The following is a 60,948-nucleotide window of genomic DNA, read 5'->3' as shown; positions in this document are numbered from 1 at the left end:
GAGGGAGGGAAGGAGGGAAGGAGGGAGGGAGGGAAGGAAGGGAAGGAGGGAGGGAAGGAGTTACAGTACTGTACGCTTTCATTCAAGTCACTTCTCTCTCTCTTTCCTGTCATTCTCTGTAGATGAAGGTGCTAGTGACTCTGAAGACCCCCAGCCATCAACATCTTCTGCTTCTTCAGCCCCAGCCACATTCACAGCAAGCAAAGGGTGGTTTGAGAAATTTCAACAGCGCTATGGCCTGAAGAGTGTGTCATTGCATGGAGAAGCTGCCTCAGTAGATACAGGTGCAGCCGAAAACTACGTCCAGGGCACGTTTAAAGACCTAATTGCAGAAGGGGGCTACCTTCCAGAACAGGTGTTCAACATGGACGAAACAGGCCTGCTCTGGAAGAGGATGCCTTCACGGACTTTCTTGATGCAAGATGAAGCCAAAGCCCCTGGCTTTAAGGCCATGAAAGATCGGGTAACTTTGATCATGTGTGGGAATGCAGCAGGCTTTTTGATGAAGCCAGGGCTAATTTATAAGTCACGAAATCCAAGAGCACTCAAGAACAGAAATAAGAATGCATTGCCAGTGTACTGGATGCATAATCCTAAAGCATGGATTACAAAACCCCTCACGCGGGACTGGTTTCATCAGTGCTTCATCCCACAGGTGCAGGTTTATTTGGCTGCCAAAGGACTCAATTTCAAAGTGCTTCTCCTAATGGACAATGCTGGAGGCCATGATGACCTGGCACATGAACATGCTGGGGTGCAAGTCGAATTCTTGCCACCAAACACCACATCGCTTATCCAGCCGATGGATCAAGGTGTTATCCGCACATTTAAGGCACTGTACACGCGCAATTCTCTTGGAAGCATCGTGGAAGCAATGGATGCTGATGAAAACTTCACATTGAAGGCCTACTGGTGTCAGTACACGATTGCATCTTGCCTGAAGAACATTCAGAATGCCTTAATGGATATGAAGTCACAGACAATGAATGCCTGCTGGAGGAAATTGTGGCCAGAAGTGGTGCATGATTACAGGGGATTTGCTCCCGAAGAAATTCAAGATGCTGCAGTCCAGAACTCTGTGAAGCTGGCACAGGCACTGGGTGGAGAAGGCTTCGTTGACATGACACCAGAGGAAGTCAATGGTTTGCTTGATGAGCATGGCCTACCACTGACAGACAAAGATCTGGAGGAGCTGACCAGGTCAGCGAGTGAAGAAGAGGAGGAGGAAGTGGAAGCTGACCAAGCTGAGGAAGAAGATGTTGGCCTAACGCTTGAGCGGCTTGCAGAACTGAACAGAGCTGCTGCAAATGTACAACGCATGGTGGAACTTTGGGATCCCAACATGACTCGCTCTATACAGTTTAAGGCCTCCCTTGACAACACCTTTGCACCATACAGAGCCATGTTAGCCCAGAAAAAGAAACTGCGCCAACAACTGCCCATAACTATGTTTGTCACGAAAACCAAGAGGTCTGTCACACCATCACCTGCAGTGTCCATTGTAGAAATGGTGATAGAAGAAGATCCCGAGTTATCCTAGTTATGCTAACCCCCCCCCCAAAAAAATGTAAATATGTAAATAAATATTGTTATCATTTATAATAAGGATGACTAAGTGTCTTATTCAATGTGTACAGTACAGGTACAGGTAGAGGTAATGGGAAGGGGAAATGGTAATTAAGGGGATGGGAAATGGTAATTTGTGGGTTAAAAGTGTTGGGACTGAGTGGCATACAGAAGAATGAATGAATGGATGACTGAGTGAATGAAATTCAAACACAGGTGAGGGCTGGGGGTTTTTATTCTGTCATTGTTTAAGTGTTTTTTAAGAAAGGAAGGAGGGAAGGAAGGAGGGAAGGAAGGAGGGAGGGAAGGAGGGAGGGAAGGAGGGAAGGAAGGAGGGAGGGAAGGAAGGAGGCAGGCATTCTAAAAGCCGAGAAGCCGTTGCCGCCAGCGCTGCTGCAGGAGGACTCGTGCCCCAAGAAAGCCAGTGAGAGGGGCGAATCGGGCGGGCGGGGGGGGTAGCGGCGAGGAGGCCGGAGGCGCTGGGGGGGTGGCTGACATTAAAAAGAACCATTGACAGCCTCCGCACTTTCGTCGCTCCCCGGCTCCACCATCTGCGCATGCGCGGCCATGGAAAAAGGGCGTGCATGCGCAGATGATGTTTTTACTTCCGCACCACTATATTGCGGATAATCGATTTTCGCGGGAGGTCTTGGAACGTAACCCCCGCGAAAATCGAGGGATCACTGTACTGTGTTCAGTTCTGGAGACCTCACCTACAAAAAGATATTGACAAAATTGAACAGGTCCAAAGACGGGCTACAAGAATGGTGGAAGGTCTTAAGCATAAAACTTATCAGGAAAGACTTCATGAACTCAATCTGTATAGTCTGGAGGACAGAAGGAAAAGGGGAGACATGATCGAAACATTTAAATATGTTAAAGGGTTAAATAAGGTTCAGGAGTGAAGTGTTTTTAATAGGAAAGTGAACACAAGAACAAGGGACCAGAATCTGAGGTTAGTTGGGAGAAAGATCAAAAGCAACATGAGAAAATATTTTACTGAAAGTAGTAGATGCTTGGAACAAACTTCCAACAGACGTGGTTCATAAATCCACAGTAACTGAATTTAAACATGCCTGGGATAAGTATATCCATCCTAAGATAAAACACAGGAAATAGTATAAGGGCAGACTAGATGGACCATGAGGTCTTTTTCTATGTTTCTATGGATGCATCTAATAGCACGTGTCTCCACAGAAGGGAGCATTCATGCCAGGGATGGATACTTTAAAATCAGATTCCTTGGAGAACACCCAGGACGCAGGATGTACGTTCAGATGACTTCATAGTATACCCTCCATCTTGGAGTTTTACAGCATAGGTTTATTTAAAACGCCAGCTTCTCTGCCATCTAACGGGCAGCAATTTCTTGCTTTTAACAGAGAATCTCGATAGGCTTAGCAGCGAGGAGCAGTGGCGGCTCCCGTTTATCAGCCGGCCTGCAGGAGGCGCCAGTTGCAGCCTCGCCTCTTAGCTGCTACCAGGATAGAGCGACGACGCAAAAGATCAAAGGGGCTGCGGGGTATGAGCGTTGAGAGACATAGCAACGGTTCCTTGACGAAGCTCCAGCAAACCTTCGCTGTTAAATGTCGCCCAGAGTCCTTCGGGAGTAGAGCGGCATGTAAGTCCAAATAATAAATAATATGGCCAAGACTTGCCAGCATGGGGGTGGGGTGTTAAGGTGCTTTTTCGGGGGGGGGGGGGTTGCCTCTCTTTATAAGTCTTTTTCAAACATGCAAAAAAAAACCATAATTCTGGACCAAAAGGAATCAATTCCACACCTTTTTTGGGAGTGGGGAACGGGAGCCTTCATTTATTTATTTATCCGAGTCTTCGGAGAGGGGCGGCATACAAATTAATAAATTATTATTATTAATTATTATTCTATTCTATCTATTCTATTCTAATTATTTATCTATCTATTCTATTCTATTCATCTATCTATTCTATTTATCTTCTATTTATCTTTTCTATTGTATTCTATTTAGCTAGCTAGCTTTCTTATTTTTTTTTCTATTCTATCCTATTCATCTATTTTATTCTATTAATCTATCTATTCTATTCATCATTCTATTTATATATTCTAATCTATCAATCCGTCTGTGTGTCTGTGTGTCTGTCTATCGATCTATCGATCTACCTACCTACCTACCCATCTATCCTGTTTATTTATTCTATTCTATTTATCATTCTATTTATCTATTCTAATCTATCCGTCCGTCTGTCTGTCTATCGATCGATCGATCGACCTACCTACCTATCTATCCATCGATCTATCCTGTTCATTTATTCTATTCATCATTCTATTTATCTATTCTATTCTAATGTACCTACTTACCTTCTTACCCATCCATCCATCTACCCTGTTCTTTTATTCTATTCTATTTATCTATTCTATTCATTCTATTTATTTATCTATTCTAATCTACCTACCTACCTACCTACCTACCTATCTATTCTGTTCACCTATTCTATTCTTATTCTTTATTCTATTTCTTTCCCCGAACGAATCTCTGCGTTCCGTCCTGCCCCACTTCCACGCTCTCCCGCCATCGACGCGCAAGCGGCGAAGAGCCGCGACCAGGAACCGGAAGTGTTGTGTCGGGAGCTGAGGAGAAATTCTGGGGCTTTAAGCGGGGCCTGGTTTGTTTTCGGGAGCGATTCACTTTCTCCGTCGTCGAGGCGAAGCGACCCTGAGGAAGCGGGGAAGAGTCGCCGCGGAATCGCCTTCGTGGGCAAGGGGGAAAAAAAGCCGGGCCCACGAAAGCCTTTGCCCGGTTTGGGGGACTCGAGTCGGGCGGCGCACCAGTCTCCCCCTCCACTGCGTTTGCCCGGTTAGATGCGGGTTTGCTCTGAGGAGGCGGACGGGGAAGAGGGAGTTCTTGGAGAGGGAAGCCGGTGCTGGTGGTTTAGCAAGGCATGGGAACGCCAGGTAGAAAAAAAATCAGCCGCCATTTGGTTTCACAGCCTTGGGAGGCTGCCTGGGTACGTTTTTCTGACCCCACAGCAGTGTTTCCCAACCTTGGCAACTTGAAGATATCTGGACTTCAACTCCCAGAATTCCCCAGCCAGCGTTTGCTGGCTGGCGAATTCTGGGAGTTGAAGTCCAGATATCTTCAAGTTGCCAAGGTTGGGAAACACTGCCTCAGAGGGCCCTGCTTAGAAATAATACTGTAATGATAATGATAATAATAATAATAATAATAATAATAATAATAATAATAATAATATCCGGTGTGTAGGATGTATTAATAATGCACTAATAATCTGTTTCTCTTTTGTGACTCTCTCTTTCAACCCCAAGAAATATATATATATCTCTCTCCCTCCCTCTCTCTCTCTCTCTCTCTCTCTAGCTATTGATAGTCGGGGATATTTATAAGCAATCAAATCATATTAGGAACCAGTCAATATAAATTTGTTTATTTTTATTTTTTTATTTTGTCCAATGCACAACAATACACAATGAAGGTTACAGAAGTTATACTCGAGTAAAATATATCAGAGAAAGAATAGAAGTGAAAATTTAGGAATAGAATATGTATATCATTTAGAGAATAGAAGGATATTATGAGACTAGTGTAAGAAGAATAGAATAGAAGATATGAGATATAGGAGAGACAATAGGACAGGGGATGGGAAGCATGCTATTGCACTTATGCACGCCCCTTACTGACCTCTTAGGAATCTGGAGAGGTCAACCATGGATAGTCTAAGGGTAAAATGTTGTGGATTAGGGGAAGATACTACTGAGTCCGGTAATGACTTCCATGCTTCGACAACTCGATTACTAAAGTCATATTTGTTACAGTCCAATTTGGAGCGGTTAATATTAAGCTTGTATCTGTTGTGTGCTCTTGTGTTGTTGTGGTTGAAGCTAAAGTAGTCGTTGACAGGCAGGGCGTTGCAGCATATGATCTTGTGGGCAATACTTAGATGCAAGCAACAAAGTTACAGTCATTAGTGGGAGGAGATGGGAATGATGAGAAAACATAGTAGTGCAGACTTAGTAAATAGTTTGACAGTGGTGAAGGAATTATTTGTTTAGCAGAGGGATGGCATTCGGGAAAAAACATCTTGTACCTAGTTGTTCTGGTGTGCAATGCTCTAGAGCGTGGTTTTGAGGATAGGAGTTGAAACAATTTATATCCAAGATGTATTTCCAAAATATTTTCACAGCCCTCTTTTTAACTCATGCAGTATACAGGTCCTCAATGGAAGACAGGTTGGTAGCAATTGTTTTTTTCTGCAGTTCTAATTATCCTCTGAAGTCTGCGTCTGTCTTGATGGGTCCACTGTCCAATTATTTTTAACATTTCTTTTATTTTTACATAAAATTGCTGGGAAATTACAGTCTAATACCATCAATGTGTGTGGATGACCTTAAGCAATGTTTCTCAGTGCTAAACAAGTGATTGATTCACTGGAAGTGCTGTCCCAGGGCATGGAGGATATCAGGATTGGGAGGTCTTACCCTCTTTGGGCAGATCAAGAAACATCAAAGGGTGACCTCTTTGCTTTGGAAATTTTGTTAATTGCCTATGACTTTCCTGGTATGATACAAGATGCTGCTTATCACCTTTAAGGCCTTACTGGCCCTGGTCATCTGAGAGAATATCCTGTTTCCCCCAAAATAAGACATCCTCTGATAATAAGCCCAATCGGGCTTTTGAGTGCATGGTAATAAGGCCAAGCGTTTATTTCAAGGTTCCAAAAAATATAAGACAGGGTTTTATTTTGGGAAAAACTCTTCTCTGGCATTTACCTATTTGTCCAACCAGATTTCATTGGGTCAATTCTTCCAAGTCCCATCCCTGTGGGATTATCATTTGATCCCCAAACCTGGCAACTTTAAGACTTGTGGACTTGAACTCTCATAATTCTCCAGCCAGATACAGAGAGTTGAAGTCCACAAAGTTGAAGTTTCAACTCCAGAGAGTTATTATTATTATTATTATTATTTATTAAATTTATATGCCACCTCTCTCCGAAGCCTTAAAGTTGCCAAGTTTGAAGACCTTTGATCTGATGGGAATTTGGAGTTGTGTTTTTTCTACCCCTGCCCCAATTTTGGAATTGCCTTGTCTTAACGCTTCAATTTGCTTCATCTTTCATGTGCTTTAGGAAACTTGAAAAATATTTTTTCTTCCATATTGCACAGAGGGTGGGTGCTTTATATAATATGCAGGCTGGATCTGCAGCACATATGACTTATTTATATGCATTTCATTTTTATATGTATTTGAAGGAGAGAGTTAAAGAGCCAGGGTGGCACATTGGTTAGAGTGCAGCACTGCAGGCAACTACAGCTAACTGCTAGCTGTAGTTCAGCAGTTCAGATCTCACCACCGGCTCAAGGTTGACTCAACCTTTCATCCTTCCAAGGGGGATAAAATGAGGATCCAGAGTGTTGGGAACAATATGCTGATTCTGTAAACTGTTTAGAGAGGACTGTAAAACATTGTGAAATGGTATATTCAAGTGCTAAGTGCTATTGCTAAATCTAAATGCTATAAATTGTTTATTGTAAGCCACATATAGCATTGGACAGCAGGCACCACATAGATATTGAAAGAAAGTAAACAAACTGTTTCCATCATATAAAATTGTGCATTTGAAATTTGCAAACACAACATGTCACCCAGGCAATCACCCCCATTGTAACAGCTAGAAACAAAGGTTGTGTAGCACGTACGTGTAATGGGGAGATGTAGGGGAAATAAGAATAAATATATTCTTAAAAAAGCAAATTCCATGCTTGGCATGATTAGGAAGGGAATCGAAAATAAGTCGGTAAGTGTTGTTTTGCCTCTGTACAAATCGATGGTGAGTCCACATTTGGAGTACTGTGTACAGTTCTGGTCACCGCACTTCAAGAAGGATATAATGGAATTGGAAAAGGTGCAAAAAAGGGCAAGAAGAAGGATCAAGGGAATGGAGCATCTCCCTTATGAAACCAGATTGCAACGCCTTGGTCTCTTCAGCCTTGAAAGACGGCGTTTAAGGGGTGACTTGATCGAAGTGTATAAAATCATGCATGGGATAGAAAAGGTGGATAAAGAAAAAATATTTTCTCTATCACACAGTACTAGGACAAGGGGGCACTCCCTAAAGCTCATAGGTAAGAAAGTGAGGACAATTAAAGGGAAATATTTCTTCACTCAGAGGGTCGTTGGTTTATGGAATTCACTTCCAGAAGAGGTTGTGACAGCTGTCAGCCTTGATAGCTTCAAGGCAGGATTAGACAGATTCATGGATGCCAAGTGTATCGATGGTTATTGAAAGGGATGTCCAAGTGCCGCCTCTAAGTTGGTTGAGGCAGGCAGGATTCCCTTGGGTACCATTTTTTGGGGGTCAAGAGAAAGGGAGGGTCTTGCCTTCTCTTTCTGCTCAAGATCCCCATGGACAATTGGAGGGCCACTGTGTGACACAGAATGCTGGACTCGATGGGCTTTGGCCTGATTCAGCATGGCTCTTATGTTCTTATGTTCTCACACCAGACAACCTGTGACCTCTTGGTTAGCATTTTATCTGATCTGGACTCCAGCTTCCAAAGGCGGGACCTGTCTACCTAGGCTTTACCAGACTAGGGCAGGATTGGCCTAGCAAACAACTGTGGATGCTTCAGTCTGTTTTGTCTAGTCCTATGTAAATTGTCGTTCCATTTGGTTTTGAGCTTCAAATTAGGTAGAGGAGCTCTTTCATATTGGCTTCATGTTTTGAGGAACGGTTAGCAAGAACAGCAGCAAGAAAAGAGAAATCGCTTTCAAGAAGCAGCGGAATTATAGAAAATAGAAGGAATCTAAATCCATCCATATTCTACTGAATAGAAGCATGTGCTTATTACAAGGGCCGCATATGAAAAGATGGTATGCTGAGGAAGACGAATTGGGAATTGATTTGATTTTAGGATAACTTGAGCTTCTCCATTTTTATTTATTTATTTAGCAAATTGATTATAGCTACCCATGTCAAACTTAATGATTAATTCCTTATTACGAGTGGAATATTGCACTGTATGGAGGCTTCACAGTATTGCTGACGCAGACCTTTACATAAGTAAAATGAAAACTGACGTTTTCATTTTGGTTGAAGGGTGTGAAAAAGTTGGTTGGTTTTTTAGTTAATTTTGTGCACTGTAATAGTATCAGAAAACTGAATATCTTTAACAAGTTTTCTCTTTTCTGTTGTAGATGTGCACTGGACCGTAAAGTGGGTCAGAGCAGATTTAACAGTTTTTGATCATATTTTGCACCTGCTGAAGGCAAGATTTTAACTTTTTTACTGCTACCTATACCGAACTTGATAAATATTTTCATACTTGATGATGGTTTTTAAAGGGATTAACAGTTATTATTATTTTTTTGCAACCAGTGTGGATCTATGAGCTCTGAAAGAGTGGCTGTTTATCTTTAGACAATAGAAGCATTTGAGAGTTATAATTTACAGTGGCTGAAAAAGCTGGGGTCAATTTTTCAACATATTGACAAAGATAACGAAAAAAGCCTGAGTTGCTTCCATTGAGGTATTAACTAACTCTACAGCTCACCCAAATCCCATAGTGGAAATTAAAAATCAAGGCAGTCTTTGCCATCTTTTTATAGGTCTCTCTTATTATACAGTACTCTTATTCCATTGTAAATGGAATTGATGTTGCAACAATAAAGGCCTCTAGAGGGCGCTCAAGTTCTATAAACTTTCTCAGGTCCTGTGAGTGCTACTTAACTTCTGTTAAAGCTATTAAAATGGTACTTACCGTAGATTAGATAAGGAATGGTTTCCAAATACAAATAGCAAAAATGAAAATTGTGACACATTTCAATGAATATATTCTAAGAGTGTACTCACTGTTCTTTTTTGTTTAATGTCCTGTTCTTTTTTATGTTGGTGAAAATTATGAAATGAATATAAAATGATAAGCTCTGTGAAATTTTAAAAAGCTGGAACAATGTTTAATCCCTTTGTTCTAATGTTAAGTCATTTCGTTGCTTCAGTGATAAGGTGCACACAAAAGTTTTGGGTAGAGAAATGATATTCACTAATGGATCAGGGTCACCAAATACTTTTAATTCTTATACAAATAGCAGCTTTTCTGCAAATTGTAGCTGTTTCTCTTGGTTGAAGAGCCATATTTTAAAGTTTCCCTAGACTATGCTTGGTTGCATAGCCAGAGGTATAACAAGCAGGAAGAGGGAGATTGTGATCCCACTATAAAGAGTGCTGTGGAGACCACATTTGGAATACTGTGTTCAGTTCTGGAGACCTCACCTACAAAAAGTTATTGACAAAATGGAACAGGTCCAAAGAAGGGCTACAAGAATGGTGGAAGGTCTTAAGCATAGAACGTATCAGGAAAGACTTCATGAACTCAATCTGTATAGTCTGGAGGACAGAAGGAAAAGGGGGGACATGATCGAAACATTTAAATATGTCAAAGGGTTAAATAAGATTCAGGAGGGAAGCGTTTTTAATAGGAAAGTGAACACAAGAACAAGGGGACACAATCTGAAGTTAGTTGGGGGAAAGATCAAAAGCAACATGAGAAAATATCATTTTACTGAAAGAGTAGTAGATCCTTGGAACAAACTTCCAGCAGACGTGGTTGGTAAATCCACAATAACTGAATTTAAACATGCCTGGGATAAACATATATCCATCCTAACATAAAATACAAAAAATAGTATAAGGGCTGACTAGATGGATCATGAGGTCTTTTTCTGCCGTCAATCTTCTATGTTTCTATGGTGTCCCCTTCTCCCGTTTTATCTGGCTGACCTAGAAAACCAGAATAATTAACATATAGTTAAAAATCCTAGCAGGATTTTGCAGGTTTTGGCATGTTTCCAAACTAAGCCATAAAATTATAGTAACTAGGATTCCTCCCTGGTCTCCTTCATCCTCCAGAACTTCCCCAAATAAGAGAAAGCGTAGGCAGGGCATATCTTGGCCTCAGCTTTTGCTAGGCAAGAATATACAAAGCTTTCATATCCTGCTGGGAGGGAAAAACCTCTTCAGGAAAGAAAGGGATCGTATTGACCTCAATCCGTATTCTCAGCATGGCCCTGGGCTTTCTGCTAGGCAACAGCTAAATACACTGACCATAGTTTATTACCTCTTGTAGGAATGAAAGATTACAATATGCAGGGTTCAGTCTGATGAGGCGAAAGGCTAACAGCCATCCAATAATAGCACGAAATCTCCAAGAAAACTTGGGAACTTTATTGTAAAGCTCATAAATTCAGACGGTGGGTGTCTTCACACACTCTAGTGCCAAGTTTCCTTTTACTTTAAATTGTATCTTCCTCAGCTGCTGTTTGCTTAAGGGAGATCATAAATGCATCCTGCCAACCACAGCTATTGTCAGTTTCTACAAATTGCCACATAAGCTCCTTTTGAAAACAAAAGAGGATGTGTAAATTAAATCTTAAGAGTTTTGCTTTTGTTTTCCTGACCGCTCATTGGCTATTTTAGTTGAATGAAATTATATAATTTTTAAAAAAACATTCAGTGGAAAATGCAGCAGCAGTTGTTTTGGTAAGTCTGGTGAGAGGCATATCAAGACGATTATTTTTTTAGCAGTTTCTAGTCAATTCCACTACCTGAATTAACAATTTCTGATGTAAATAAGAAGCAGTTCCCTGAGAAATCAGTCCCATTAACCTTGCTGTTCTGCTCAGGTCAACATGACCCAAAATTAAATTTGAGACTTGTAGATATGGATCTCAAAGTTGTGATTAATTGACTTTTCCTCATTTGAGGGGCTCTTACTATGAGTGTGGGGGGGTTTCATTTTGTTTTCTTTTTTCTAAATGCTGATTGTTACATTTCATTACACCTGAAACAGTACAAGTGTATAGTAAATGCGAACAGAGCAGCAAGGTTAAGAGTGATGTTTTTAATAACAAATACAAGAATTTCTGATCTAAAACAGTACAAGTGTATAGTAAATGCGAACAGAGCAGCAAGGTTAAGAGTGGTGTTATTAATAACAAATACAAGAATTTCTGATCTGCATTATCATTGTTATCTTGAAGCAGCTTGGTACAATGCTGCTTAAAAGTTTGTAAACCCTTTTGATTTTTTAGTTTTTCTGCATAAATATGACCTTATGTATGATTTGTTCGTCACACCGTTCCTAAAATTATATGAAAATGCAGCTAAACAATTAGATTACAATTGTTTGTTTATTGGGGAAAATGTTCAAAGAATTATGCAGAAATATTGAACATACAAAAGGGTTCACATTACATACGCAGTACAGTGGTACCTCTACTTAAGAACTTAATTCGTTCTGTGACCAGGTTCTTAAGTAGAAACATTCATAAGTAGAAGCAATTTTTCCCATAGGAATCAATGCAAAAGCAAATAATGTGTGCAAACCCATTAGGAAAGAAATAAAAGCTCAGAATTTGGGTAGGAGGAGGAGGAGAGTCGCTGCCAAAGGAAGAAGGCTAGGTGAGGGGAATAAAAAAAAATCCAAAACTTTAAGGCTTAAAAAAAAGAGGGACTCTGAGGCAGTGTGGTTGCCTCCCATACACTGGCTGCTGCTGCTACCTGCTGCCTCTTCTTTCCCATGCTGAAGGGCTCCCCTCTCCTCTCGCTCGCTTGCTTTGTAGCCAGCGCCTTTCCTTTGCTGTGGTGACTCCTCAGCTGCCCAGAGCGAAGGGAGCGTTTCTTTTCTCTGGCCGCTGACAGAGGTTTATTCCCTGTCCAAGCACCCAGAGAAAGGAAAATGCTTCGTTTGCTCTGGACTGCCAAAGCCTCCTTAAGCACCACCGAAAGGCTCCTCTGGCAGCCCAGATGGCCAGGATTAAAGGGGGAATGGCAAAAAACTGACCAGGCCTTTGTGCCGCTCTCAAATTTCCTGGGAAATTTTTCAGGGTTTGGGTTCTTAAGTAGAAAAGGGTTCTTAAGTAGAGGCAAAAAAATCTTGAACACCCGGTTCTTATCTAGAAAAGTTCTTAAGTAGAGGCGTTCTTAAGTAGAGGTACCACTGTATTTGACAATTGAAGAAAAGTATATTCCCTCTCTTTTTTCAGAATCTGTATATTATTTATAGTGTAAGCCTGGTATCAAAGTATAATATACAGTATTAGAAAATGCCTTGCAACCATCACTGTGGTTGCGACCCAAAATAAATTCTCAAAAATGAGAGAATCACAAGTGTAACACCATTAAAAGTACAGTAAATATTTTCTGTTCCAAAAAAAGTGTGGAGCATAGTATGCATACTATTCAATTTTACTTTGCACTTAAACAATAGCTTTTTTAAATTTAAAATAACCCAATTGTTTAAAACTTTGGCATTATTCTAATTAACAAAGAATTGCAATTTCTTCCATTTCATTTTCAGCTGCAGGTCGGCTACATTTCCCATTCAGTCATGTCTTATGTGTTTGTAAATGATTCTTCCCAAACAAATGTGCCTCTGCTGCAAGCTTGCATTGATGGAGATTTCAACTATTCAAAAAGGCTGTTGGAGAGTGGCTTTGACCCAAACATCCGGGATAACCGCGGCCGAACAGGTCTTCACTTAGCAGCAGCTCGAGGAAACGTTGATATTGCTCAGTTGTTGCACAAATTTGGGGGTGATCTTTTGGCCACAGATTACCAAGGTAACACAGCACTTCATCTGTGTGGACATGTTGATACCATTCAATTCCTCGTCTCCAACGGACTCAAGATAGATATTTGGTAAGGTTCTCTCTCTACTGTATGCCTAAGAATCAGTCTTACCTATTAACACTTTGAATAGCTCCTGAGAATATATTTCAGCTTTCTTAATCCTTATTTGTACATGTTGTTTTTATTATTGTTGTTAGCCGCCCCGAGTCTACGGAGAGGGGCGGCATACAAATCCAATAAATAATTATTATGATAATAATAATTATTATTATTATTGTTGTTGTTGTTGTTGTCAAAAAATCAGTATTGGGGGAGCTGTTGACAAAAGCATCTTTGGCCCACTCTACGTGCAACTTTTATTATGAATAGAAAGACAAAAAAAAAAATCTATGATGACTTTTCTGGTGTATGTTTTGGGATAGCACCTACCACTATACAGTGGTACCCCTACCTAAGAACGCCTCTACTTAAGAACTTTTCTAGATAAGAATTTTTCTGCCTCTTCTTAAGAACATTTTTTACTTAAGGACCCAAGCCCGGAAAAATTTCACAGGAAATTTGAGAGCAGCACGAAGGCCCAGCCAGTTTCCTGCCTTTCCCCCTGGGTTTCTCTCTCTGGCGCAGTGTATGGGAGGCAGCCTCGCGCCGGGTGTATGGGAGGCGCGTGTTATTATTATTTATTATTATTTATTCGATTTGTATGCCGCCCCTCTCCATAGACTCGGGGCGTCTAACAACAGTGGTAAAAACAACATGTGACAATCCAATACTAAAACAGCTAAAACCCTTATTATAAAAACCAATCATACATACAAACATACCATGCATAAATTGTAGCAGCCTAGGGGGAAAGAATATCTCAGTTCCCCCATGCCTGACGGCAGAGGTGGGTTTTAAGGAGCTTACGAAAGGCGAAGAGGGTGGGGCCAATTCTGATCTCTGGGGGGAGTTGGTTCCAGAGGGCCGGGGCCGCCACAGAGGAGGCTCTTCCCCTGGGTCCCGCCAAACGACATTGTTTAGTTGATGGGAACCGGAGAAGGCCCACTCTGTGGGACCTAACCGGTTGCTGGGATTTGTGCCGCAGAAGGCAGTCCCGGAGATAATCTGGTCCGGTGCCATGAAGGGCTTTATAAGTCATAACCAACACTTTGAATTGTGACCAGAAACTGATCAGCAACCAATGCAGACTGCGGAGTGTTGGTGAAATATGGGCATACCTAGGGAAGCCCATGATTGCTCTCGCAGTTGCATTCTGCACGATCTGAAGTTTCTGAACACTTTTCAAAGGTAGCCCCATGTAGAGAGCATTACAGTAGTCGAGCCTCGAGGTGATGAGGGCATGAGTGACTGTGAGCAGTGACTCCCGGTCCAGATAGGGCCGCAACTGGTGCACCAGGCGAACCTGGGCAAGCGCTCCCCTGGCCACAGCTGATAGATGTTTATCTAATGTGAGCTGTGGATCCTCGCCACCTCAGAGTCCCTCTTTTTTTTTTTTAAGCCTTAAATTTTGGATTTTTTTGATTCCCCTCACCTCACCCTCTTTGGAGTCTTTGGAGAGGGGCAGCATACAAGTCAAACGAATTATTATTATTATTATTATTATTATTATTATTATTATTATTATTCCTTCAGCAGCGACTGTCCTCCTCCTCTTCTTCCTCTTCCTCCTCCAACCCAAATTCCGAGCTTTTATTTCTTTCCTAATGGGTTTGCATGCATTATTTGCTTTTACATTGATTCCTATGGGAAAAATTGCTTCTACTTACAAACTTTTCTACTTAAGAACCTGGTCACAGAACGAATTAAGTTCTTAATTAGAGGTACCACTGTAATTCTTTCAGGCCAGGGAGATGCTGTCCGCATATAAATTATTTGTAACTATTCTGAAAGTGTTCTTGTCACAAACATTCTGTATAAAAATGAGCTTATATCATGTTGGACTGGAGCCATGAAAAAAACAGCAAGCAGTGACAATTTCCAGCATTATCCAGGCCGCTACAATTACAGTAGAGCTGCCAAACATTTAATCTTTTGAATTTTATCTGGCACGGCCAATGGTGATGAGGATTGATGTTGCAGTCCAGCAACATTTTGAGGCCACTTGCGTTAGTTCTTTCAGAGCGAGTGCGTACATAGCATTGTTCTGATTCTCATGCCAACCCCTGACATGGAGACACCTCAAGATAATTGACCTCTTTTAATAACTTGAAATATATGTATATTTATTCCAATGTAAACAGAACTGGTTCAAGGCGTCCTTTCTGTTTCATTATTTTCCAGTCCTCACCCAACCAGCTCTCAGAGTTTATGAATCAATCCTTCTCTGAAACGTTGTATATTCACTCTGCCAGGCTCCTAGCATCTGTCATATGCCAGTTGTCCAGACAAAAGCACTTAGTGTGCTGGATAAATAGCTGTTTGACAAACACAATTAACAATAATCCCAGAATTGTTTGTTCTTTGAACTCTCTGTTCATGTAGCCTAGTAGTTTGAAACTTAACCATTGTTCTTAAATGATTGACGCGAAGCCTTTATTTTTATATTTGAATTACAATATTTGCTTGGAGGTGATGACTAAGTTGTCATCACCTCCAGAGAGGAAGCTTATGAGGTTAGCCTTAGCTATGAAAACCAGCTGATGGCTTTGGGCTAGTCGTTCTCGCTCAGCATAACTTAATTTACAGGGTTGTTGGAGGGAAAATAGTGTGTGTTGACTAGGTCAGTGTTTCCTAACCTTTTTTGAGCCGTGGCACATTATTCACATTTACAAAATCCTGGGGAACATTAGGGGGGGGGGATAAAAAAAGTTTGGACAAAAAAAATCTCTCTCTTCCTCCCTTTCGCTTTATTTCTCTCTCTCTTTCTCTTGCTCCCTTCCTTCCTCTTTCTTTTCCCCTCTCTTTCCATCCCTCTTTGTTTCTCCCTTCCTTTCTCTCTTTTTTGCTCTCCGTCTCTCTCCCACCTTCCCTCCCTCTATGTCTTTCCCTCACCCTCCTTCCCCCCTCTTTCTCTCTCTCTTGCTTTCTCTCTTTCTCTTGCTGTCTTTCTCTCTTTCTCTCCCCCCTCTCTCTCCCTCTCTCTTTCTCTCTCTTTCTTGCTATCTCTCTCTTTCTCTCTCTCTTTTGCTTTCTCTCTCTTTCTCTCTCTCCCCCTCTCTCTTTCTCTCTCTCCCTCTCTTGCTATCTCTCTTTCTCTCTTTTTTTTTGCTTTCTCTCTCCCCTCTCTCTCCCTCTCTTGCTCTCTTTCTCTTGATATCTCTCTTTCTTTCTCTCTCTTTCTCTCTCTCTCTTTCTCTCTTTCTCGTACACCACGCCGCAGCAGCGGCATTGGGCAGTAGCCATGGGGCGGCGGCAGGGTGGGCAGCTGTGAGGCGGAGCTCCGGAACGGAGGCACCGACAGTGGTGGCTGGACGTGCTGCTAGACGCCATACATGCTGGCGTTGCACTGGGCATGGGCGTGGGGCTGGAGCCTCCGTCCCGGCCCAGCCAACAGGCAAGTGCCAGCCACACAATTCCAGCATGTCCAGCCACCGCCGTCAATGCCTCCGTTCCGGAGCTCCGCCTCACAGCTGACCACCCTGCCGCCGCCCCACGGCTACTGCCCGCTGCTGCCGCCGTCATCCTCCCGCTGCCACCGCCCTCCCACCAGGCCCCAAAGCTCACCTGCTGCCACCGCCAGGGAAGCTCCAGACGGGCGGGGTGCTGCAGCTGCCGGAAAACTTGGAAGGCGCAAAGAAGGAAGCTCAGCTTCCGGTCTCACAACTTTTTGCTCTTTGCACTCTCAGCAAAAAGTTGCGAGACCGGAAGCTGAGCTTCTTTCTTCGCGGCACACCTGACCATATCTCGCGGCACACCAGTTGGGAAACACTGGACTAGGTTGATCGCCTTGAATTATTTGTAAAAATAATTAAGGCATGGTCAAATTAGCCAATATCTTCAAAATATCTGCTCTTTTTGAATTGTTAAACCATAATTAGATAATGTTATAATCTCAGATAATGTTCAACTTCTTTTTTATTGTTTTGTATCTATTTATATCTGTATCTGCACTATGGTTGTAAGCCGCCCTGAGTCCTATGGGATTGGGCGGCATAGAAGTCAAACAAACGCAAATAAATAATACAGAGAAAACAAAGTTCTAATTTCAGTTTCACAAGCTCTTTTTTGACCAATTCATGTAAAGGAATTAAGGGATTTCAGAAGGAAATTATATCGTTCTAAATATTATTGTCTTTCTCGGTAGAGATTACCTGATACTGTAATGTAATAATCTCCTACAAAATCTAATCATTTTGCACATACTCTTTTAACTTTTAAATCTAATGCGATTGAAACATATGTAACATTCAGAATATTTTTACCTCTACTTAATTAATTCTGCTTAATACAATAGCTAGATTTATAGCTATTAATAACTAGAGTCTGCGGAGAGGGGCGGCATACAAATCAAATAAATAAATATTTACATATTTGTATTATTACTGGAGATTTTAGCTTTTCATTTGAAAGAAACTTCTATCGTTTTGTGGGGAGAGATCCAGCAATTTATCAACCGCTTTCTGTTCAAAGGACTTTTAATTAAATTACCTTTGTTTTAAAATTCTAAAGAATGTAACATAACACAGGAAGTAAAGTCAAGGAGTAACTGTTAGAGCAAAGTGCTTGACTTTAAGTATACAGTGTTCCCTCGATTTTCGCGGGTTCGAACTTCGTGAAAAGTCTATACCACGGTTTTTCAAAAATATTAATTAAAAAATACTTCGGGGTTTTTTCCCTATACCACGGTTTTTCCCACCCGATGACATCATATGTCATCGCCAAACTTTCATCTGCCTTTAATAAATATATTTTTTAATAAACTTTAATAAATAAACATGGTGAGTAATAATCTGAATGGTTGCTAAGGGAATGGAAAATTGCAATTTAGGGGTTTAAAGTGTTAAGGGATGGCTTGTGATACTGTCCATAGCCAAAAATAGTGTATTTACTTCCGCATCTCTACTTCGCGGAAATTCAACTTTCGCGGGCGGTCTCGGAACGTATCCCCCGCGAAAAGCGAGGGAAGACTGTAATGCAATTTAATGCAAATTCAACCAGATTATTAACATGCTGCTTTGTGTGCAATTACGGCCCTATTACTTGAACCACTTGCAGAGTTGTGGATGAAAAATAACAAGGTATGGTTTTCGATTAACTAAGATAAATAACACCCCCCCCCCAATACAATTGTATAGGTTTTTCAGATAGAAACTGTTCTGTTACCATTTTTCTTCTTCTTCCACTTCACCTAGCAATCATCAAGGGGCAACACCTCTTGTCCTTGCAAAGCGAAGAGGAGTGAATAAAGATGTGATTCGATTGCTTGAATCTTTGGAAGAGCAAGAAGTGAAGGGATTCAACCGAGGAGCCCACTCAAAGCTGGAAACAATGCAGACAGCTGAAAGTGAAAGGTTTGCCCTCCCTCCCCCATTGTTTTGATTCTATTTTATTGGTTAAAACATCTTTGGAAAAATTGTCTTATGTGGAGCTTATTCTGCATAGTGGAAAAGGTCAGGGCTTATTATGTGACATTTCTCTCCCAAATTTTGTAGCTGGAGATGTTTAGACTCTTCATTGGAAAGAGTTCTAAAGAAGTTGGACTGTCACATGGCCAATGAACGTCAGGAGTCAGCTCAAATTGCATATTTGGAGTAAGTCGTTGTCTTTGACTTGAAATATGACAGTCCTTTGTACAATTACTAAGTACTTACACATAGAAAACAGAGGTGGAGAGAAGGTTCTAGTTTTTCTTTCTCCCTGAGATTATTTTCTCTTTGTAAGATTGTTTGGATAGAGAAGCCACTGAGCTCCAGTCTGCTTTCGGAAGTGGTCTAGTTCACATGCAACTTGTGGGTTGGTTTTTAAGAAGATGTTGGATAACCATTTGTCTGAAGTGGTGTAGGGTTTCCTGCCTAAGCAGAGGGTTGGACTAGAAGACCTCCAAAGTCCCTTCCAACTCTGTTTTTCTATTCTTTTCTATAAAAGATATGAGTTTCACAGAGTACATCACATGACTCATAAAAACACTGTGCTGTTTTAAGGGAAGGTATATCTTTGCAACTACATTATGAGTAGGTAGAGGTTGTACTTGCAGTTTTCTGACCGCTGCATGCTATGTAGTTAAGCATTCTTAAATACAGTGGTACCTCATGATACGAACTTAATTGGTTCCAGGAGGAGGTTCGTAAGGTGAAAAGTTCGTAAGATGAAACAATGTTTCCCATAGGAATCAATGTAAAAGCAAATAATGTGTGCAAATCCTTCAGGAAAATCCCAAACTTTAGAAGGGAGGTGAACAGAGGGCAGGGAGGAGCAGCTAAAGGGGGCGGGTGGAAGAAGCAAGGCTAGGCTAAAGGGTGAGTGGGAAGGAAGAAAGGCAAGGGGGGCACCCCTCCCTTTTCTTTCTTCAAAAGGCACCCTTTCAGTGCCTCTGCAAGCACGCTGTTGTCTGCAAAGTCTTTCCCCTTCCAAGCCACCCCTCCCTTTTCTTTCTTCAAAAGACACCCTTTCAGTGCCTCTGCAAGCACGCTGTTCTCTGCAAAGTCTTTCCCCCTCCAAGCCGCCTCTCCCTTTTCTTTCTTCAAAAGACACCCTTTCAGTGCCTCTGCAAGCACGCTGTTCTCTGCAAAGTCTTTCCCCCTCCAAGCCGCCCCTCCCTTTTCTTTCTTCAAAAGACACTCTTTCAGTGCCTGCAAGCACACTGTTCTCCTACTTTTGTTAATGCAAAGTCTTTCCCCCTCCAAGCCGCCTCTCCCTTTTCTTTCTTCAAAAGACACCCTTTCAGTGCCTCTGCAAGCACACTGTTCTCCTACTTTTGTTAATGCAAAGTCTTTCCCCCTCCAAGCCGCCCCTCCCTTTTCTTTCTTCAAAAGACACTCTTTCAGTGCCTGCAAGCACACTGTTCTCCTACTTTTGTTAATGCAAAGTCTTTCCCCCTCCAAGCCGCCTCTCCCTTTTCTTTCTTCAAAAGACACCCTTTCAGTGCCTCTGCAAGCACACTGTTCTCCTACTTTTGTTAATGCAAAGTCTTTCCCCCTCCAAGCCGCCCCTCCCTTTTCTTTCTTCAAAAGACACTCTTTCAGTGCCTGCAAGCACACTGTTCTCCTACTTTTGTTAATGCAAAGTCTTTCCCCCTCCAAGCCGCCCCTCCCTTTTCTTTCTTCAAAAGACACTCTTTCAGTGCCTGCAAGCACAATGTTCTCCTACTTTTGTTAATGCAAAGTCTTTCCCCCTCCAAGCCGCCTCTCACTTTTCTTTCTTCAAAAAAGGGGGGGGAAAGAAACCCCTTCATCCCAGCAGCAGCAGCTTGGGTTCGTAAGGTGAAAATAGTTCGGAAGAAGTGGCAAAAAAATCTTAAACACCGGGTTCATATCTTGAAAAGTTTGTTAGAAGAGGCGTTCGTAAGATGAGGTACCACTGTAGATAGCAAAGAAAAGAGCTGTTGCTTCTGGCAGTTTAACTGAATGCTCACAACCCCATCTCCCTTGCTTTGGACATAGGTAGATTAACCTATCTTAAAAGCTTGAACAATGGGCTGAAACTAACAGAATGGTATTTAACAGAGAGAAATGCAAAATCCTACATCTGGGCAAAAATAATGAAAACAGCACATATAGAATGGGAGGAATATGTCTCAGCAGCAGCACAGGTGAGAAGGACCTGGGTGTATTGGTAGATCACAGATTAAACATGAGTCAACAGTGCAAAGCAGCTGCAAAAAAGACAAACGCAATCCTGGGATGTATCAAGAGGAGCATAGAATCTCGCTCACGTGAAGTAATTATTCCTCTCTACAATACTTTGGTACGACCACACTTGGAATACTGTGTTCAGTTCTGGGGGGCCCAATTTAAAAAGGACATTGATAAACTAGAGCAAGTTCAAAGGAGAGTTACAAGGATGGTGAATGGTGTGGAAACCATGTTCTATGAGGAACGGTTAAAGGATCTAGGGATGTTTAGTCTGCAAAGGAGAAGACTGAGAGGACGCTTGATAGCTGTCTACAAATTTATTTATTTATTTATTTACTTACTTACTTACTTACTTACTTATTTAGTTATTTATTGGATATTTATCTATCTATTTATTTATTTATTTATTAGATTTGTATGCCGCCCCTCTCCGCAGACTCGGGGTGGTTAACAACAGTAAAAAGACAATGTAAACAAACCTAATATTAAAAGTAATTTTAAAAACCCCAATTTAACGAACCAATCATATATACAGACATACCATGCATAAATTTTATAAGCCTAGGGGGAAGGGAATATCTCAATTCCCCCATGCCTAACGACAGAGGTGGGTTTTAAGAAGCTTACGAAAGGCAAGGAGGGTGGGGGCAACTCTGATATCTGGGGGGAGTTGGTTCCAGAGGGTCGGGGCCGCCACAGAGAAGGCTCTTCCCCTGGGTCCTGCCAAACGACATTGTTTAGTCGACGGGACCCGGAGAAGGCCAACTCTGTGGGATCTAACTGGTCGCTGGGATTCGTGCGGCAGAAGGCGGTCCCGGAGATATTCTGGTCCGATGCCATGAAGGGCTTTATAGGTCATAACCAAGACTTTGAATTGTGACCGGAAACCGATCGGCAACCAATGCAGACTGCGGAGTGTTGGTGTAACATGGGCATATTTAGGGAAGCCCATGATAGGTCTCGCAGCTGCATTCTGCACGATCTGTAGTTTCCGAAGGGCTGCCACAGAGCAGAGGGATCAGCATTGTTCTCATTAGCACATGGAAGGACTAGAAACAATGGAATGAAACTGCAAGGGAGTAGATTTAGATGAGATATCAGAAAAAACTTTCTAACGGTAAGGGTGATAAACCAGTGGGGCAGTTTGCCACAGAAGGTGGTGGGCTCGCCTTCACTGGAGGTCTTTAAATAGAGACTGGAGAGTCATCTTTCTGGGATGGTTGAATGAATCCTGCATTGAGCAGGGGGTTGGACCCGATGACCCTGGAAGTCCCTTCCACCTCTATGATTCTAATGATTCATATTTATGCAAAACAAGTTGGAACATGCATATGTTTGGATCTTCATTCTGAAAAAGATAGGGCACAGCAAAAGCAAGGGAATATTATTTTCAGTTTCTTTTCTCTTTCAGTATGGTTGTGCTGGGAAGTTGGGGATATTGCTCAAGTGTACAAGTCTGTAGTTTCAGTATTTTAAAATTTAGTATTATTCTATTATGGAACCATTTTTTTTTTTGCCTGGAAGGTCACCTCTTATTTTCTGTCTGAATTCTGGGTGGCCAAGGCCTAGAGTAATAAAAGCCCCCCAAAAATGTTTGTGGGTAGGATCAAGATTTTCAAGTCCCCCCTTCCCCAGATTTTTGGAATTGGGTTTTTTTTTTAGGAGGGTTAAGTCTGTATCAAAGCTTAAATTAATTCATTTTCTTTTCCACTAGAGATGGGAGGAAATTGTATGACCGTTTCTTGAGTGTTTTGCTGTTGAATTTTTGTAGGGCTGCATGCAGGGAACCTAGGAACCACAGCCTGTAGACTGCCCACCCTTGTAGTATACTAAGTGTTCTACTGCCAAATAAAATATTCAGGCAGATGATAAATCAACATTGGTTTGGATGAATTCAGGTTTTTTGCATTAAGAATTAACTGTGATAAAACTACTGTCTTTGTGAATGTATTTCTTTCTGTATGACTTAACCAGTCAGCCTTTGTACTTACGTATAATTCCAGTTTGGGAGTTGATTCTGAGGGTTGTAAATGTAGCAAATAACTGCATACATATGTTCATTTTTATTAAGCTTTTTTCTTTCTCTCTTTGCCAGTTCATTACAAGAAATGTTGCTTTGTGGAATTGGACAGTATTTTTAAGTAGATTACTTAGCCATTTCGATAAAACACAACCAGTTTCTTCTCCTCCTTCTCTCCTCCTCCTCCTTCTCTCCTCTTCCTCCTCCTCTTCCCCTTCTCCTTCTCCTTCTCCTTCTTCTTCTTCTTCTTCCTTCTATAATAGCAAAAGAGAAATATTAATGGAGGGTTTATATATGTTTTCAAAATTCCCTCAACTAGAAACTGAATGTAATTTCTTTTTCCCACACAAGTACAGTGGTACCTCAAGATACGAACCCCTCGTCTTACGAACAACTCGTGATACGAACCCGGGGTTCAGAAAAATTTTGCCTCTTCTTACGAACTTTTTTCGAGTTACGAAATGGCATTCAGGAGACAGTTGGGAAGCCGCGTGGCTATTTGAAAAGGTGACAGCCGAGCGGTGGGGCTTCCCAACAGCCTCCCGAACGCCGGTTCGTAACTCGAAAAAAGTTCATAAGAAGAGGCAAAATTTTTCTGAACCCCGGGTTCGGTTCGGGAGGTTGCTGGGAAGCCCCCCAGCCCGGCTGTGACCTTTTAAAACAGCTGCGCGGCTTCCCAGCTGTCTCCCGAAGCTGAACGCCAAACCCGAACTTCCGCGTTCAGCGTTCGGAGACAGCTGGGAAGCCGCGCGGCTGTTTTAAAAGGTGACAGCCGGCCTGGGGGGCTTCCCAGCAACCTCCCGAACTTTTGCTGAACTTCCGGGTTCAGGGTTCAGGAGGTTGCTGGGAAGCCCCCCAGGCCGGCTGTCACCTTTTAAAACAGCCGCGCGGCTTCCCAGCAGTCGCCGAACGCGGAAGTTCGGGTTTGGCATTCGGCTTCGGGAAGCTGCTGGGAAGCCGCGCGGCTGTTTTAAAAGGTGACAGCCGGCCTGGGGGGCTTCCCAGCAACCTCCCGAACCCCGAACTTTTGCCGAACTTCCGGGTTCGGGGTTCGGGAGGTTGCTGGGAAGCCCCTCAGCCCGGCTGTCACCTTTTAAAATAGCCGCGCGGCTTCCCAGCAGTCGCCGAACGCCGTTTTTTGCGGTTATTTTTTTTGGTTGCACGGATTAATTGACTTTACATTGTTTCCCATAGGAAACAACCTTACGAACCTTTCATCTTATGAACCTTTCGTCTTACGAACCTCCCCCTGGAACCAATTAGGTTCGTAAGACGAGGTATGACTGTATGACTTATGACCGATCATTCAATGACATTTGAAATTTCAATGGTGCTGAATGAAGGGATGTGTCCTGTGGGTTTTCAACCACAGAGGTTTTTCAGCTTCAGAGTACAGAGACTTGTGTCTCTTCTGAGAGGCTGAAAATCCTACAGAAATGACAGAATTCAGGAATAGCGGAGAGACGGTGGGGTAAGGGGATGTTATAGACAAGTCCCCGTGCTCTGAAGCTGAACATTCTTCCTGCCAAAATTCAAGCAGGGTTTTCAGCCCTTGAATGGCAGAGAGATTTGTCTACAGCAGTGTTTCCCAACCTTGGCAACTTGAAGATATTTGGACTTCAACTCCCAGAATTCCCCAGCCAGCAAATGCTGGCTGGGGAATTCTGGGAGTTGAAGTCCAGATATCTTCAAGTTGCCAAGGTTGGGAAACACTGGTCTACAGCACTTCCTCCAACTCGCAGGGGGAGACTCAAGGACTCTCTCACCCCCTTGAGTCATCCTGCATTCTTTACCTGGATTTCTGTCCATTTGATGACCCATAAATACTGCAATTAGGAGTGCGGGGATTGCAGTTGTTGAGCAAAACAGTCACACGACGTCAATAATCAATTTATTCAACAGATTTTGGTACCAATTGTAGTTGTAATACTAATTGAATGTCTGCTTGTAAGTGGTGGTGCAGTGGTTAGAATTCAGCATTGCAGGCTAATTCTGCTGATTGCCAGCAGTTCAAGATTGACTCATCCTTCCAAGGTCAGGAAAATGAGGACCCAGTTTGTTGGGGGCAATATCCTGACTCTGGAAACCACTTAGGGCTATAAAACACTATGAAGATATAAATTTTAAGTACTAACCAGTATTGCGGGGGGATGGCGCACCGATAGTGGAAATCGATCTGTGTGAGCAGCTCTGGGTGACCAGCTTGTGGGCACGTGCGTCGGAGTGAGATTTGACTTCTGTGCATGCGCAGGAAGCAAAATCTTGGGAGAGGATTTTTTTGCCGAAATCTCTCGCGCCCAGGCGACTTCTTTTGAGATTTGATTTCTGTGCATGCGCAGAAGCAAAATCTTGCTCCGATGCGTGCGCCCGCCCACTGGTCACCTGGAGCTGTGCGCACATCCGCACCAGTAGCGGCGGAATCGGGAATCCACCTCTCGTGCTAACGCTAGTGCTAATAACATTTACCTAATGAAAGGCAAGCTCCCATTACCTGCCCCATCTCCTGTCTACTTAGCAGTTCAAAAGCACACACATGCGAGTAGATAAAACAGTACCACTTTGGTGGGAAAGATAAAAGAGTTCTGGGTCCCTTGGCGCATAGTCCTGCTGGCCACATGACCATGAAAAATGCCTTCAGACAATTCTGGCTTCCTCAGTTAAGAAATAGAAATGAGCACCACTCTTTACAGCCGGGGTGTCAAACTGGCGGCCCACGGGCCAGATCGTCATGTGCAGGCCACGCCCACCCCAGCTCCATGAAGGGAAAACATCACGATATATCACTTGATGGCAATGTGACGCCGCAAAGTTCACACTGGTGTTCTAGGGTCAGATACGACTGAAGAGGGGGAACCTTTACCTAATGAAAGTGTAATTTTTTAAAAAATTGTCTGTAAAACTAAACTTAGATTTACAGTTTTCCCTTGACTTTCGCGGGGGATATGTTCCAAGACCGCCAGCGAAAGTCAAATTTCCGCAAAGTAGAGATGCTCCCTTTCTTTCTTTCCTTCCTTCCTCCTCCTCCCTCCTCCATTCCTGGTTTTATTTACCCCAAGAACCCACAGGGGCAGTGGGGCGGCAAGCAGGGGGCTTTGCTGCACTCACTGCAGCGGCGGTGGGCAGTAGTAAGGCTCGGCCTCAATTTGAGCGTACCAACGCTCCGAGAATTAAAGGGGTGGGATTGGAAGGCTGGGGCGGAAACTAAGCTTTTATTTAAAGAAGCAGGACGGCTGAGGTGGAGGGAGGAGGAGGAGAGTTAAAACGCACAGTATTGTACATCAGGCAGCCCCAGAAAACCCTTGGTGTGCAAAAAAACCAGAGTATTTTTTTAATAATATTTTTTGAAAACCCGTGGTATAGACTTTTCACGAAGTTTGGACCCGCGAAAATCGAGGGAACACTGTACTATATAACAGTGATGGCGATCCTATGGCACGGGTGCCACAGGTGACATGCAGAGCCATATCTGCTGGCACACCAGCTGTTGCCCGAGCTCAGCATCAGTGTGCATGTATACTAGCTAGCTGATTTTTGGTGCACAGAGAGGCTCTGGGGGGATAAAGAAGATGTTTTTACCCTTCCCTGGCTCCAGGGAAGCCTTTGGAGTCTGGGGAGGACAAAACACGAGCCTACTGGACCCACCAGAAGTTGGGAAACAGACTGTTTCCAGCCTCCAGAGGGACTCCGAGAGGCAGGGAAGTTTTTTTTGCCATCCCCAGGCATTGAATTATGGGTGTGGGCACTCATACATGTGCAATAATGTGCGCCTCCACCCTTTTGCCATCCGAGGGAAAAAAGGTTCACCATCACTGCTATACCGTGTTCCCTCGCTTTTTGCAGGGGATGCGTTCTGAGACCGCCCGCGAAAGTTGAATTTCTGCGAAGTAGAGATGCGGAAGTAAATACACTATTTTTGGCTATGAACAGTATCACAAACCTTCCCTTAACACTTTAAACCCCTAAATTGCAATTTTCCATTCCCTTAGCAACCATTCAGATTATTACTCAGCATGTTTATTTTTTAAAGTTTATTTTTTAAAAAATTATTAAAAGCAGACTAAAGTTTGGCGATGACATATGACGTCATCGGGTGGGAAAAACCGTGGTCAGTGGAACCCCGACATAAGAGCTGCTCGACTTAAGAGCTACTCGAGATAAGAGCTGGGAGAGGAGAGACATTTTTTTATTTTATTTTATTTATTACTTGGATTTGTATGCCGCCCCTCTCCGCGATACGAGCCGAGAAGAGCCGGGCTGGCTTACTTTCCTTCCTTCCCGCGTTGATGCAGAGCCACTCGAACAAAGCGTCGCGCCCCTCTGATGCTTTCGGCGGCTTCCGAAGCGACGCTGGGCTCTTTTGCCGCCAAAAGCGTCAGGGGGGCGTGACGCTTTGTTCGAGTGGCTCTGCATCAGCGCGGGAAGGAAGGAAAGTAAGCCAGCCCGGCTCTTCTCAGCTCGTATCCCGGCACTTGGTGAGTGGAGAGGCGGTCGCCTCCCCTGCCGCCCCACTCTGGGGGTCCTTGGCTTCTGCTGGGGGTGGGGGGATCCGAACGCTGTTTTGAATTTCACATTCCGAGTGGCCCAAACGCCAAAGGCGAACTTCCGCACCTCAGGAGTTAGCTCGCAAACGGCGCGGCTGTTTTAAAACATCGCTGCCGGCCTGGGGGGGGGAGAGGGAAAGGGGGGAGAGGGGGGAGAGAAAGAGAGAGGGAGAGAGAGAAAGAGAGAGGGAGAGGGGGGGAGGGGGGAGAGAAAGAGAGAGGGATAGAAAGAGAGAGAGAGTGAGAGATGCTCAGTGAGCCTTTCTTTGAAGTTGCCTTTCTTTCTTTCTTTCTCTCTCTCTTTCTTTTTCTCTCTTGCTCTCTTGCTCTTTCATTCTTTTTTCTTTCTCTTTCTTTCTTTCTCTTTCTTTCTTTCTTTCTCTTTCTTTCTTTCTCTTTCTTTCTCTTGCTTTCTCTCCTTCCTTCCCTCCTTCCATTTCTTTCATTCTCCCTCTCTATTTTTATTTCTCTTTCATTTTCTTTCTCTCTTGCTTGCTTTCTTTCTTGCTCTTTTTCTTTCTCTCTTTTACCTTCCCTTCCTCTATTTCTTGCTTTCCTTTTCCTTCCTCCCTTCTTTCCTCCCTCTACAGGATTGGGTGGCAGTGAAGTTACTCTCCCCTTTCATAAGTTTCCTTGCTTCCTTCCTCTGTTCCTGTCCCTTCACCCTTTCTTTCTTCCTTTCTTTCTTCCTTCCTTTCTTTCTTTCCTTCCTTCCTTCCTTTCCTCCCTCCATTTCTTGCTTTCCTTTTCCTTACTCCCTTCTTTCCTCCCTCTACAGGATTGGGTGGCAGTGAAGTTGAATAAATAACTACAGTTTAATGAATAAAAATAAAAGTTTGCCATGTTAATTGTTTTGGGTAAAAAGAGGAAGGGAAGGAAAGCTCTCAGCTTATCATCTTATTAATAAGTAAAGTTACATTTATTCTTGCAATGTCTTTTTGCATAATTTAGACTAACTTTGTGAGTTTTTTGAGGGCTGGAACCAATTAAAATTATTTACATTAATTCCTATGGGGAAAAGTCGTTCGAGATAAGAGCTGCTCGACTTAAGAGCGCAGGTCCGGAACGAATTAAACTCGTATCTCGAGGTACCACTGTATAGGGAAAAAACCCTTGAAGTATTTTTTAATTAATATTTTTGAAAAACCGTGGTATAGACTTTTCGTGAAGTTCGAACCCGTGAAAATCGATGGAACACTGTATAACTTATCAGTAGAAAAATATCTTATTCTGATGAAGGAATCTAAACCGTAATTGTTTCAAATTTCCCTATAAATCAGGTTAAAGTATTTTAAGTATCTTTTTGTATAGAACCTTGCCAGTCAGCAGTTCTAATATCTAAGAATCAGACAAATTTGTATCCTTCAGTTGTAATATTAAAATAATTATTTAGAGGAGGCCATCTTTGCCTTACTTTTTTTTCCTCCCTGTTTTTTCTTCCTCCTGTTGCCATCAAATTAAGTGACTATTTCTCTAATTCAAAAAAAAGCTGTTGGAGCTGTGTGCCCAGCTGTTATTCTTTATTTCCTGTGAAGTTAGTTATATTTCAACTCTGAAGATGTTTTCTGCTTTTGTGTACATATCCTTGGAGACATCTGCAAAAAACCCCAACAACCTCTATGTTGGTAACATTTAAAAAAAGGGTTTTCTTACCAGCAGAAACATTATCAGAAATTTTAGCCACTTCCACATGCCTTCAAAATATCTGATATTCCAGTCCTTTTACTATTTTAGTATTCGGAGGTCACTTTGGTTGCCATAATAATACAAGTAGTTTCTGCAACTCATTTTTCCTTTCTTTTTTTTTAAAGAGCCCACTTTGTTTTCAACATAACCTTTCTGCTTAGATTATATTAAACCTTCATTTAACCTCTATAGTGGTTATAGATTAACTGTCTAAGCCTTAACAATTTGTTTCTGTCATGCACCAATGGATACTTCTCTATTTTATATTTTAAAAGTCCCTTCATTTCTGTTCTCACAAAAATGAGATAACTGGTTCTGTAGTTATAAACAGCTTACTAGGGAAGAAAATACTATATTAAAAACTAAAGTAAGAATTTTGGGAAGTGGCATGTTGCCCCGAGTCTACGGAGAAGGGCGGCATACAAATCTAATGAAGGAAGGAAGGAAGGAAGGAAGGAAGGAATGTCCTTTATGCATATTATCTCTTGTGTTAATGCCTTCCAATTTATTTATTTATTTTAAATCCTGCCTTTTATTATTATTTTTATAAATAACTCAAGGCAAATGAACATAACTAATATCCTTCCTCCTCCTATTTTCCCAACAACAATAGCCTTGAGAAGGGTTGGGATGAGAGGGAGTGACTAGCCCAAGGTCACGCAGTGGACTTTTATGCTGGAGGTGGGAATAGAATTGATTATGCTCTGCGGAAGACCCATTGCTGCAATCTCAGTTAATTTTTGAGGCTCCTTCCCTAACGTTCAGGTGTACTTTTAATTTGTTTTTTTTAATAAATATTTAAATAAAAGACACAAAAGTAACATTCTGCCAAAATATTTAACAAGCACTAAATATATTCCTGCACTTACACACACACACACACACACACAAAATTTATCTCTCTTTCACAAAAAGTGACTTGCTGGCATACACCCAAAATAACAATTAAAACCATATTACAATATAAATACATCAAACATAAATAACAACAAAGATAAAAGCATGGAGAATAAAGAGTGAAAACAGAACTAACAGAATTGGAAAGGGACCTTGGAGGTCTTCTAGTCCAACCCCCTGCTCAAGCAGAAAACCCTCTACTACAGTGATGGTGAACTTTTTTTGCCTTGGGTGCCGAAAGATTGTGCGTGCATGTAATTGAGTGCCCACACCCATAACTCAATGCCCAGGGGGGACGAAAACAGCTTCCCCTGCCCCCCATAGGTTTGCCATCACTGGGTTATATGCTGGTTGATCTTAGAAATGCAGAGATATGTACTGGTGGAGAACTAAACAAATTTGGGCAATCTATTCTTAGGAAAGATTCTGGAGGGAATAAAAGTATGTTTAATCCATATAATTTTGGAAATTGATTATTGGAGAGGACCCTACCCTAGCTTTTAGCTTGGCACCAGGATAGCTTTGTTAGAGATAAAATTTGTCGGTCCTGATGGGCAATTTGCAGCAGCCTTTAATATCAATTATCAAATTGATCTCATTGGATTGGGACTAATAGCACTGTGCATAAGAGCACTAATAACATTCATTGGGATCCTTTTTGGTGGGAGAAACTTAATACAGGTACCTTAGTGTTAGTTCAGGAATATTTTTTGGGGGGGGGGGTTATATTTTGCCTCTGGACTATTTAACCTCTAGAATGCTACTGCTGAAGGATAACAGTGAAGGTAATTAATATATAGATGGTTCGCTATCCTTGTTTTTGCCAAAGTTCACAACTGTTTGGAGACAGTTTTAGAGTCGATGAAGATGAATTAATTGAAAGTTAATCCAAATAAGACAAATTGATTGGTGGTGTACTACTAACTTTGAATGAGTTCCACTTCCTCAGAAGACCCAAATTTGTAACTTGGGGATAAACCTGGGCTTGATGCTGTTGGGAAAGCATTGGCTGCTACAGTAATAACTTGGCTTGAGCGATGAATCTTCATGTGGAGTTAGAGAGTTCAGCCTGACCAACTACCTTTTCTCAGTCGAGGGCAGCATAGCAGCTGTGAGTCGATCTAAGGATGAAAGATTTTACTTTAGTTGCTGTGCCTTAGAAACATTCAGGCTGAAGAAAATGTTCCATATGGATTTAATTTTTTAAAATGTTTGGAAGTTTCTCACTTTGCAAGTTGTAGCTATCCAGATGCTTGCGGTAGCTTAGCATTCCTGACATGTCAATCCAATATTATATGAAATGAGCTGGCTGCCTTCCACAGCCAAGCCCAGTTCAAAGTGCTGATTTTCACCATTAAAGCCTAAAGTGTATGGAGTTGGATTATTTGATAGATTATTTCTATACAAATATAGGGAGCTGTCAAAGCCATATGTTCAATCTTAGAATGTGGCAGATGCAATTATACGGAGAGGGGCGGCATACAAATCTAATAAATAAATACATACATACATACATACATACATACATACATACATACATGATATAGCCTGTTCAGTGGTGGCTCCTTATTTATAGAAATTGGTTGTACCCTTACGTGTTTTATACACATATATTTCTATTTTATTTTAAATAGACTTGAAGACCCTTCCTCTCCTTCCTTTTTTATGCATTATGGGTATTAAGAATTGGGATGTTCCTTCATTTTGGAATTATTTTTTAATGAATTGGGGACTATAGCACTGGCTTTTTTTCCTGTTTTGTAGTTATTTTAACTCTACAAACAGCCCAGAAACTTTTAATATAGATTAGTTATGCCTTCCTCCTAAGAGGCCTTTTAAAGTATGTTAGCCAGCTGGGGAATTCTGGGAGTTACCATGCACTTACTTTAAGGTTGAGAAACACTGGTCTGTGCGATAGAGTGATAAAAGTGGGTATATGTTTGGGGTTTGGGACATGGAACAGTTTTATACAAATTACACTTAATGTATTTCTAGTTAAATAAACTAGACAGTTTAAACAAATAGTTAAATAAATAAATAAATAAATAAATAAATAAATAAATAAATAAATAAATAAATAAACACTTAAATAAATAAAGTGAATTTCTGTATACCATGCTTTAATGCTGGAAATAGCATCGAAGCATTCATAATGCTGGAAAAACCCAGTGGCCATCTAAAAGGCTTGATGTTTTCTAAAAAGTAGCCCTTTTATGTTCATCTGTTGGTATATAATGGTAGCCCTATTATCTTCTTCCTCTGTTTCTGGTATAAGTAGATCAGGATTAATGTTTGGTGTCCGAATTCTGTCTTCAGGGATCTTGTTATTTCTATTTTCACAGTGCCATGGAAAGCCACTCACTCCTCAACCCCAACCTTCAACAAGGGGAAGGTGTTCTGTCCAGCTTCCGAACAACCTGGCAAGAATTCGTAGAGGACCTGGGCTTTTGGCGAGTTCTGCTTTTGCTTGTGGTCATTGCTTTGCTGTCTCTTGGGATTGCATACTATGTTAGTGGAGTGCTCCCCTTTGTGGAAAACCAGCCTGAGTTGCTGCATTAAAGGAAGTGTAAATTAATAGTGTTTTACTACTATTTGTAATGTCTCGCTTTGTTCTCCGTGGGGCATATATTGTTAAGTGCATGTAAGGTTTAGACACACAACCTGCCCCCTTTCCAACATTGTAAAGAACCCCTTCCAAAAATAAGGATGCATTAGTCTTAGCTATATTACTAAGTTAAAGTACTCATCAATGGCATCTAACATTTCTTGGATTATCATTAGTTGTAGTTTCTGCTGATAAAATATGACAATATAAAGAAGTGATCTAAAGCTTTTCCTTGATACCCAGATATTTATGATCAGGAGATCAATTTACTAGAATGTCTATAAAAATTGTTATGTAATCAGATCTTACACTGTGGATCTTTGAAGGTGGTCATTTTCTATAATTAAGGAACTTCCAGCAGAAAAATAAACTAATTTATATTTCTCTGTTAAAGAAAGCATATTTCATATTTTTCAAGAAGTAATACTTGAGGATTTTTGCACTTCCATAGTTTCCACTTCAAATATTAACAGTTTTTCATTTCTTTGGGAAAAAAACCAATGTTTAGTTAATCCAAATGAATTGGGAAATGTTGTTTTAATAAGAACTAAATAAAACACTTTTTTTTTACTTTTAGGAAGTAAAACATTTTTTTAACTTTTACTTTCTTTTGTTTGGGGAGAATTTTTTTCTTTAGAAGTAAGCAAAAATGATCTCAATGGCTTGAAAATTTGAATAGAGGTGTTGCATAAAACTTGTGGCATGATTTTATTTTGCCCTGTTTATAAACTATTATAAGCTTTCAACTAATTTTCCAAATAATTTAATGGCAATGAAATCTATGTCCTAATCTCTTAACATATGTATTGTTGAATATGTAAAATGAAACCTGACTAAAAAGTATACTTAGAAGTAAATTAATAATATACCTAAATATAGGATCTCATTAATAATCTCACTAACATTATCTAACTAAGATTGATGGTTCAGGCACTTAGTGGTGCAGGAAGTAATGTTTGGTTTTTTGCTGAACTGAAAATTCTGAAAATGGATCCAGATGTGCTGGAGCAAACACTGTCTCTCAGAGTTCTATTTATATCCAGGCAGGAGGGGAAATGATTGCTGATCTCTCTTCTTCTATATCCAAATAAGTAATTAATAAATCATGTTTAAAATCTAGAAATTGAAGCAAGTGATTGATTTGTTGATCTCACACTAAGTTCTTCATGTTCATTCTAATGAAATTTGTGGTAAGGTGTAGTCTTTGTGTAAAATGTTTTGTAATATATTTTGTAATTCACTTAACATTGAAGGAAACTTTGGAAATGGAATATTTGTACCCCAGTTTTAGATTCTTTTTTAATGTTAACAAAACATCCTGAACACAATCCAGCCAAAGTTCTGACTTTTTAGGGACATGTGGCTTTTCAATTTAGCATTTCTTTTTCTTTTTAAATTCGCAGGATCTTGTTTAAAATAATAAAAAGCAAATTCAAAACTACAAACAGGAACAAATGAACTACTCAACAGTGAATTTAGGAGAAATAAGATATAAACAATTAGAAGAATTATAGCCTTAGGGTGTCTTTTTGTAAAAAGTAAACTTCCATGTTGCATTATTTCTTTTCTATTTTACAGTGTATAACTATTAATTTAATTATTAATTGTATTCCAAGCATGGCAAGGTATTCCAAATAAACTTGCATAAACTATGTATGTTTCTATTTATGATACAATTTTAGATCAAGAAAGCAAGTAATAAAATATAATTCTTCATGATTACTTTTTTGCACAGATCCATTATAGATTTCTCATCTCCAAACAGTAATTATGGTTTGTTGTTAAGATTCATTTTAACAAAACATATAATTAAATTATCTATCTATCTATCTATCTATCTATCTATCTATCTATCTATCTATCTATCTATCTATCTATCTATGTATCTAATCTATAAGATTTATATGACCCCTCTCCGAAGACTCTGGGCAGCTTACAACATATAAAAGACAATAAAAACATCTGAAATCCAATTTAAATTTAAAACTAACTGGTCTAAACGCCAAGTACATTAAAAATCAATCACTCCCATTCAAACAGCAAGCATCCATTTCATTTGTCAGACAGGGGGCAAGTAAATTAATAGCCCCAAGCCTGATGGCACAAATGAGTCGTCACACTCTTGTGGAAGGCAAGGAGGGTGGGGGCGGCGCGAATCCCTAGGGGAGCTGGTTCCAGAGGACCGGGGACCAGATAGAGAAGGCTCTTCCCCTAGGTCCTGCCAAGCGACATTGTCTAGTTGACGGGACCTGGAGAAGGCCAACTCTGTTGGACCTGACCAGTTACCGGGATTCATGCAGCAGAAGGCGGTCCCTTAAGTAATCTGGTCCGATGCCATGTAGGCCTTTATAGATCATAATCAACAATTGAGTCCAGTAACCAATTGGCAGCCAATGCAGCCCACAGAGTGCTGGAGAAACAACTGACAATATAGCCAGTTTTATTCAGAAGGAATGCATAGTAATTTCTGGATAATATGAATTTAACTATTTGGTCCATATTATAAGCAAAACAAGACGTAAAATAAAGAAACCAGCAAATTCTAGAATTACAGTTGATTTTTCCAATGAACCTGTTTTGGGTATTTATAATGTATTTGAAAGAATTAGCTAAAAGGAATATCATTTTTGTATTTTGTTTATATTTTGGAGAGTTAGCCAATCTTCAGGCATAAGGCAAATATTAGCCAAGGGTAGGAAGTCAGTGCACCGACACATGTACAGCAGAGGTGGGTTCTACTTTCCTTCCCCACCAGTTTGCATTGTGACATTTTGCACATACATGCGCTTTGCTCACATTCACACACGCATCCCCTTGTGCTATTTTGCTTCAGTGTATGATCAGTAGCTGGAATCAGCCCAAAACACAACTGAGGAGCTGATCAGCTATGCTTGGGGCAAATGAATAAAGGTCAGTATAAACCCAGGGGTGGGAAGGAGGGCCCTTTTTCAAGCAGCAGAACAGGAAAAACCTTCCAAACAGTAAAAAAAAATTAGCAAAAGATGGTCGATCCAGTTCAGTGATGTCACCAAAGAGTCGCTACAGGTTCAGGCGAATCGGAAGGACAGCCTGCTAAGGAACATAGTGACATAGTTACTAAGCTGATGACTGTGGCTGGTGAAGTTTTCTGTTGCAAAATTCTGGTGAAGTTTTCTGTTGCAAGTTGTAGAGACAATTACTTTCATTAGACAGCAAGACAAGTAGAAACATTTAGAGCAGGGTTTCTTACAACACTAAATATCATGAATCAGTTGGAGAACAAAGGAGAGGGAAGTCAAAAATCAAATATTTATATTTAAGGATGTTTGTCATTTTTTTTGTTTTGCTTTCTAAATATTTATAAACAGTAACATAGTAGAGATTTTGTCTCAAATTTTAAAAAATCATATTTTTTCTTTTTAGCATTTGATGTACTATATTTTTTGAGGAATAATACATACTTTTTTCTCCCTAAAAGACAATGGAAGTATTGGTGCGCCTTATACACCAAATACAGCCACTTTTGGCTTTCAAAAACCCTGCCCCGCGCGTCCCATTCTTTGCAAAAACAGGATGTGCAGAAGGTTTGGGATTCCTGCAAAGTACTGACTGGGGGCTGGGGAGAGCAAACATGCAATGCATGAGGGGTTTGGGAGGCAAACAATAAGTGTGCAGGGGATTTGGTGTAAAGTAATCTACAATCCCCCCCAAACGCTGGGGAGGGCAAAAAAATTGTTTGTTTACCTCTTCAAAATGTGGTGCATCTTATACTCTGGTGTGTCTTATAGTCCAAAAAATATGGTACTTTGTTATGTGCATTGAGCATCAATTCTACCATCCTCTGTAGAGTTTATAGTTAGCCTTTTTGAACATATATTTCTGCTTTAAGTAAAAAAAATGTTTCTCAATTAGGTAATGATAATGAATCAAAAGGCTAAAGCTGAAAGCCCTGATAGTAAGAGTATTCATGAGTGATCTGGACGTGTTGGATTATCCCCTTCACGAAAAAAATCAGGGGGGAAAAGGTGAGGGAATGACCCAAGGGACCACCAATTTAAAGTAATTTCTGCATTCTAAAAATAAACAAAACACTAAACCATTTTAAACATTTAACTGAAAAGTAAGATTATTACGTAAACTAGCATGTAGCATAGTAAAGGATATAATTTCAAAGATTGAAAATGTCTTTATCACCAGCCTTTCCAAAGATATTATTATGCACTTAATCCATATCACATTTTCAAGATATTATCCTAGCAGGAGGAAGTTTGTCAGTAAATTAAACTTAAACAAGAGAAAGACAAAATATCAGTATTATCTGATTTGTTATCTAATCCACACAATTCTTCCTAAAAAGGGAAAAGTTAATGACAACCCTTTATGGTTAATGGCCATAATTCTGTTTGAAACTACGATGGGATTTTCAGAACAAGTATCTTCCATGGGTCTCCAAGGGATTCCGTCATTTCTCCTGCAAGAATTCAAGTCCAGCTACGTAATGCAAACCAATGTCTCTATAATTGCATGACACCTGTTTTACAATCAGTGTTCTTGTTGCCAGTAAATTTCCCAATTCAATTCAAATGCCAGTTCTGACTTGCATAGCCTTAGTTAGTTTAATGCTAAAGTACTTACAAGATCACCTTCATAAAGGTGATCTGTCCAATTAATCTCTCACTATCACCTTTTAATGAACTTGCAGGTGGGGACGGGGAAATCTTGCTAACAATCTTGGTTGTAGCCTCCATATTATGGAACATTCTCCTTCTTGAGACTAAATTGACTCCTCCGTTGCTGGCCTTCTGGGAGCACATAAAGAAGGACTTTCTTTAGTTCCATTGGAGATTAAATTTTGACCATCACACTTACCGTTTTATGGTTAGTTTTTATTGGCTTTTATATTTCTACATCGAAACTTGCCAGGAGGTATTTCTTGTTGAATCTGGCAATAAGTGAACACAAAGAATCAAAATATATAAAGACGGTACAGGCATCATTAATTGTCACATGAATGACTTGCCACAGATCAAGTTGCTTGTTTAGCTTTTGTTTATTTTTATTTATTTGTTTATTAGATTTGTATGCCGCCCCTCTCCGAAGACTCGGGGCGGCTAACAACAATGAAAAGACAATGAAAACAAATCTAATATTAAAAATAATCTAAAAAACCCCGATTTAAAGAACCACTCATACATACAAGCATACCATGTATAAATTCTATAAGCCTAGGGGGAAGTGAAATTTCAATTCCCCCATGCCTGACGACAGAGGTGGGTTTTAAGGAGCTTGCGAAAGGCAAGGAGCGTGGGGGCAACTGATATCTGGGGGGAGCTGGTTCCAGAGGGCTGGGGCCGCCACAGAGAAGGCTCTTCTCCTGGATCCCACCAAACGACATTGCTTAGTCGATGGGACCCGGAGAAGACCAACTGTGGGACCTAACCGGTCGCTGGGATTCGTGCGGATTTTGCTTGGTGTTTAAGCAATTGAATTCTGGGTTTTAAACTGTCATTTAATCCAATGTTTTGAATAATCCTATGTCAAAACTATCTTACCACAATATTTAACCCAAATTTTTTATTAGCTATCTTCGTGCACATCTAATTCTGTTTTACTATAAGAAATCTCAATTAGAAGAAACTAGCTGTCAGGAAAGCTAAAATTTAACAACTTTTGTATATTTCATCTCTATAGCTATGTTTTTAATCGCTCCAATTAAGGTATTAAATGAGTATTTGTTACTATGGTAACCAAGGAATTAAATAGCCCAGTGATATATTAGGCTTTCATTTTTCCACCGAAGCAGCAAACAGGTCTATTACTTTCAGTTGTAATTAAAAGGTGACTTTGCTTCATTCTTCACAGTTTTTATTATGCTGCTGCTTTTCCCTTGGATATTGTTGCCTGGCCTTTTGGCTTTGCAGCCTCATTTTTGGATTCCTGAGCAATAACTCAAGCATCTATATTAAATTCTTTGTTTATTGCACAACAATTTCCAAAGAAGTCAGGATATAGATACTTGCTATGACTTAAACTGAGAAAATAAACAAGAGCTATTTGAGTCTGGAAAAAAACATTGTTTCAACACCAGTGGGTATTAAAGGACAAATTTCCAAAGAGAGAAAAATGCACACTATTTTTTAAATTTTACTTGGAAGCGAACTATGATACAATATTTCCTGGTTAGCCTTACACAAAACACAAGCACATCCTATCTTCATCTTTCCAGCTCTGGTTATGAACTTCCTGTATTCCAAACATTTATATGTCATATAAAATTACAATGATGAGTGTTTTACTTCCAGAGTTATCATAATGTTAATTCATGTTTCTAGCCTCCATTCCCTAAATGAGTGTTTTTCAGTCTCAATAATTTTAAGGTGTGTAGGCTATTAGCTGGGGAATAATGATAGTTCGAATCCACACAGTCTCTGAGGCTGAAAAACACTGCCCTAAATCATAAGATGATGTTCCAAAAATTTCCAGGAACGTATTGACAAACTTTCAACTGCTTGAATTAAGAAAAAGGGGAATCGTGCAATTTTAAGCTATATTTGGGGAGAAAGTAGGTCTAATTCATTCAAATAAATCATTTAAAAAGCCGAAGTTAATTACTGTAGACTTCATCCATGTAGTTTTCTTTATAACAGTAGGAAAATGAACTTAAGTCAATAGAAGAGCGGCTGAATTTTACATGAGATTCTAAACCAAAATCAAACCAATTATGGCTTACCATGTTGTATGGACCAGGCTATGGTCTCTAGATTTGATTTAGTAAATTGTGAAATAAAACTAATTGCTATTTATTCAGCAACATATTGTTAATCTATGTTAATATGACACATGGAATATAACATGCATGTTAGTAATGAAATGATTTGAAGAGCTAACATGCATAATATAGTATTAGCCATTCAAAACATTCCTAATATTAAATGGTTGCATTGATACACACACAAACACACATTTGCTATCACATTTTAAAAACCCATTCATTGAAGTTCTGCTTTAAAAAAAACCCACCATATTTTTAACCATTTAGTTCAACTAATACATCTAAATTTTCTTTTGGAATCGGTTAAATAAATTAATATATTTTGGTTGGATTACTGAACTATCAGCTATAAAAACATAAAACATTATTGAATATGCATGTTTATTCAGGAGGAACTTTATCTGCATCCAAAGCAGTTTATTCTATAAATATATAATTGCTCACAGTGTAACCTTAACATTGTTTGAAGACTAGTACTTTTAATATGTTCTGTTCTGTCGGGCTCTATGATATGAGTCTCCTGAAAATTCAAAGGTAAAAATTTCAGACACACACACACACTTGAAAGTTCAAAAACAATGTTCTTTATCACAAAATTCAAAAGAAACAAAGCACCCTTTTTCTATTGCAAAAAGCACTTGTCCCAAAACAACCTTGTAGGCTGTACAATTCCCTTAATCAGTCCTTAAGTACTTAGCTAGCAGCTGTGAAGAAACGTCACAGCCCTCCTTCTTCAAACGAAGTGAGACACATACACTTTGCTCTGCTTTGGTTTCAAAGGCGTGAAAAATCAACAAAGTCCGGAAAACAGCAAAGCACGGTCCTGAAGAACTGCGATCAGATAATCTTCCACAACGGCCAAACCAACACGCTGCTATTTGTATCAGCAGCTCTAATTGTTGGAGCCCCACCCAAACACAAATGGCCTCTCTTATCTCCGGTAATATTTCTGCAATTGGTCTCTTCTATGCATAATTCTGCACCTGCATGGGTCTAACACTTCCTCATCTGAATCGACCGAAGATAATGGAGATTGGTTTCTTGGGCTGTGTGCCAAGCCCCCCTCTTCCAAGTCACTCCCACCTTCTTCGTCCAAGGAAACTACTTCCTGACTCTTGTCAGCAATAAAACAAGCCTATGACATGTTGATGTTCCCCCTGCATCCACTTCCACATTCCTTGGGGCAGGAGCTGGGCCAGAGCCAACCACAACATGTTCCAAATTAGAAATTAAATAGAATTGAATAGCTTTAATTTGTACTGTCAGAAAATATATGCTAGACCGCTATATTATAGATTATTATAAAATCTTGAATTTACCATTCCACAATGGGATTCTTCCCTTAGGGAAGAAGAGTTTATATAGAGATGTGCACAGAATCAATAAATCAGAAACTTGAATCAAAACATTGTACTCTGGAAAATCTATTTTCATATCTTAGGATGGCTTACCAAAAACAAAACTAAATATCTGCCTGTACTGTACGTAATTATGGTGAATAAAACCCTCCAAACAGTTTAAGATATTTTGACTACTGGAGATAATAGGGTTCAGAACAAGCCTCTTGGCACACAAAGATCTGAATGACCATTAGATAACAGCCATAAGCTGTAGAAAAAACTAGCTCTTCATTGTCATCCTTTCGTCATTCACATTTTTGCAGCTCCCATCTGGAACCTTAGTGCTTGCATTCCTTAAACATAACAGCAAATCATTGTCATTGGTATAAAGCTACAATATTCCAGTTGAAAGGTATGTGATAAGACATAATAATTAAATTAATAGTTATACAGTGTAAAACAGAAAAGAGTTGGCTTCTGTATCTATAAAACCTTGTCTTTCGATCTCACACAAGACCCAACCTATTCAATCATGTTACAGAGCAGTACGGCCCAAAACATTAAATTAATTCTACTGAGATCGTTATGGGGTTATTTTAAAAAAATATTTTTATTTTTTTAAAATATATTTTTTATTGTTTTATTGTTTATTGTTTTTTTTAAAAGACAAACACTCAAGGAGCTACCATTGCTCCGCTTGTCATAGAAGTCTAACTAATACAAAAAGCAAAAACCTAACTGTGGTCAAATCAATACAGAAATATCACATATATATTACATACTTGTTAAATTTAACTCTATATTTTTATGTTAATTAAATTTCTTTATAAAATACTTATTCAAAAAATAGAATATAGTAAATAGCACATCTAACTTTATCATACTATGAGCAAAAAGAAAAAAGAACAAAAATTCTGTGTTTATGTTATTTTTAAACTGTTTCACTCTATCTTATAAAATTTCAAAATAATAAGTTCAAATAGTTCTAAATTCTTATTTCTTTAACTTTTAATACTATTTTTAAAGTTCCACCATTAATCTTTTCAAATTCTATTTTGCTTACATATAACTTTAATCTTGTTGACAAGCATGGATTTTTCTTCTTCCACTCTAAAATTTAAACTGGTTGTACATCGTTTAAATATTGTACTAAGCCATCATTTACAGAATAAACTACAATTAACTGGGATTCCATGTTTTTTTAGAATAGAATAGAATTCTTTATTGGCCAAGTGTGATTGGACAAAGCCCTTCATGGCATTGGACCAGAATATCTCCGAGACCGCCTTCTGCCGCACGAATCCCAGCGACTGATTAGGTCCCACAGAGTGGGCCTTCTCCGGGTCCCGTCAACTAAACAATGTCAGTTGGCGGGCCCCAGGGGAAGAGCCTTCTCTGTGGCGGCCCCGGCCCTCTGGAACCAACTCCCCCCAGAGATTAGAACTGCCCCTACTCTCCTTGCCTTCCGTAAGCTCCTTAAAACCCACCTTTGTCGTCAGGCATGGGGGAACTGAGACATCTCCCCTGGGCATATACAATTTATGAATGGTATGTTTGTATGTATGTTTGTTTAGCAAATGGGTTTTTTAAATATTTTAACTTCAATTTAGATTTGTGATGAATTGTTTTGTTTTGCTGTGAGCCGCCCCGAGTCTGCGGAGAGGGGCGGCATACAAATCTAAATAATAAATAAAAAAATAAAAATAAAATAAGGAATTTGTCTTTAGTGCATATGCTCTCCGTGTACATAAAAGAAAATATATACTGCTCAAAAAAGTAAAGGGAACACTCAAATAACACATCCTATATCTGAATGAATGAAATATTCTCATTGAATATTTCATTTGCACAACTATTCCATTTGCACAACAGCACGTGAAATTGATTCGTCAATCAGTGTTGCTTCCTAAGTGGACAGTTTGATTTCACAGAAGTTTGATTTACTTGGAGGTACATTGTATTGTTTTAAGTGTTCCCTTTATTTATTTTTTAGCAGTGTACATTTGTCAAGAATCATGAGGTACAACACTTAATGATTTCAAACTCAAACAAATTCACACCAGTGGCAAAAGTCCTTTCGCACACATTAAACCACAAAAACTAACTATGCTCGTAAAAGTCTATACAGTGTTCCCTCGATTTTCGTGGGTTCGAACTCCGCAAAAAGTCTATATCACGGTTTTTCAAAAATATTAATTAAAAATACTTTGCGGTTTCTTCCCTTATACCACGGTTTTTCCTGCCCAATGACGTCATATGTTATCACCAAACTTTCATCCGCCTTTAATAAATATTTTTAAAAATAAACTTTAATAAATAAACATGGCGAGTAATAATCTGAATGGTTGCTAAGGGGATGGAAAATTGCAATGTAGGGGTTTAAAGTGTTAAAGGAAGGCTTGTGATACTGTTCATAGCCAAAAATAGTGTACAGTATTTACTTCCGCATCTCTACTTCGCGGAAATTCAACTTTCGCGGGCGGTCTCAGAACGCATCCCCCGCGAAAATTGAGGGAACACTGTATTCCATGTAAGAAGCGCTTCCTAGTCACCACTTCCTTGCTCTGAGCTTTGGAAGGTTAATTGCTCTAATATTTTACAACAGAGTCTAAACTCTTTAAGGCAAGAGTTCTCCAGTTGCCAAAGCTGAGAAAAACTGCTTTAAAAATGGTGTCACAAGATGTTGTTCTTGTAAGAGTTATTTAAACTAAAAAAAAAAGGTAGGAACAAAATGTCTGGATTGCTTTTGCCCAGTTCCTCAGTGTGGGTCTCTTTATCATTGCTCTGACTGCTAGTTATCACTGTCGGGTATTTTCAGAAGACAAAACAAGGCGAGCAGAGACACAAATGTACAAGTTCAAGCCCTTTGCTGGGTGCAGGAAAAAAGAGAGAAAGCTTTATGCTACCCTGGAATGGGAAAAGACAAAAGACGAAAACCACTTGGACCACATTTTTTTTCTCTGGGCCAGTTATCTTGCCAATCTCATTTCCCGTAGAGCTTTCTAAACCTTCTTCCATTTATGGTGTTTGGTATGAAGTAACAGAGGGATGGCTGCATTTTTCGAAGGCTCCTTCATCTGGGTGTGGCGGGGGGGGGGGGGTTTGAGCAAGAAGAAATACAGTGGTACCTCTACTTAAGAACTTAATTCGTTCCGTGACCAGGTTCTTAAGTAGAAAAGTTTGTAAGTAGAAGCAATTTTTACCATAGGAATCAATGTAAAAGCAAATAATGTGTGAAAACGCATTAGGAAAGAAATAAAAGCTCGGAATTTGGGTGGGAGGAGAAGGAGGAAGAAGAGGAGGAGGACAGTCGCTGCCCAGAGCGAAGGGAGTGTTTCTTTTTTCTGGGTGCTGGCAGAGGTTTATTCCCTCTCCAAGTGCCCAGAGGAAGGAAAATGCTTTGTTCGCTCTGGACTGCCAAAACCTCCTTAATTGCCACCAAAAGGCTCCTCTGGCAGCCCAGAAAAGCCTGAGATGGCCGGGATTAAAGGGGGAATGGCAGGTGTTGTATATTGAAATGGCTACCTTGTATTTCCTGTAGATAGTTTGTTCCGTCTTCCAGCGCTGTCTGAGCCTAAGCAGGAAGTCGCTCCTGATTGGCTCAGACGCGGCTGGCTCTTGCTTTGGCGGGAGCCGCAAATGTATAAAAGAAGCGGTTTCTCCAAGCAGAGTCAGTCGGTACTAGCTGAATTGTCACTTGCCTTTGCTGAGCTGTCACTTGTTCTCTGAGTGAAATAAAAGTACCGATTTTGTTTGAACCCTGCCTCTGGGTCTACTTCAGCAGGAAACTGGCCGGGCCTTCGTGCCGCTCTCAAATTTCCTGGGAAATTTTTCCTGCCTCGGGCTCTTAAGTAGAAAATGCTTCTTAAGAAGAGGCAAAAGAAACCTTGAACACCTGGTTCTTATCTAGAAAAGTTCTTAAGTAGAGGCGTTGTTAGGTAGAGGTACCACTGTATATACAGCTAGTACCCAAATATTATAAGGATAATTTTTAGATTTCATCCTCAAAATCTTTCAGAATGATAGGTGCCTACGTTTTTATTTTTAAAACATACTTTTAAAAACAGTCTGACTATTTATTACTTGTGATTTGGATAACATGCCCCCTGATGCTCTTCTGTAAGGTATTAAAACCTTGGCTTTTCCTCTATGTAATTAATGAAAAAAATTAGGTGAGCCCAGTTTATTTATTTATTATTTATTTATTATGTGACTTATATGCCGCCCAACTGCACACGGATTCTGAGCAGCTAACAGGAATATAAAACAATGGAGCAATATAAAACTATAAAAAGTTTAAGTTTATTGGATTTATATGCTGCCCCTCTCTGAGGACTCGGGGAGGCTTGCAACATATAAAAGGGGCAATATATATCGAAATCCAAATAATTAAAATTCGAAGTTACAACTAAAAACTAAAGAACCGATTAAAATACATACAAAACCATTCAATCATCAAACTCACTGTACATTCAACAATTATAAAACAATTATAAAGTCCTTAATTCACAAACACATCTATTCAACAATATAAAAACAGCAATAAAATAATACACAGCTATAAACATTCATCCATATGGTCGGGATAAGATGGAGCCATTCACCGCTCCAGGCCTGCTGGAAAAGCCATGTTTTTATGGCCTTCTGGAAATCCAGGAGGCTGGGGATCATGCGGATCTCAGGGGGAAGTTGGTTCCACAGGGCTGGAGCCACCACAGAGAAGGCCCTCCCATACGATCCTGCTAGCCGGCACTGGCTGAAGGAACTCTGAGAAGGCCAACTCTGTGGAATTTAACCAACCACTGTGGGGTATGTGGCAGGAAGTGGTCCCGTACATAACCTGATCCTATTTTAGTAGTTAAATTGTATTAGTTGGTGATTATTTACAATATAAATGTAAACTCTTCCTTCTTCTCTTAAAAAGTTCTATATAGATTTTCATAAAATTTTACATACGTTTATATTTACTATTTTAAAATTGATAATTTCACATATTTCATAGATGATGTTAAATAACAAAATGTTTCTTTTTCTTTTTTATTACAATGATGACTTCCCCTTTGAGCGGAGCGACTGTAGCTCCACTAAATGTTGTATGTCATGTTTGTTATGTTTGTTTTTGAAAATTAATAAAATGTTTTTTTTAAAAAAACATAATCTGATCCTAAGCCATGTAGGGCTTTTAGTTTTAAAGAGTTATTTAAAGCAAGTAGGATGCTTGGCTGCATAGCTAGAGGTATAACAAGCAGGAAGAGGAAGATTGTGATCCCCTTATGTAGAGCGCTGGTGAGACCACATTTGGAATACTGTGTTCAGTTCTGGAGACCTCACCTACAAAAAGATATTGACAAAATTGAATGGGTCCAAAGACGGTCTTAAGCATAAAACGTATCAGGAAAGACTTCATGAACTCAATCTGTATAGTCTGGAGGACAGAAGGAAAAGGGGGGTCATGATCGAAACATTTAAATATGTCAAAGGGTTAAATAAGGTTCAGGAGGGAAGTGTTTTTAATAGGAAAGCGAACACAAGAACAAGGGGACACAATCTGAAGTTAGTTGGGGTAAAGATCAAAGCAACGTGAGAAAATATTATTTCACTGAAAGAGTAGTAGATCCTTGGAACAAACTTCCAGCAGACATGGTTGGTAAATCCACAGTAACTGAATTTAAACATGCCTGGGATAAACATATATCCATTTTAAGATAAAATACAAGAAACAGTATAAGGGCAGACTAGATCGACTATGAGGTCTTTTTCTGCCGTCAGTCTTCTATGTTTCTATGTTTCTATTTGATATTTGATTTTTTAAATGTTTTTACATTTACATTTTACATATAAATTGCACTTACATAAAGAAGGGAGTGTCCTATTGTGATATGACTGTTTCATGATTTTAATGAAAACTTCATTTGCTGTGGCTATCTGATCATGAAAGCATCTTCTCTTCCACTGAATTGTGTCTCTTCTCCATACGTCAATTCAATACATTCTGTGTGATACAGTTGTACAGAGCAGACATCAAAGGTCCAGAGAGAAGGAGAGGTTAAGGAACAGCAGCCCTCAGAACTGACCTTAACGCCATATGGTTGCTGGCCCTCTTCCTTCACCCCTGTCAAGCATACATCTGTGTTTTTGAGCGCAAAAAACAAAATTCAGGAAATAGGAATCAGGGTCTGTTAAAAAAAAAAATAGCAGAGCCTGCTTCTTCGGTTGCATGACAAACAGAGAAGCAAGATGGAGATACAAAGGGACATTTTGTCAGATAGATACTAGAATGTGGATAGACAGATTACATTGCCCAGGCAACTAAACTCTGCTATCTAATAAGTGTTGTGGTTAGCTCTGGCCCAGCTCCTGCCCCAAGGATTGTGGATGTGGGGGAGACATCCACACTCTGCAGGCCTGTTTTGCCCCCCGGTGGAATCTGCTGATGAAGGCTCCTCTGACCAAGAAGACAGGAGTGACAGGGAGGAGGAGAGTGTGGCAGACAGCTCAGAAGGAGCTGAGAGATTATTATAAAAGAAAATGAGACCACCTGTGGTTGGGTGGGGCTGTGGTGATTAGTGAGGCTGCTATAAATAGCAGCCTGTGGGTTTGGCCATTGTGGAGGATTATGTGATCCTTGTGTTTCGTGACTGCTTTACTGACTTTGACCTTTTGTGTGCTGCTTTTTCCCCGCTTTGAAACTAAAGCAGAGCAAAGTGTGTTTCACTTTGTGGAAGAAGAAGGACTGTGAATTACCTCACAGCTGCAAGCTAAGTATCACAGAACTGATAAGGGACTTGTACAAATTACCAGTTTGTTTGGAGACAAGTGCTCTTTGCTATACCAAAAGAGGGCTTGGTTTAAGTGAATTTTCATGATAAAGAACATTGTTTTGAATTTTCAAACGTGTGTGTGTCTGAAATTTGTACCTGTGAATTTTTGGGAGGAGTCTACCAGAGAGCCTGACAGAACAATAAGCGTCTTAGTGCAGAAGATCAAAAGTTAGGATTTAAACAGGTGCATGTCACTGATAAGGCATTCCTCTTCATTTGGATCCATAGATCATATTGAGTCATAAATTAGTTTGTGATATTTAGACTAGAGGTGTCAAACTTAAGGCCGGAGACCAGAGTGATTAGTTCTGGCCTGCAGGGCCACCTTGAAAACAGCAAAGTACTAGTCCACGATGCCTCTGTCAGCAAAAATAGAGCTCCCAAGCTCCATTTTAGCTGGCAGAAGATTGCAGGAAGCCGTTGCAGCCAAAAATGGAGCTTGGGAGCCTATTTTTGTGGCAGGGTGTTTGGAGAGGGTTCTGACCAGCTCTATTAATTAGCAGCAATTAAGCCCCAATGAAAACTTGGACTCCAAATTGATATATATAAAAATCTATTTACAAAGCAGTGTGCTGCAAACAGTGAAAAACTCAAAAGAATGGCACTTTCCTGCCAAAACTTCAACATTATCAGTCCACTGATAACAAATGTCCAACAGAAAGACTAGACTAGATTTTTGCAAGGATGCAAACAGAAACATACTTCGGCTGTTAGCTCTCTCTCTCTCTATTGAGAAAAAAACGTTGCAATTCCGCAAGCGAACTTACCTTTTCCTCCCCTTTTAGGCTACCTGTGATGACGTGATCTCCATTTCTAGAAATACTCCTGTCTCCCTCTCATTCTTCTCACTCTCGCATCTAGAATAGGATCCATCACATTGCCTTCCTCCTCTGACTCCTTCACATCTGGGGGGACTTCAGCCTCCTGAGTATCCCCAGGCCCCGACTCTCCCTCTCTTTCACTGTCTGACTCCTCTGATAGATACACTGGCCTGTGACCCCCAGACAGACCCTGTTCATCCTCATCAAAGTTCATGACTAGGATAGCTGGATGTGAGCCAACCACAACAGAGAGTATAATAACTGAGGCCTTTTAATCAAACATGACAGTTTAATGACAGGACGTGCCAACAGGGCAGGTACAGGCTTAAGAGCATAAACATGAATACACAGGCTTATATACAGCACGCCTTCTGAGGCAGCTACCAATGGACAGAGAGGAAAGTTCCCGCTTGTGAGGGATACGCGAGCAAGATTCTGACAGCCGGCTGTTACTATGCGGACACAGCACTCCTACCCCTTCGGCTGATACAAACATAATCTTTCAAATATGACGGTCTGCGACAGATTCTCTCGGAGCGCCGGGGCTCTGCGGAATGTCCTGAACCGATGTTCTCGGTCAGAGCCGGGTGGATGATTTGGGGAGTCTGAACCTCCTCTGCCTCCCTACTATTGGCCGAGGGTGAACTTCCTGAAATCTTTTCAGCTGTGGGCGGTTCCTGAAAACACTCCCCCTGAAACTCATTTGTCTCCCGGTCTCCACACATTCCCTCTCTGTTTAGCCTGACCTGGTCCAAGTGTCTTCTCCATATTCGCCCGTCCCTCAACTCTACCTCGAACGAGCGAGGCCCCAGTTCCCTGCACACCGTGCCTTTTCCCCAAATCTTAGGACCCGAATAGGCGCAGGCAAAAACCGCATCTCCCACTGACACCTCTCGTCCTGCTGCTTCAGGCCATTGCACTGCTGCCGTGTATCCTGGGTGCAGCCTGTCAAGTATGATCCTTAACTTGCGACCCATCAAGAGCTCCGCAGGTGTTCTTCCAGTAGTTACACATGGGGTAGTGTGTTGGGCTAGGAGCACATCAGCCAACCTGGCTTTCCAAGAATTCTGGGGCAACCTTTTGAGGGAGTCTTTAATTGAACGAACTGCCCGTTCCGCCTGGCCATTACTGGCTGGATGCCAAGGCGAGGTTAAGGCATGTCTAACACCTGCAGTAGCTAAAAACGATTCAAAAAGGACAGATGTAAACTGCGGCCCATTGTCCGAGACCAATAGGTCCGGAAATCCATGCGTGGCAAAGAGAGTCATCAGAGACTCTATGATGGCCTGCGACTGAGTGGACTGTAAATGGGCCACCTCCACCCATTTGGAATATGCGTCCACAGTAATTAAGAACGTTTGCCCCATGAAGGGACCAGCCAAATCTATGTGTAAGCGTGTCCAGGGGCCGGAGGGCGGCTCCCAAGTCAAAGGTTCAGCACGGGGGGGCATAGACCTGCTCTCTTGACACACAGCACAATCAGTCACACGCTGCTCCACCTCCTTATCTAAGCTTGGCCACCATACGTAATCCCTGGCTAATCCCTTCATCCTCACGATGCCGGGGTGACCTTTGTGCAGCAGAGACAACACCTGGTTCTGCAGTTTACTAGGAATAACAACTGTGCCTCCCCTCAACAGAACGCCCTTCTCAACTGAGAACTCAGTACGGCAACGGAAAAAAGGAATGAACAGGTCAGCTGGGGCAGCGGGTGGCCACCCCCTCCAGACCCATTGCCTTACCTGGGCCAAAATCCGATCTTTTCCAGTCTCCCTGGACACCTCTGGAGCAGCTAGCACTAAAGGCCCATCTGACAGCGCAAAAACGGAGCTAGCGGGCGCGGGGTCATTAACTCTTCATTTATAGGGCATCTGCTGAGTGCGTCGGCGTGCGCAATGTGGCGACCCGGCTTATATATTAGGGTATAGGTATAATTGGCCAAAAAAACAATCCAGCGCGTCATGCGCGGAGACAACACAGCTGGGCTCTGGCAGTTACCTGATAATAACCCTAACAATGGCTGGTGGTCCGTTACTAACTCGAACCTTCTACCATACAAGTATTCGTGGAAACGGCGGACTCCCGCCACAAGGGCTAATGCCTCCTTGTCTATTTGCCCATAGTTTCTTTCCGCCGCGGCCAGGGTCCGAGAAAAAAACGCCAAAGGGGCCTCCGAGCCGTTTGGCAACCTATGACTGAGGACTGCCCCCACTCCGTACCAGGAGGCGTCGCAGGTAAGAACCAGTGGCAGGCTAGGGAAATATTGTGCCAGGACATTATTTGAGGTGAGTATCCCTTTGACCCCTTTAAAAGAAGCGTCTTCCCGCTCCCCCCAGTGCCAGGCAGACCGCTTGTCCAGCAGCCTATGCAACGGTTCTGCCACCGAAGCCTTATGCGGGATAAAGACCGCATAAAAGTTTAAAAGCCCCAGGAAAGCTTGCAGCTCCTCCCTCGACTGGGGTCTGGGGGCATCCCATATAGCCCTTGTCTTTTCCGGGGTAGGATGGATTCCCTTTCCATCAACCCTGAACCCCAGGAAATCAACCTCTGAGACCCCAAAGACACATTTTTTCGATTTGAGTTTAAGACCCGCCTCCTGAAACTTGACCAGAACCTTTTTTACCCTGCGAAGTAGTTCGTCTTCGGAACTCCCTGAGACCAGGACATCGTCAAAGTAGGGTACCGTGCCTTCCAGCCCATACAATAAACGCTCCATTAACCCTTGAAATAATCCCGGTGCAATAGAGACCCCAAACTGTAGTCTGTGGCACCTGAAAACCCCCCGATGTGTGATAATCGCCTGGGTCTCTGCAGTCGTGGGGTCTACGGGGAGCTGCTGGTAAGCCTGGGAGAGGTCGAGCTTGGCAAAGAGCTTACCATTACCAAGAGTATGAAGTAACTGCTGCACCACTGGGAGCGGGTACGAGTGGTGAGCGAGAGCCTTATTGACAGTGCATTTAGAATCACCGCATAATCTCAAACCCCCATCCCCCTTGAATGCAATGACCAGTGGGGTCTCCCAAACAGCCTGGTCAACTGGCTCTAACACCCCTTGGGCAATCAGCCGGTCTAATTCAGCATCAACTTTTGGCCTGAGGGGAATGGGCACCCTGCGGGGTTTCAGCCGCACCGCGGGCACTTTGGGGTCAAGGCTGAAGGAAATCGGGGTACCGGTGTAACAACCCAGCTTATCATCGAAGACTGAGGGAAATTCCTTGGTAAGCTCATTAAAAACAGAACCTCCCTTAACAGCGTTCACTCCCGAGACAGATAGCCCTAGAGACTTGAACCAGTCTAAACCCAGAAGGTTGGCAAATGGCCCGTCCACCACAATAAGAGGCAACTTCCCGGTGAATGACTTGAATCTGACAGGAAATCTCCCCTCCCCCAAAATCGGAATGGGTGCCCCTTGGTAGTCCCGTAAGGTCACTTTACATGGCTGTAGGCGATTCTTGCTCCAGCAGGGCATGCATCTCTTAATCGTGGCCCAGGAAACCAAGGAATGAGCGGAGCCCGTGTCCACTTGCATGGAGCAAGACACGCTTCCCAGGCGAACCACCACGGAGATCTTTTCTGATGAATCCAACATTTTCCTCACATAAGTAGATGCTGGGCACGGGCAGCTATAAACAGCATTGCAGTCATCCCTCTTGGTGGAAGAAAATCTCCTTTGCCAGCGGGGATTGAACCCTTGGAACACTTTCTGCTCTCTGGGGCCGGCTGGAGGGGACCTACGGGAATGGCAGACTCTCGCAATGTGGCCTCTGGCCCCACAATGCCGACAAGCCGCTTCCTTGAATGGGCAATTGGACCGATAATGGTTTCCCCCACACCCTCTGCAAGGTGAGAGAGGGGGACGGGGGCGGGTAACAGGAGGCTCACGTCCCCGAGAAGCCCCCAGCCGGCAGACTTCCTCCTCCTCAGCCTCGCTGCTGTCCTCCTTTTCCGCAGCGGCTTTAGGTTTCTCCGGCACAGCTGGCCCTTTTACCGTAGCATTCACAGAACTGTCCATGGCCGCCAGAGATTGTGTGGACAGTTCAAAAGCACGAGCTTCAGCTAAAGCCGTTTGAAAGGTTAATTCTCGTGTAGCTAACAGGCGGCGTTTAAGGCGGCCATCCCGAACTCCGAACACTAGCCTGTCCAGTAAATAATCATTCAGGTCTGAAAACTCGCAATATAAAGCTGCCCGGCGGAGAGCGGCCACAAACTCATTAATCGATTCTCCCTCCGCCTGGTTCCTTTGATAAAAGACGTATCTCCGGGCACAGCGGGATGGGGCTGGGGCATAATGGTCTTGAAGCGTTGACAGGAACGTCTGCCAAGGCACGTCATGAATGGAGACTGGAGCAAATAAAGCCCTGGCCGTCTCAAACATCTCGGGGCCGCAGAAACCGAGAAAATAAGATCTTTTGCGGTCCCCAGAAATCTCGGTATACCCATTCGAGATTAGAAAGCAGTCGAACCGGGCGACATAAGAGTCCCACGTCTCCCCTTGTGGGTTAAAAGGGGGAAAGGTAAGCTGCACAGACATATTCACTTACTGCAGATGTGGATGCGATATGGAAAAGGCAGGGTTGAAGTCTCGTCGCCAGTATAATAACTGAGGCCTTTTAATCAAACATGACAGTTTAATGACAGGACATGCCAACAGGGCAGGTACAGGCTTAAGAGCATAAACATGAATACACAGGCTTATATACAGCACGCCTTCTGAGGCAGCTACCAATGGACAGAGAGGAAAGTTCCCGCTTGTGAGTTGCTGAGCTTACGCGCCCAATCAGCACCCTGGAGAGGGATACGCGAGCAAGATTCTGACAGCCGGCTGTTACTATGCGGACACAGCAGAGAGGACATCTGATGCCAATTTCTTCCCTTCTGTTCTCCTCTGGCCTTTCTCCCTTGGGGCTTCAAAACCTCCTCTCTCCACCGGTACTCTTCACCAGAGTAATCCTTATTTATATATTAATTATTAATTATTTATTCTATTTTTATGCCGCCCTTCTCCTTAGACTCAGGGCGGCTTACAACATGTTAACAATAGCACTTTCTAAGAGAGCCAGCATATTGCCCTCACAATGCGAGTCCTCATTTTACCCACCTCGGAAGGATAATAATAATAATAATAATAATAATAATAATAATAATAATAATAATAATAATAATAATAATAATAGTGATTGTGGAGAAAAAGAAAGTATGGATCATCGACATCGCAATCCCAGGGGATAGCAGAATTGAGGAGAAGCAGCTAGAGAAATTAGTGAAATACGAAGATCTAAAAATCAAGCTGCAACGACTCTGGCATAAGCCCGTGAAAGTGGTCCCAGTGGTACTAGGCACGCTGGGCGCAGTGCCAAAGGATCTCAGCGGGCATTTGAAAACCATCGGAATTGACAAAATCTCCATCTGTCAATTGCAAAAGGCCACTTTACTGGGATCGGCAAACATAATTCGCCGCTACATCACGCAGTCCTAGGTGCTTGGGAAACGCCCGACTGGTAAAGAAATACGAAATCCAGCATAGTGATCTCGTTTGCTGTGTTGTATTGACATAATAATAATAATAATAATAATAATAATAATAATAATAATAACAACAACAATAATAATAATAACAACAGCAACAACAACAACGGAGAGGGGCGGCATACAAATCTAAGTAATAAATAAATAAATAAACAAACAACAACAACAATAATAATAATAATAATAATAATTTATTAGATTTGTATGCCGCCCCTCTCCAAAGATTCGGGGCGGCTATAGAAGGCTGAGTCAACCTTGAGCCGGTGATGAGATTTGAACCGCTGACCTACAGATCTACAGTCAGCTTCAATGGCCTGCAGTACAGCATTCTACGTGCTGCGCCACCTCGGCTCATCCTTACCTAAAGCGACCACAATAGTGTGAAATGAGTGGAGTCCCCATCCATAAGCTCATTCCAGTATGATCAGTCCAGGAAGCAGCCCACCCCTGGGTATGATGCCAACCAGAAGTCCTGTTTTAAAATATTTCAATAGTCCTAAACCACCCAGAATTTCTGGAGCCAGGAGGCATATAAATTTAATAAATTAATTAAATCAGAGGCAACACATCAGCTATCTTAAGGCATAGCCAGAGGTTCATTTGCAAGCATTTTGCTTCCAATTAGCAATAGTAACATTATGAACAAAGCACTTTTCACACTTTCGCACTTTTCACATTTTTAAGCTTAACTTGGGGGAAAAAATGTTCTCGAGGCAGCTTTGCATTAAAAGCCTGGATACATTTCATTTCTTTTTAATCATATAAATAATGCAACATTATAAACCAATTGAGATTTTCAGAAAGAACTCTTTTAAGTCTAGGAACATTATGGTGAAACCTGAGCCATTTTGGAAGCTAACCAAAGACTCACATGGAGGGAGACATTAATAAAGCTCCCTAGTTATATACATCTATTTATTTCTTGCTAATATATAGTAAATTAAATGCATAACTGACCAGCAGTACGGTGCAAGCATTACAACCTATTATGAGTTATTAACACAAAGCATTCTTTGTGGAACACAATACAGTGATACCTCGTCTTACAAACGCCTTGTCATACAAACTTTTCGAGATACAAACCCGGGGTTTAAGATTTTTTTGCCTCTTCTTACAAACTATTTTCACCTTACAAACCCACCGCTGCCGCTGGGATGCCCTGCCTCCGGACTTCCGTTGCCAGCGAAGCACACGTTTTTGTGCTGCTGGGATTCCCCTGAGGCTCCCCTACATGGGAAACCCCACCTCCGGACATCTGTGTTTTTGCAATGCTGCAAGGGAATCCCAGCAGCGCAAAAATGGGCGCTTCGCTGGCAACGGAATTCCGGAGGTGGGGTTTCCCAGCGAAGGGAGCCTCAGTGAAATCGTAGCATCACAAAAACACAGAGGTCCGGAGGTGGGGTTTTGAGGACTTCGGTGGTTTTGCGATGCTGTGATTTCACTGATGCTCCCTTCGCTGGAAAACCCCACCTTTGGACTTCTGTTGCCAGCGAAGTGCTCGTTTTTGCGATGCTGGGATTCTCCTGCAGCATCGCAAAAACACAGAAGTCCAGGTCTGGAGTTTTCCATGGAGGGGAGCCTCAAGGGAATCCCAGCAGCGCAAAAACGGGCTCTTCGGCTGGCAAAAGGGGTGAATTTTGGGCTTGCACGCATTAATTGCTTTTCCATTGATTCCTATGGGAAACATTGTTTCATCTTACAAACTTTTCACCTTAAGAACCTCGTCCCGGAACCAATTAAGTTTGTAAGACAAGGTATCACTGTATGAGGCTTTAATACTTTAGCAGTCTCCAGAATCAACTTGTATGATATTGTAACCACATATATGGGGTGAAAAGTGTTCTGGAGAAATATTTTGGAAACCAATTTGGCTCAGACAAATACAAGACTTTTTCAATATAATAGTGATATCAAGTGAAGGAGATTTTAAATATCTGAACTGTGTTAGACAGCAAAAGAAATGACAAGAAATGCGAGGTAAGCTCAAGACCCACATGGAGGCTCAGAGAGGTCCTGGAAGGCCGGAAACAGGCTCACTTCTGGCCTGCAGACAGCCTCTGGAGCCTGGGGGAGGCAGTTTTCACCCTCCCAGAGTCCTAAAGAAAGCCTCCAGACCCGGGGAAGGTGAAAATGCCCCCCCACCCAACATGGTGTACAGTGTTCCCTCTAATTTTTTTGTGGGGTGGGCGGAAAAGTATAGTGTCTGAGCGGCAGTCCCTTTGGGACTGGGCGGCACAGAAATAATAGATAGATAGATAGATAGATAGATAGATAGATAGATAGATAGATAGATAGGCAGGCAGGCAGGCAGGCAGGCAGGCAGGCAGACAGACAGACAGACAGACAGACAGACAAACAAACAAACAAATTAAAAACCCACCCTGTTTTGCCTCAGAGAATTTCAAAATAAAATACTGTACTGTGTGTCTATAACAGTGAGCTCATAATAGGGCAACTCTATCAATATCAAAACGCCACTTAAATAGTTGAGCTAGTTTCAAACTAGATTTTGATTTTCTTTCTCTCTTCCTTACTCCCATTCTTTTTCTTTCTCTTTTCCTTCCTCTCTTTTTTCTATCTGTTTCTCTCTCTTCCTCTCTCTCTCCTTCCCTCTCACTCGTTCCCTCTCGGCTTCTGGGCAGGTTTGGAAAACTCTGAGTTGATGATGATTTTTAAGTGAGCGATTGCTCACTGCTCAGCTTAGAGGGAACTATGATGGTGTAGGAGGCTGACTAAGCCACACCCACCCATCAACCGAGCAGAAAATTCCATTGCTGAAATTTTTGAAGACCACCCTTGGATACATTTCTTAACAAAGTTGTTGTCAGACAATTAAGGCATAGACACAAAATGAGCATAGACTTCATCTCTGTGTTTTGCGTTTGATTTGCAAAAAATGTTTGAGTTCCAATAGCTAAACAAAAGAGTCTTGTAATAATATCCAGTCTGAATTGTGCCAAAATAATGTGAGAAACTGAAGTAATGTCTGTTCAGTTCTTATTTGCCCAACACATTTGGTGACTCACAATATATGTCATGGACAGATCCCAACCGATGAATATCATTGTTCTATGAAAAATGAGAGTAGATTCCTGAAGTCTGGCTGCCATTTAATATTTCTTTCCTTTAAATCAAAGGGAAGAGAGGACTGAAGGACCTTTGATAACTCAATTTTATTTATATTTATTTAGATTTGTTGTGAATTGTTTTATTATATGTTGTGAGACGCCCCGAGTCTACAGAGAGGGGCGGCATACAAATCTAATAGATAGATAGATAGATAGATAGATAGATAGATAGATAGATAGATAGATAGATAGATAGATAGATAGATAGATAGATAGATAAACAAACAAACTGTCTTATTCATCAACATCCTAAGAAAATGGCAAATAAATTCCCACTCTCAGATGTTGGGTGGGAGTGGGAGACAGGTTTCACAGGCTAAGAACAATGTGAAATAGACTGTCTCCAAGCTACGTTTTAAATAATAGAAGTAGGTCATCCAACAATAATTTGTGTTTGCTTCAAATTTACTTCTAATTTCCAAATCCCTTTTAGATAAAAACTTCCATTCTTTGGACATGATGACTTGTCTTTTCAAGCTATTCTTGTCCCTGAATTGGAGGAACAGCAATGTCAGATCCATACTATTTTCTGATTTCACAAAGCAGTGCTCATCATGATAGAAACTACTGCCGTTTTGACTTCCAATAATCGATCCCTAGTATGTACTACATACTTAGACAAGATCAAGGAAGCAGGAGCCTCATAGCTTTTAGTAAAGCATTGTTAGTGCTAAAGCCCACTGCAACAATATCGCCAAAAAGGCTTCTAGAGTTGTTAACCGGATCCTATGCAGCTTCTGCTCCAGCAATCTCACACTACTCACCAGAGCCTACAAAATTTTTGCCAGACCCATCCTTGAATACAGTTCATCTGTCTGGAACCCATACCACATCTCGAACATCAACACCCTTGAAAATGTCCAAAGATAGTTCACCAGAAGAGCCCTTCACTCCTCCACTCGAAACAGAATGCCCTACGAAAGCAGACTATCAATCCAAGGTCTAGAAAGCTTAGAACTACGTCGCCTAAAACACGATGTAAGTATTGCCCACAAGATCATATGCTGCAACGTCCTGCCTGTCAATGACTACTTCAGCTTCAACCGCAACAACACAAGAGCACGCAACAAATTCAAACTTAATATCAACCGCTCCAAGCTTGACTGTAAAAAATATGACTTTAGCAATCAAGTTGTCGAAGTGTGGAACTCATTACCGGACTCAGTAGTGTCAACCCCTAACGCCCAACATTTCTCCCTTAGACTATCCACGATTGACCTCTCCAGGTTCCTAAGAGGTCAGTTAGGGGCGTACATAAGTGCACTAGTGTGCCTTTCGTCCCCTGTCCAATTGTCTCTCCTTATCTCATATCTCATATATCTTTTCTTCCTTTCAGATATCTTCTCCTCTATTTTTATATCTTTTCTTTATATATAATACTTAATTTCTATTCTCTTCAATATGTATTGTGTATTCGACAATAAATAAATAAACAAACAAACAAACAAACAAATAAATAAATAAATAAATAAATAAATAAATAAATAAGCCTGGGATAGATACAGCCAGTGAAGGGCTGCAAAACGTTTTACTGCCACACTGTGAGCGTGGCTTATTTTGTGGGTGTGTCTTGACGATCATGTGACCAGGTGGGAGTGGCTTGACGATCATGTAACAAGGGTGGCTTAAAGTTCATGTGACTGGCTTAAAGATGGCCAACTTGACGTCACTCATGTCAAGGGTTTGAGTTAGGATTAGGGTGCCCGGTCTCTCCTCGTCTCAAAGGGATACAATTTCCCTATTTACTACGTATTACTGAACATCCAAAATATATTATTTAATTCTATGTACATATGCCATATGTGTACATACATATTACATACAGGCAGACAAAAATATACATTATCTACTATATAAACTGTATGTGCATGTACACCCATACGCGTACGCACAGCTCTTCTAAAATTATACACATTCAACCTCATTTACTGCAATAAGGAAAACATACCCAGAGCCCAGAAGGGAAGAAAAGAAAAAAAAATGAAAATTTTTCTACCAGTTCTGCATACCTGACCAAACCTTTAGGAGCCCATCACTGGATACAGCACAGGATCTTAGAAACTTTCCTGTGTCAGAGTCCCAATTAATGCCCAAGAAATAAATCAGAGTCCAAACTTTGGCGTTCTTCCAAGTGCCAATTTATTAACAGTGCCATGTGGGATACGATCTGTAGTCAAACTGATACTAACTTTTTCTACAGTTCTCCACCCAGGTTAAAGTTCATCCCTTGCCGCCACGCCCACAAGTTCATCACGTGGACCACTCCGGTTCTTTCAATGTCTACGATCCACCCTTGGATTTCCGGCTGGTACTGAAAAAAAGATGACCTTGAATCTTCTGGAAGTAATTTGTTGTGCCTAGTAATTTTCCCTCTCATGTAACCGCCAGTCCCCAATTCCCACAGTACTATTCTACTTGTGACAGGTCAAAGTCTACAGCCCAAAATGATGGCTTTGGCCTGACACCCTGACTTACAACAGTAATGCAGTCCGCCAATTGCAATCATAACTTGTGATAGTCATAAACCAGCTCATCATGTGACTCCCACCCCCAGTGGTCATTTATTGAACATTATGGTTGTTCTGCCGGCGTGTTTCAACTGCCCGTAATTACAGGATAATTAGTCCAGGAAGACACACACCACATGATAAAAGGAAAACCCAGAAGTTTTTATAAACAGAAAAACAGAAACAGCTCCCTTTTTAAATGTCAAAGGGATTTTCTGGTACACACAAGGCACAGGTTAAATGCAATCCAATTGCTCACCCAATAACTGGGAAATTGAGTCCAATTCTAAAGTCCAGAGAGTCCGCACACAATCTTGAACAGCACAAAAACCACGATCTTGACAAAACAATGAATCAGATAAACTGCCATGAGGCTAAAACACCAAGCTGCACTTTTATCTGTAGCACTAATTACTGGAGCCCCACCCAACCACAGGTGGCCTCATTTTCTCTTGTAATAATCCTTCCGTTGTTGTCTCCTATGCCTCACTCTACGCATGCGTGGATGTGTCATTAATTCTTGTTCAGAATCCAGGGATGATATAGATGACTGATCTCCTCCTGGGCTATCTGCCAAACTCCCCTCTTCCGTCACTCACGCTTCCTTGGTCAGAGGAAGCTTCGTCGGCAGATTCCATCGGGAGCAAAACAGGCCTGGGGCATGTGGATGTCTACCCCACATCCACCTCCACATTCCTTGGGGCAGGAGCTGGGCCGGAGCTAACCACAACAATGGTTATTAAATCAACCCATTATTCAATAGGGACATTTTGTCACAAACTGAAAGCAAATGCTAGGGTTTTTTGACGAAAATGCTGTAAATCGCAGTGACCATGGGATGCTGCAAACAGCTATTGGTTAAAGCTTGATTTAGAGTTGTCAACAACTTCATATGGGCATCGCTGTAAAGGGATTGATGGGCAAGCATAGGTTGCAGATGATGGCAGTTAGGCTGATTTGCACACACACACATCAAAGTCCAATTCCTGCATTGTGCGGAAGTGTGTACTCTGTGTGCTGATTGATTGGCTGACTTCGTGTTCTGTGCTTTGCTATTAGCCAGAATGTTACATTTGCAGAAATATAAATGGAACACCTATGCAAAGGTCTCTGAACCACAGATACAAACTGTTGTGGTTCAGCCTGAGCCAGATCAAAGACCAGCTGCGTCTCTGCTGGCTCTATGCCCGGGGGAGTCGGAGAGCGGAGGGGAGAGTTCTTTGCAGCCGGACAGTGGAGACAGCAGTCAAGAAAGTGAAGATGAAGCAAGGCCTGGGAGCCCTGGGGAAGGGCTATCTCAAGCAAGTAGCTTGGATTCTCTGGATTCCCTGGAGTCCCTGGATGACGACGCACAACCTATCATTAGTATGCGGCAGAGACGCAT

General features: G+C 41.4%; 1 protein-coding gene across 7 annotated transcripts; it reads left to right on the top strand.

Moving 5' to 3' along the window:
- Positions 1–3,067: 3,067 nt before the first annotated feature.
- On the top strand, positions 3,068–34,392 carry ANKRD46 (ankyrin repeat domain 46). Of its 7 annotated transcripts, none has more exons than XM_070748132.1 (6): positions 3,068–3,187; positions 8,760–8,830; positions 12,920–13,260; positions 18,483–18,641; positions 18,783–18,881; positions 32,408–34,392. In XM_070748132.1, the coding sequence occupies exons 1-6, from the start codon at positions 3,091–3,093 to the stop codon at positions 32,622–32,624; spliced, it is 984 nt and encodes a 327-aa protein (XP_070604233.1). In that variant the 5' UTR covers positions 3,068–3,090; the 3' UTR covers positions 32,625–34,392. The 7 variants fall into 7 exon arrangements, with proteins under 7 accessions (XP_070604233.1, XP_070604235.1, XP_070604237.1 ...); XM_070748136.1 differs by lacking the exon at positions 3,068–3,187 and adding an exon at positions 4,130–4,400; XM_070748133.1 differs by lacking the exon at positions 3,068–3,187 and adding an exon at positions 4,135–4,498.
- Positions 34,393–60,948: the final 26,556 nt, after the last annotated feature.

Source organism: Erythrolamprus reginae, chromosome 3, assembly GCF_031021105.1.
Source record: "Erythrolamprus reginae isolate rEryReg1 chromosome 3, rEryReg1.hap1, whole genome shotgun sequence".
Lineage (NCBI taxonomy): Eukaryota > Metazoa > Chordata > Lepidosauria > Squamata > Dipsadidae > Erythrolamprus > Erythrolamprus reginae.
The sequence above is the reverse complement of the archived record's forward strand: the minus strand, read 5'-3'. Positions and strand labels throughout refer to the sequence as shown.

What these genes read in the sequence shown, in the direction of transcription:
- ANKRD46 (XM_070748132.1), top strand. Translation starts at nt 3,091, where the DNA reads ATGAGCGTTGAGAGACATAGCAACGGTTCCTTGACGAAGCTCCAGCAA. An exon ending in CTTCGGGAGTAGAGCGGCAT is followed by an intron (nt 3,188 to 8,759) that starts GTAAGTCCAAAT and finishes TTTCTGTTGTAG; the next exon opens with ATGTGCACTGGACCGTAAAG. An exon ending in ATATTTTGCACCTGCTGAAG is followed by an intron (nt 8,831 to 12,919) that starts GCAAGATTTTAA and finishes TTTCATTTTCAG; the next exon opens with CTGCAGGTCGGCTACATTTC.